General features: G+C 44.1%; 2 protein-coding genes and 1 non-coding gene across 11 annotated transcripts in view; 1 reads left to right on the top strand and 2 right to left on the bottom strand.

Annotated features, from left to right (window-relative positions):
* The window catches only part of LOC101118441 (cytochrome P450 4F2), a 16,200-nt gene extending 9,145 nt beyond the window's left edge, over window positions 1-7,055 (bottom strand). For 2 of the 5 annotated variants that reach the window (XM_027979063.2, XM_060416250.1), the window contains exons 1-5: window positions 7,019-7,055; window positions 6,444-6,672; window positions 4,405-4,549; window positions 1,525-1,578; window positions 1,304-1,431 (exon numbers count right to left, since the gene is read on the bottom strand). In XM_027979063.2, the coding sequence (XP_027834864.2) occupies window positions 1,304-1,431; window positions 1,525-1,578; window positions 4,405-4,549; window positions 6,444-6,641 (525 nt within the window). In that variant the 5' untranslated portion in view covers window positions 6,642-6,672; window positions 7,019-7,055. Of the gene's footprint in view, window positions 1-1,303; window positions 1,432-1,524; window positions 3,658-4,404; window positions 4,550-6,443; window positions 6,673-6,901 lie in introns of those variants that run through there. The other 3 variants (XM_042249744.1, XM_042249745.1, XM_042249746.2) reach the window with 3 other exon arrangements.
* A 15,789-nt stretch (window positions 7,056-22,844) lies between these two features.
* Window positions 22,845-53,589, bottom strand: LOC101118184 (cytochrome P450 4F3-like). 5 transcript variants are annotated; one of them, XM_042249747.2, is made up of 13 exons: window positions 53,414-53,589; window positions 52,933-53,163; window positions 49,268-49,412; window positions 48,197-48,250; window positions 47,976-48,103; window positions 45,479-45,600; window positions 44,785-45,055; window positions 29,338-29,404; window positions 29,025-29,154; window positions 26,334-26,467; window positions 26,174-26,238; window positions 25,904-25,986; window positions 22,845-25,513 (listed from the first exon to the last, which is right to left on the bottom strand). In XM_042249747.2, exons 2-13 carry the CDS (start codon window positions 53,128-53,130, stop codon window positions 25,336-25,338), a joined length of 1,575 nt encoding a protein of 524 aa, XP_042105681.1. In that variant the 5' UTR covers window positions 53,131-53,163; window positions 53,414-53,589; the 3' UTR covers window positions 22,845-25,335. The 5 variants fall into 5 exon arrangements, with proteins under 5 accessions (XP_042105681.1, XP_012033146.2, XP_027834868.1 ...); XM_012177756.5 differs by lacking the exon at window positions 49,268-49,412 and adding an exon at window positions 50,991-51,135 and having other exon boundaries at window positions 53,487-53,589; XM_027979067.3 differs by having other exon boundaries at window positions 53,487-53,589.
* TRNAM-CAU (transfer RNA methionine (anticodon CAU)) lies at window positions 23,501-23,572 on the top strand. Its single transcript has one exon. It is a non-coding gene; the product is annotated as a tRNA-Met (tRNA).
* Window positions 53,590-64,211: the final 10,622 nt, after the last annotated feature.

Below are 64,211 nucleotides of genomic sequence, written 5' to 3'. Positions count from 1 at the left end.
TCTCAAACCCTGCCTCTGCTATTTGAACCAGTCTGAGATGCCCTTTGAAGGGAGAAAATCACAGGAAAGGGAGTCTAGTTACCCCAGCTGAGATCATCCTAGATCAGCTTGTAACCGACCAAGCTTCAAACCTGTGAGAGGACTGACCCAGACCAGCAAGGCTTCCTATCTGTATGGTCAGGCCACCCAAGACAGCTGTCCTCTTGTTCTCTGTATATCCCATGCTTGACCAGTCCCTGCTTCACCTATACCTATTTGCATGACAGACCTTCCTCTTAATCATGGAACCTAATGAGTAAATTCTACATACTTGTCTTCAGCCCCAGATAGTGATTGTTCTCATCTTTATATCAAAGCATCTCCATCACAATAGTTTATTAAAGCGGTAGTGAGGGGGTGGGCTCCTCTGCTAGTTTTCTTGGTAACTTATGAAACAACATGACATCAATTCCCCCACAACTGCTTACATCCCACTCCCCACCCTGGTAGGGAAGACTTCTGCCATGCCCTTCCTGATGTCTGCTGCACATGGTGGGGTATCACTCCAGGACCTTGCTTCAGACATGCAAGACCCCTGTATCCATTAAAACACTGATGTCTCTGTTTCTTACTCCAGCTCCTTCAGTTCTGTGGCTTGCGGGCCTGCAGGGTGCAGTGCAACACTATCAGACCCATAGCTGATCAGATACATGAGTGACCCCATCTCCATCTAGAAGAACCAAACAACTGACTCATAGATTTGCTGTCAGTGTGCCTGTATGCTCATTCGTGTCCAACTCTGTGACCCCAGGCTCCTCCATCTAAGGGATTATCCCCCAAAGAATATGGGAGTGGGTTGCCCTTTCCTCCTCCACGGGATCTTCCTAGGGATCAAACCTGTGTCTCTTGTGGCTACTTCACTGGCAGGAGGATTCTTTACTGCTGAGCCACCCGGGCTGACCTTTGTTGTCAATACTAAAATCCTTCTTGTTTTCAAGTGATTTATTACTTAGAAATAACTAGTCCAATATTCATTATTATTATCAAACATGTCTCAAGATTCCAAGGCTTCTGTCAAGGTAGAATAGAAACTAATGCCTTCTGAGCACCTACTATGTGCCAGGGATCTGGTTCCAATATGTTAGCTCTACTGACTGAGAGCAGGGATCACAATATACCAATTTTATAGCCAAAGCAACTGAGGCTTAGAAAGGAAGAACAATGGACTCAAAGCCACTTAGAACAGCCAGAATTATAAATAAGATGTCTATGAGCCTCCATGTCCCCCAGACTCCAGCTGGAACCCTGGGTTCAAGAGACTCACATGCATGATGTCTGTGCTCTTGGTGAAAATCTTCATATAGGGCTTCAGGATGTTGAAGTGGAAGGCAGGTGTCAGCATGCGACGGTGCCTGCTCCACTTGTCACCAGCACTCAGCAGGAGCCCATCCCCTAGCAGAGACAGCCACAGGGAGTGAGCAAAGGGAAAATATTCCCCTGGGTCCCCAGGGATGTTCCCAACCCCCTTTGTGAACAGTTACTCACCCAGCCAGGGCTTTAGAACTTCATAGAAGATCACGTCCTTTGGTGCGACGGCAGCTGACATGAATGAGGACTGTTAGGGTCCTCTCCCCAGGGACAGGGGGGCAGGAAGGGGCTTTTGGTGGGGAGTGAAGGATCCTAACCAGGAATCTGCATTCCCCCTCCAAGCCAGCCATAGCAGAATGGGGCCAAGAGCACAGGAAATGTGGAAGGGGTGTGAGGGGAGGGGGGAACCAGACCAGGCTACAGCACAGAATAGAGCAAAGGCAGAGCCCACACGACTCTGTGTGCTTAGATGCATCCCAACATGACACAACATGCCCAGCATTCCTTGACATGGCATCTTCTGAACACCCAAGCATAGCCCAGCACTCTACAAAACATCATTATGGGGACCAAGGACACCACACTTGCCTCAGCAGTGACCGCCCCCCCACCCCCAAGACGTCTGACATGGCCCCATGTGTTAACAGGGCCTGACATGGCCCCAACATGTGTGACACAACCTGATAGGACACAAGAGCTCTGCCATGGACCTGAAGACCATCTGACCTGACCTCAGTGTGGCTCAGGCAGGCTCCAGACAGAACCTGACTACACTGATGATACAGACCTGAACCAGGCAAGACCCAGACCCACCCTAAGACCTGCATCAGACAAGACCCACACAAGGTCTCAGGCATTCCTCAGAGTGGCTTTGAGTCTCAGACTTCAGATAAATCTAAAATGTACCCCAGGAGTGACAAGTAGGAGAACCAGAGAGTCTCTAATGGCATCACAGACAAGAACCACAGAGATTCCAAGATGCCTCAAATGTCTTTGGCCACAGCTGAGCCCCAGAGGTGACTGAGACCATCTCTGGGCTCAGTTATAAAATACAGCAGGTGTCACCAGGTATAGCACATGTCAGCTGTAACCAGAATCAAGGTAGAAATAGAAACATGACCAGATGTGGCCATTCAGCAGACATTGCACAGACATGCCTGGAGGTCAGGCAGGTGGGATTCTGCAATGGGAGAGAGTGGCATCTTTGCCATGCCCCCTCGCCTGCATCCTGGTCACTTGCACACCTAGAGGTAACACAGAGACTATGACAGGGGACAAGCTGTGGCCAAGGGCATGTCTACCTGGAGTAAAGAGCACAGGCTTGATGCAGGTGGGGTGGAAGATGCGGATGATTGCATGCCAGGGCCCCACCCACCAGTAGGACACATCCCCATAGGTGCTGGCCAGGCCTTGTGTGTACAGGAGACCGTCCTCTGAACTCTGAATCTGGAGAGGAACAAATAGGACCCAATTCACACTCTTCTAGGCTGCCAGAGGGAAGGACTTGTAGGAAAGTGATCCCAACTTGAACCTATGCACCTCCTTCCACAGCAACTCCTTAGTCCTCAGCCTCCTGCAAGGTTCCTTCCCCTTATCCTCCATATATGACAATTGGGGTCCCTTGGGTGTGGGGAAAGAAATGGCCTTTCCCTGTTTGGATCCCAAACACCATGTACCCCTGATTTCTCTTCCATTCCTTTATTCCAGAGAAGAACTGAGGCTCTGAGTGATGGAGTCACTTACCCACATTCTTACAGATAATACATCTGAGACACTAGTCCAGGACTGTTTAACCCAGGGCCTGCATTCTTAGCTCCAAAACAATAGCTCCTGTGTCCCCAAGACATGGAATTCAGAGTTTCAGGGATGCAGGAATTGGTCCTATGACCCAGGCAAAAGAAATTAAAGGGAACCCTGTATCTTTTCCTGGAAGTGTCATGAATGAGCTCACTGTTCCATGAAGGCTGAGTTTCTGGGTTTCATCTGTACCAGGATGAAAATGATGCTATCACAGATGAGCACGGAACTAAACGATGGAGACAGATTCCTTTGTCTTCAGATTGTCTATCTCTGACAGACTGTTTAAGCCCTGGGTCCACCTGGACTTGAAGACACCCATCTGGGATTTTACAACCAGTTGATTCGCTTTCTCTTGGTAGATCATGTAGCGTTGCATTTCCATCATTAACAACTAAAGGAGACTTCAGCAGGCAGAGAGAGGATGGGCCCTTCCCAGGTTCACCCAGCATTCTGGTGTCTGAATCCAGGTCTCTGTCACATGCTGCTTGTTGCCCTGCTTGCCTGATCTGTCTGTGGATGGGAAGGGCAGAGGGCAAGGGAAGGAAGCAAGGGTTGGGTGAAGTTTCCTCAGGAAGATTCCTGGGGACTGGAGAAGGAGGACACTGAACTAGAAGTGTTCAAGCCCTAGGACAGGCTCAAAGAAACCAACCCACCAGAGAGGTAAATAGCCATGGAAATAGCAACCCAGATCTTCTATCAGCCACAGGCCTTCATTGCTCTCTGTCTGGGGATGGGTGGGACTGAGGACATGCCTGGCAGGGGGCCTGGAATGTTATGGATGCCCACTGCATAATTCTATCCTTTGCTTTAAAATTTTTTGCTCATTGTTCCAGATCCAGTTTCAGCAGCTCCTCCTCCAGGAAGCCTTCCAGCATCCCCCAGCGGAGAACCTTGCTTCTTCTCTGCATTTCCACAGCTCATCTCCCTCTGGCCAATTTCCTTTTTTTTTTTTCTCCCTCTGGCCAATTTCTGACCACACCAGGGTCACAGATCTCTCTGCCCTAATCTGAGGCTTTATGTTTGGGAGTGTCTTTCACCCAGGACACCAGGGTGGGGTGTAAATGGCATTGGGAGAAGGGAGGAGGGAGGAAGCTATGAGATTGGGATGATGAATACATGAAGGAAAGAAGAAGATGGCAGAGAGAGGAGGGGAGGGGTGTTGGGGTCCTGTAGGGGCCACATGGAAGCTTCGCAGGGAGGGGCTGGAAGCCCTGAAATGTATCATGGCACCCACCACCACAAGCTCTGCCTGAGTACCTGAAGCATTGGCGACGATCCGGATCAAATCAGGGTGGCAGAAAACGATGATGGGGGTGATGGGACCCATCCAGACCCTAAATCCTTGGGAGTATTTGGCCACCAGCTCAGTTAATTTGCTCATGCCCTGCTCCGTGGGGGGGATCTGTAAGCAAGGTAAGGGCCATCACTCTGCAGAAGGAGAGTCCACGGCAGTGGACAGAGTGTGGGATCCTGCACAGATGGAGGGAATCTCTGCTTCCTCCTTCCCTCTGGGGGAGGGAGGGACCTGGAGGCTGTCCAAGTCCCAAGGGTCTATCCCAGGGCACAGGGAGAAGACAGGCTCTGTGCCCACAGGGAGGTGGACCTTGGCTTGAGAAGGCACATTTTTCTGGTCCTCCTGGGAGTTGTCCACCAGGGATGGCCACAGGAGGAAATCCTTATGGGGGAGGTTTGTGGATGTCAGAGTGACCTCAGACTTCTCCCTGGGTTTTGGTCCCACATCCTTTTATCTCTGGGCCAGTCCACATGGCCTCTGCTTCCTTGTATAGGAAAGGATCTGCAGACCTGGGACCTTCTAGCCCTGGCTGACCCCAGGGACAGACATGAACTCTGCATATTAATCAGTGAGGAACTGTGACCTAGGAACTCCCTCGCTGGTCAGTCTCTGTGCAGAGTGCATCCTGTCTATTTCTATGGACAACACTTTCAACTGTGCCACTTACGAATGAAGAAACAGATGCCATATCCCCTCAAAGGGGAAGAAGTGTGGATTTTCTCCTGGTGAAGCACCCTTTCCCTCACAATGCTCCTTTCAAACCTGACAAATACCCCAGGTGCTCTAGGCAGGTGACATCATTTTCAATTTTGTGCATTGCTCCTGTCTCCCCAAGCACCTAAGGTGAGGATTCAAAGCACTAGATGAGATTGGTCCAGAGAGGGAGCGTGACTCAGCCGAGGTCACTTATCAAGAGGGGCTGGAGGAAGGAAGTATAAGCAAGGATGGCCCCCATGGCCAAGCTCTTGTGGGGAAGGCAGAACTGTGGTCACCTTGTAACATTCCTGCTGCCTCCAGAACCTGCTGAGACCATTTTAAGACCCAGAATCTCAGCAAATCTTCACAATGAGCCTTGGACATCAATATTGTGAATTTTGCCTTAATGAACAGTAGTTGTTCTAAGTCCTTCCCCAAGTTTAGTTCTTGTCCCAGGCAGGAGAGGGAAGCTGCCTGGCAATTGCAGGGGGGAGCTGGATACCCATCCATTTGACCTTGACTGAGGGAGATGATGGCGCATTCATCACCAGGGTCATCAAATATTTATTTTGAGTGCTTACTTTGTGCCAGCCCTGGACAGGGCACTGTAGTGTCTCCTCCCCAGAATGATAATCAAACTGGGATGTGTTAATAAGTAATTGTTTAATTAACTGTGACTAGGACCAAGTCAAAGGTCCAAGTCTAGTGCACAAGGTAGGTGGGTGTGGAGGAGAGGTAGGTCTAAGAAGGCTCTGAAAGAGGGAGTAGCTAACTTTATCCAGATGGGGGGAGGGGCCTAATGGGACATCTTGGGGAAGGGAGGGGTGTAAGATTAGAGGAAAGGGTCCTGGGAGTGGGAGAGGGTGGGAGCTTTTTTCTTGCAGGTGGGAATAGGGAAGTGATAGCTATTTCCTGTGAGGAAGCTGTGACCCAGAGTGAAAAGACACAGGAAAGGGGCCACATGCAGAGCAGACCCTGGACAGCACCCTTGAGAGGACCTCAAGGCCACCATGGAGACTAGAGAGGCCAGGGAACCAGGTTCTGGACAGCCCGGCCTCAGAGATGCAATAGTATGTGCAAGGCATGCAGCAGGCGGACCCTAAAGCAGGCTAGGGTTGGAAGGACAGGATGCGGGGAAGGTCTTGATGGTAGAGCAGGGGAATGATTGAGTGAGGGAAGAGGGGCTCCCTGGCCTCCCTGGCTTCTCTGCTGTCCTAGACCCCAGTCCAAACTTGAGCCCCATTCCTGGCCTTCAGGAAGTCCATCCACCCTGATCCCCCAGACCCATGCTGCTGCCCACACTCACCATGCCTAGGTGACCCAGGAACCAGTTGTGTTTTGGGGGCTGCGGGAAACACTGGAGGCGACGAGAGTTGTTGTAGAAGGTGTAAGTCCAGGCCAGGATGTGGGCCAGGAGCCAGGAGGCCCCAACCAACAGCAGCAGCAGCCAAGGGGAGGCTGCCACTGGCCCGAGTCCCAGCCAGGACAGGCTCAGCTCCAGCATCCTGTGGGGCCGTCAGAGTGGAGGCTGAGTCCTGAGGATGAAGGAAGAGGCAGTGATGGTGAGTTGTGAGGCAAAGACAAATAGAGGGAGAGGAGCAAGGGAGTGAAGGGCAGGGATGGGGAGTGCTGGGACGGGCGAGAAGGGCTCAGAGACAGGCAGACAGGGACTGGGAGAGGGGAGGGAAAACAGAAATTCAGAGGAAGAGAAATATAGACAGAAAGACACATACAAACACACACAAAGAATGTGTGTTAGGTTACCCACTGGTATTCACTCATCTCCCAGGCCAGTTCTTTGCCTGGAGCCACCCTGCCTTGGGTAGCAGCCTTCCCCACCCTGGGCCAGGACCCTCAGCCTTTTGACCCCCCGCCTGGCACCTTCTGTCAAAAGCAGCTTGTCTCACACAAGTTCCTCTTCTCTCCTCCTGGGATTTGGAGCTTTATTTGGCCCCTGAACCTATGGGAAGCTGCCAGGGGCCAGGCTAAGCCAACCAATCCCTGGAGCCTGCTTACTTCCTCCCTACCTGGCAGCTGCCCACATAGAAGGTGGAGGGAGGGGGAGCACAGTGCTATTGAAAGCAGCTTGTGAACCAGCTCAGAATCACACACTGTTGACACCGAGTCCTCAGGACTCACTATCTCCTATGTGGGCACATAGGGGTATGGGCAAAGGTGACTCTTGGCTTCCCAGTTTACAACCAGCCGTGCCCTTCCAAGGTCAAGGTACAGCAGGTAAAAGAGTGTATATTCAGGTGCCAGGTAAGTAGGACCTTGCCCCAGCCTTATCCCAAATCATGTCTGGGGCTCTGCTCCATGCATGCCAGGAGGGCTTCATGTACCATGTCTCAGCACAGAATCAATAAGCTCAGAGACATGAAGTTTCTACCATCTGGGTCACAGCCTGGAAAGGTATTCAAGCCCTTCCTCCAAACAGCCCGAAGCCTTGTTTGAGAGATGATTTCTGGGAGCCAGAGCAGAGAAACCAGCCTGGATGGGCATTACCTGCCCTGGACTCATGGGATTAAAAAGCCCGCAGCCAGAAGAGGGCACTTGGTGGCTTGAGGGTAAGGCTGCAAGGGGCTCATAGAGAAAAAGATCCACTCAGGGCAGGACAGAGTTGGGAGATTCTGAGTGGGCAGCCTCACTCTGACTGTGGGCTGTGCTGACCTTCCCTGGACTCAATCTTCCCATGTGGCAAGTGGGATGTTGGATGAGAGCCTGAAAGAGGAACCAAGGAGAGCCCCACAATAAGATGGGAAGATCAGGATCCCCCCAAAAAGATGGAATGAAGGAAAAGGCCTGTCACCTAGTACTCACGCTTCTCTGTGCCAATATTCCACACAAATATTCCTCTTCTGTGTAGAGGACTGTATGTAAAAACTGTGTGCCAGTTACCTCAAAGAGCATGCCTGCAGTTTGTCAAGAACTCTCTAGAAAGCACGCCTACTATGTATCAGGTGCTTACATAAAATGCATCTTGCTGTTGTTCAGTGGTCAAGTTGTGTCCGACTCTCTGCAACCCCATCAACTGCAACACATCAGCCTTCCCTGTTCTTCACTATCTCCCTGAGTTTGCTCAACCTAATGTCCACTGAGTCAGTGATGCCATCCAACCATCTTATCCTCTGTTGCCCCCTTCTCCTCTTGCTGTCAATCTTTCCCAGTATCAGGGTCTTTTCCAGTGAATCAGCTTTTCATATCAGGTAGCCACAGTATTGGAGCTTTAGCTTCAGCATCAATCCTCCCACTGACTGATCTTATCTCCTTCCTATCTACTGTATGCCAAGCGCTCTTCACAAATCTGGTTTACTCTGTGCCAGCTGTTGCAAATGGAGCATGCCTACTGTGTATTGGATGCTCTCCAGAAGGCGGCCTACTCAGTGCCAGGTGCTCTATATAAAGCATCCCTGCTATGTGCAAATTACTTTATGTTAAGGGCACCAATTGTGTGCTCAGTGCTTTATGTAAATATGCCTACTGTGTGTCAGGTACTCTACATAAAGCATGTCTACTGTATGCTGGATACTCTAAACAAATCCTTTCTCCTGTATCCCAGGTATTCTACATAAAGCACGCCTACTGAGTTGCCAACATACTGCACAAAGAACATCTACTGTGTCCTGGGTATTCATGAAGCATGCCTACTGTGTGCCAGGTACTGTACATAAAATACAGTACAGTACTTGTAGAGAGTACAGTACTGTACTCTATGTGTGAGAGAGGTGTTCTATATAAAGTATATCTATTGTGTGCAGATGTTCTGCAACAAGATAATACTTCCTCCTTCCCTCAGTGCTCCTGGCCAACACATTGCAATCAGGCAGGAGACCCAAGGGATAGCAGGAGGGACGACACCTATTTAAAGGAAGAGCAAACTGAAGCTCAAAGAAGGCAAGCCTCTAGCCTAAGTTGTTGAGCTGGAAGGAATCTATGTTTGCCCTATCCTCAAGCCTAAGCCTTTCCCCTCTGCCATGCTGCTCTGCTCCCATTTATAAGGGACAGTGCTTGGTTAATCTAGGGACATTTATAGTGGTGGAATCTCAGGCAATATGGTGACCCCTGTGGGGAGATATCTTGAGGTCCTTGTATCACCACATGGATGGATCATACAACCATATTCAGAATGCACCACCCAGTGGATCTACCTGGCCCTCTCTTGATCCTGTCCAGAATTGCTCTGAGGTGTGGTCTCAGGTAGACAGAAAACTTGAAGGATGGGACTTCTAGAGGAGCTGCTGAGCAGGAGAGTATGGGAAAAACAGTCCTTAATTCCTCAATTAATGCCTTAATGCTTGTAGAACCAATGACATGCAATAGTCCTTGTTTGTAGAGCTCATACTTTGTAAATGGCCCCTACTTAAATAAATGCTTATGTAGCTCATTTGAGGTCTCTGCCAGAACCTGACTATTACATTGACCAAAGGGATAGGACACCTCAGCAAACCAGTCATATGAGTGTGCATGTTTGCGTAGACATGGAAAATGTTGAAAAATTATACCTGACACCTGGAATGGGAGGGCGGAACAGGAGGAAGAACGATTCTGTTAAATGTCTACATTTAACCAACTGTTCCCTTTTTTAGATGAAGCCTGCAAACCATTTTTCATTATGATCAGTAATCTATGTAATTACAAATCATATTTTTAAAAGGAAAAATTCATAGCATTGTGCATAATACCATGTTGACTGCTTGCTTAGTGCTATGTCAACCAGGTGGAAGCAACAATACATGGGATCTGTAGAAACCAGAGAGAATTGAGATTGAGAACTAGGACTTCAGGTGCCAAATCAGGCCCCACTAAGTGAATCTGGACAGGTCTCTTTACCTTTCTGTGCCTCAACTTCTAACCCCAAAATTGAAGGTAATGATAAATAAAATCAAATGTGAAACTCAAATAAATTGGAATGAGTTAACTGTTAATAACAACACTTCCAGGCTCACAGTCTTCACTAAGCCTGAATAATTGCCTTTATTTCACTTATTTTATGACAGAAGGAGGACACGGACACCAGCCATGAGCCTTGATCTCCACTGGCACGGACATCAGCTCTCTTAGAGTCTATGAATGTACACTGTTCTTTACTCCCTTGAAAGGTACAAGCACTTGCTTTAGAACAGATGACTCATGGTCAATGCTAGGGTCAATTGTCCCTTTCTAGCTGGATGACCTTGGGGAAGTGACTTGCCTTCTCTGTGCCTCATATTCCTCCTCAGCAAAATGGAAATAATAATAGGCTGTTGTGTTTGGAGGAGTAAGCTTATGTGTGTGTGTTAGTTTGCTTTCTCTGGAAGTAGATCCTGATGAAAGGATTCAAGTGTAAATACTTTATTTTGAGGTAATGCTGAGGCAAGGCTTCTAATGCATGTTGATTCTTTGGGAAGTGATCCCAGGAAATGCCAGTAGGGCACTGTGGAAGAGAGACTGTGAAGGGAAGGCAGCAGGTAAAGGGTGCTTCAGCGAGAAAGCTCACATTGTGGGCACCTGGGTCTCAGTCCATGGGGGACAGAAGAGAACATGCACCCACCAGTCCTTATTCAAGGTTGCTTTTAAGGGCATTATTTCTCCATAATGTCCTTCCAGTACTGTATGGCTGAGATCTGGGGACAGAAGTAGGGGCCTCCCACAGCTGTTGATGTGAGGAACTTAATGTGGTGTGGACTGTTAGAGTGGTTCAGTGACTTCAAGGTACATACACTCGCATCCTTACACACATATACACATGTACACAGTTACATAAACAATCACATATGCATACATACTGTCTGCACATAGATACATACAGAGTGACATGTACCCACATGTGCTTGAATTTACGTACACACTCTTGTACACGTGTGCACACACATGTGCAATATTTGAAACTTATGTACAGATAACTCTTTGAAGGGGTTCGCTCCATGGTGGGGAAAAGAAACTCTGCATTAACTGGTAGGAAAGTGGGATGAAGCAAAGTTTTTGTTTTTTTTTTTTAAAGATTGATGTAATAACAGCTTTATTTGTATTCCACTGGGAATGATGCAATAGACTTCAGGATACATGGTTAATATAAAAAATTAATTTTATTTTTATATTCCTGAGGTTAGCAAACTATGATCTATGGACCACATCTGACCTGTGGCCTGTTTTTGTAAGATACATAAGCAAAAAATCATTTTATATTTTAAAAGAATTGTATACTCTTTTGCTGGATACAATTTTGTACACCCGTGGTGGATTCATGTTGATGTATGGCAAAACCAATACAGTATTGTAAAGTAAAATAAAGTAAAAAAAAAAAAATATATATATATATATATATACAAGAATTGTAAAATAAGAGGAGGAGGGGGAGGAGGAGTAACTGAATATGGCCTGCAAGCACTAAAATATTTACTATATGGGTCCCTACAGAAAAAATATGTCAACTGTGCTGTACACTAGCAAGAAACAATTGGAAAACGTTTTCAAATGCCATTTTTTCAAGTATCATTAACTGGAAAAAGTGGAATACTCAGGTATAAATCTGACAAAATATGTGCATGAATTCCAGGATGAAAACTTTAAGACACTGATAAAAGAAATCCAAGAAGACCCAAATTAGTGAAGAGATATGCAATGTTCATGGACTGGAAGACTCAATCTTGGTAAGATCTTAAGTGTCCTAAAAGTGATCTACAAATTCTGATAAATCACAGTCTCAGGAGGAATTTTTGTAGAAATAAGATGATTATAAAATTCTCATGAAAATGCAAAGGACCTAGAATAGCCAAAATTATTCTGAAAAAGAAAAATAAAGTTGAAGGATTTATGAGACCCTTTTCAAGACATATTATAAAACGGCAGTAATCATGACTGGGTGATGATACTGGCCAAAGACTAGACACATAAATCAATTGAATGGAACAGAGAGTCCATAACCTAAAAAAAAAAAAAAAAGCAAGGCAAATCAAAGCACAAAACACAGTCTTTGCAATAAGTTGTACTGGAGAAACTGAACATTCATATGAAAAAAAGTCAACTTGTGTCATACCTTATGTAAAATTCAATTTAATATGAATCATGGAATTAAATAATGTAAAAATATAAAAATTTTAGAAGAAAAAACTAGAAGAGAATCTTTGTGGCCATAAGTTAAACAAAAAATTCTTATATATGACATCATTGGCATAAATTATAAAAATAAAGAAATGGTAAATTGCACTTTATAAACATTTAAAAATTTTGCTTTGTGAGAGAAATATAAGATAAAGACCAGGCACACACTTGGAAAAAAAGACATGCAAATCATATATCCGATTAAGGACTTATGTAAAATCCAATAATCAGAAGGTAAACAATTCAAGGAAAATTAATGGGCAAAAGATTTGGAAAGATGCTTTACCACAGAAGGTATATGGACGGCAAATAGGCACATGAAAAAATGTTCAACATCATTAGTTATTGTGTGTGTGTGTGTGTGTGTGTGTGTGTGTGTGTGCGCGCGCACGCGCACTCAGTTGTGTCTGACTCTTTGCGACCCCATGGTCTATAGCTCGCCAGGCTCCTCTGTCCATGGAATTTTCCAGGCGAGAATACTGGAGTGAGTTGCCGTTTTCTACTCCAGGGGATCCTCCAGACCCAGGGATGGATCCCATGTGTCTTGCATCTCCTGAATTGGCAGCCAGATTCACTGCGATATATTGCTGCATACCCATAAGAATGGCTGGGGAAAAAACTGACACCTTGAGGTGAAGGTGCATATGGGGAACAACCAGAACTCTCATATATTAATGATAAGAATTTTCAATGACATGGACACCTATGGAAAACAGTATGGAGTTTCCTCAAAAAATTAAAAATAAAGCTACCGTATGGTCCAGCAAAATTGAAATCAGGATTTCCTAGAGATATCTGCATTCCGATCTTCATTACAACATTACTCACAGTATCAGTGGAGGAATGGATAATAAACAATGGAATATAATTCAGCTAGGAGAAAGAAGGAAAATCTGTTTGTGATGACGTGGTTGGAACTTGGCAGCCTTATGCTAAGTGAAATAAGTTACAGAAAGACAAATATAGCTAGGCTTCCATATCTGGGGATTCTGCATCTGCAGATTCAGCCAATCCCAATCCTAAAAGATTCAGGGGGAGGAGGGGAAGTTCAAAAAGTTCTAAAAAGCAGAACTTGAATTTGCTGTGCACCAGTAAATATTTACATATTGTTTACATTGTGTTAGGCATCAAAAGGGCTTCCCTGGTGGCTCAGTGATAAAGAACCAGCTTACTAATGCTGGAGACATGGATTCAATCCCTGGGTTGGGAAGGTCCCCTGGAGTAGGAAATGACAATCCACTCCAGTATTCTCACCTGGAGGATCCCATGGACAGAGGAGGCTGGTGGGCTACAGTCCATGGAGTCACAAAAGAGTTGGACATGGCTCAGCAACTAAACAGCAACAACTAAACAACAACAACAAGGCATTATAAGTAATCTAGAGATAATTTCAAGTATACAGGAGGTTATGTGTAAGTTATACGAAAATACTACACCATTTTACATGAAGGGCTTGAGCATCACCAGATTTGGGTATCCACAAGGAGTCTTGGAACCAATCCCTCCATTCCCCGCCTACACACCCCCCCCCCGCCTTCACAAAGTACTGAGGGATAACTGTAGTATGATAATACCTATATGTATTACAGATCTAAAAAAATCTAAAACAGACAAGCTCAAAGAAACTACGAGTAGAGTAGTGGTTACCGGGAGTTTGAGAACTGAAGAGATACTGATCAAAGGATGCAACCTTTCAGTTATAAGTTAGCTTGTTTGAATATATAATGTATAGTGTGGTGACTGCATGGTACTGTGGCACAAGCTTGATTGTCCCTGAGAGAGGGGATCTTAAATATTCTGGTCAGAAAAAAATAATATAAGTATGTGATGGTGTAAGAGGTGGTAACTAACATCATGTGGTCATCACTTTAAAGTTATATATCTACTAAATCAATGTGTACACCTTAATGTGACAAAACGTTACGTGTCAATTATATCATAATAAGGCTGGGAATGTTAATTAAAATTTTTATTTATTTATTTTAAAATATAAATTTATTTATTTTAATTGGAGGCTAATTACTTTACAATATTGTATTGGTTTTGCCATCCATTGACATGAACCCACCATGGGTGTACATGTGTTCCCCGTCCTGAAACCCCCCTCCCACATCCCTCCCCATCCCATCCCTCTGAGTCATCCCAGTGCACCAGCCCCGAGCACACTGTATCATGCATCACACCTGGACTGGTGATTCATTTCACATATGATAATATACAGGTTTCAATGCCATTCTCCCAAATCATCCTACCCTCTCCCTCTCCCACAGAGTCCAAAAGACTGTTCTATACATCTATGTCTCTTTTGCTGTCTCACATACAGTGTTATCATTACCATCTTTCTAAATTCCATGTATATGTGTTAGTATACTGTATTGGTGTTTTTCTTTCTGGCTTACTTCACTCTGCATAATAGGCTCCAGTTTCATCCACCTCATTAGAATTGATTCAAATGTATTCTTTTTAATGGCCAAGTAATACTCCATTGAGTATATGTACCACAGCTTTCTTATCCGTTCATCTGCTGATGGACATCTAGGTTGCTTCCATGTTCTGGCTATTATAAACAGTGCTGCGATGAACACTGGGGTGCACATGTCTCTTGCAATAGCTTCCTCGATGTGTATGCCCAGCAGTGGGATTGCTGGAGCATATAGCAGTTTTATTTCCAGTTTTTTAGGGAATATCCACACTGTTCTACATAGTGGCTGTACTAGTTTGCATTCCCACCAACAGAGTAAGAGGGTTCCGTTCTTTCCACACACTCTCCAGCATTTATTGCTTGTAGACTTTTGGATAACAGCCATTCTGACTGGTGTGAAATGGTACCTCATTGTGGTTTTGATTTGCGTTTCTCTGATGATGAGTGATGTTGAGCATCTTTTCATGTGTTTGTTAGCCATCTGTATGTCTTCTTTGGAGAAAAGTCTGTTTAGTTCTTTGGCCCATTTTTTGATTGGGTCCTTTATTTGTCTAGAGTTGAGCTGCAGGATTAGAGATACCAAGGGACCATTTCATGCAAAGATGGGCTCGATAAAGGACAGAAATGGTATGGACCTAACAGAAGCAGAAGATATTAAGAAGAGGTGGCAGGAATACACAGAAGAACTGTACAAAAAAGAGCTTCATGACCAAGATAATCACGATGGTGTGATCACTCACCTAGAGCCAGACATCCTGGAATGTGAAGTCAAGTGGGCCTTAGGAAACATCACTACGAACAAAGCTAGTGGAGGTGTGAAATTTCAATTGAGCTATTTCAAATCCTGAAAGATGATGCTGTGAAAGTGCTGTACTCAATATGCCAGCAAATTTGGAAAACTCAGCAGTGGCCACAGGACTGGAAAAGGTCAGTTTTCATTCCAATCCCAAAGAAAGGCAATGCCAAAGAATGCTCAAACTACCACACAATTGCACTCATCTCACATGCTAGTAAAGTAGTGCTCAAAATTCTCCAAGCCAGGCTTCAGCAATATGTGAACCGTGAACTTCCAGATGTTCAAGCAGTTTTAGAAAAGGCAGAGGAACCAAAGATCAAATTGCCAACATCTGCTGGATCATCAAAAAAGCAAGACAGTTCCAGAAAAACATCTATTTCTGCTTTATTGACTATGCCAAAGCCTTTGACTTGGGTGGACCACAATAAACTGTGGAATATTCTGAAAGAGATGGAAATACCAGACCACCTGACCTGCCTCTTGAGAAACCTATATGCAGGTCAGGAAGCAACAATTAGAACTGGACATGGAACAACAGACTGGTTCCAAATAGGAAAAGGAGTACGTCAAGGTTGTATATTATCACCCTACTTATTTAACTTCTAGGCAGAGTACATCATGAGAAACGCTGGGCTGGAAGAAGCACAAGCTGGAATCAAGATTGCCAGGAGAAATATCAATAACCTCAGATATGCAGATGACACCACCCTTATGGCAGAAAGTGAAGAGGAACTAAAAGCCTCTTGATGAAAGTGAAAGAGGAGAGTGAAAGAGTTGGCTTAAAGCTCAACATTCAGAAAACGAAGATCATGGCATCTGGTCCCATCACTTCATGGGAAATAGATGGGGAAACAGTGGAAACAGTGTCAGACTTTATTTTTGGGGGCTCCCAAATCACTGCAGATGGTGACTGCAGCTATGAAATTAAAAGATGCTTACTCCTTGGAAGGAAAGTTATGACCAAGCTAGATAGCATATTGAAAAGCAGAGACATTACTTTGCGAACAAAGGTCCGTCTAGTCAAGGCTATGGTTTTTCCTGTGGTCATGTACAGATATGAGAGTTGGACAGTGAAGAAAGCTGAGCGCCGAAGAATTGATGCTTTTGAACTTGTGGTGTTGGAGAAGACTCTTGAGAGTCCCTTGGACCGCAAGGAGATCCAACCAGTCCATTCTAAAGGAGATCAGTCCTGGGTGTTCTTTGGAAGGAATGATGCTAAAGCTGAAACTCCAGTACTTTGGCCACCTCATGCGAAGAGCTAACTCATTGGAAATGACTCTGATGCTGGGAGGGATTGGGGGCAGGAGGAGAAGGGGACGACTGAGGATGAGATGCCTGGATGGCATCACTGACTTGGATGTGAGTCTGAGTGAACTCTGGGAGATGGTGATGGACAGGGAGGCCTGGCGTGCTGCAGTTCATGGGGTCGCAAAGAGTTGGACACGACCGAGTGACTGAACTGAACTGAGCTGCAGGAGTTGCTTGTATATTTTTAAGATTAGTTGTTTGTCAGTTGTTTCGTTTGCTATTATTTTCTCCCATTCTGAAGGCTGTCTTTTCAGCTTACTTATAGTTTTCTTCGTTGTGCAGACGCTTTTAATTTTAATGAGGTCCCATTTGTTTATTTTTGCTTTTATTTCCAATATTCTGGGAGGTGGGTCATAGAGGATCCTGCTGTGATTTATGTCAGAGAGTGTTTTGCCTATGTTCTCCTCTAGAAGTTTTATAGTTTCTGGTCTTATGTTTAGATCTTTAATCCATTTTGAGTTTATTTTTGTGTATGGTGTTAGAAAGTGTTCTGGTTTCATTCTTTTACAACTGGTTGATCAGTTTTTCCAGCTCCACTTGTTAAAGAGATTGTCTTTTCTCCATTGTATATTCTTGCCTACTTTGTCAAAGATAACGTCTCCATAGGTGCATGGATTTATCTCTGGGCTTTCTATTTTGTTCCATTGATCTATATTTCTGTCTTTGTGCCAGCACCATACTTGATGACTGTGGCTTTGTAATAGATCCTGAAGTCAGGCAGGTTGATTTCTCCAGTTCCATTCTTCTTTCTCAAGATTGCTTTGGCTACTCGAGGTTTTTTGTATTTCCATACAAATGGTGAAAGTTTTGTTCTAGTTCTGTGAAAAATACCGTTGGTAGCTTGATAGGGATTGCATTGAATCTATAGATTGCTTTGGGTAGTATACTCATTTTCACTATATTGGTTCTTCCGATCCATGGACACAGTATATTTCTCCATCTATTTGTGTCCTCTTTGATTTCTTTCATCAGTGTTTTATAGTTTTCTATATATAGGTTTTTTGTTTCTTTAGGTAGATATATTCCTAAGTATGTTATTCTTTTCATTGCAATGGTGAATGAAATTGTTTCTTTAATTTCTTTTTCTGTTTTCTCATTGTTAGTGTATAGGAATGCAAGAGATTTTTCTGTGTTAATTTTATATCCTGCAACTTTACTATATTCATTGATTAGCTCTAGTAATTTTCTGGTGGAGTCTTTCGGGTTTTCTATGTAGAGGATCATGTCATCTGCAAACAGTGAGAATTTTACTTCTTCTTTTCCTTGGATTACTTTCATTTCTTTTTCTGCTCTGATTGCTGTGGCCAAAACTTCCAAAACTATGTTGAATAGTAGTGGTGAGAGTGGGCACCCCTGTCTTGTTCTTGACTTTAAGGGAAATGCTTTCAATTTTTCACCAATGAGGATAATGTTTGCTCAGTGTCCCTGGTGGCTCAGAGGTTTAAGCATCTGCCCGCAATGCAGGAGACCTGGGTTCTATCCCCGGGTCGGGAAGATCCCCTGGAGAAGGAAATGGCAACCCACTCCAGTATTCTTGCCTGGAGAATCCCATGGACGGAGGAGCCTGGAGGGCTACAGTCCACGGGGTAGCAAAGAGTCGGACACGACTGAGCGACTTCACTTTGTCATGTATAGCTTTTATTATGTTGAGGTATGTTCCTTCTATTCCTGCTTTCTGGAGGGTTTTTTTTTTTTTTTAATCATAAGCGGATGTTGAATTTTGTCAAAGGCTTTCTCTGCATCTATTGAGATAATCATATGGTTTTCATCTTTCAATTTGTTAATGTGGTGTTTTACATTGATTGATTTGCAGATATTAAAGAGTCCTTGCATCCCTGGGATAAAGCTCACTTGGTCATGATGTATGATCTTTTAAATATGTTGTTGGATTCTGTCTGCTAGGATTTTGTTAAGGAGTTTTGCATCTATGTTCATCAGTGATATTGGTCTGTAGTGTTCTTTTTTGTGGCACCTTTGTTTGATTTTGGTATTAGGGTGATGGTGGCCTCATAGAATGAGTTTGGAAGTTTACCTTCCTCTACAATTTTCTGGAAGAGTTTGAGGAGGATAGGTGTTAGCTCTTCTCTAAATTTTTTGGTAGAATTCAGCTCTGAAGCCGTCTGGTCCTGGGCTTTTGTTTGCTGAAAGATTTTTGATTACAGTTTTGATTTCTGTGCTTGTGATGTGTCTGTTAAGATTTTCTATTTCTTCCTGGTTCACTTTTGGAAAATTATTTTAAAAGGTGCACTTTGAAATATTGTTTGGCTGTTTCCTCTAATGTTAAACATACACTTATAATATGACCCAGCCATCCCACTCCAAGACCAATGAACAATTATACACAAATATCCACAGTAGCTTTAATTATAATAGGACAAAATTGAAAACCATCCACATGTTTTCCAACTGTGGAAGAAAGTGTGGCTCATCATAGTATGCAATATTACTTAGCAATAAAATGCCAAAGTACTGAATAATGCAACATAAATGAATCATACATGCATTGTTAGGTGAAAGATACTAGATGATAAGGATGGAGAATAGGTCACTGTTTGGCAGGAGATGGGATGAAAATGTTTTGATTATCAAGGGTGACTGTGGTAGTGGTGGTTACACCACTCTAGACACTTCAAAACTTAGAACTGTACACCAAATAGAGCAATTTTTACTTTTTATAAATTTGATAAACTTACATACTTGTTTAAGATGAGGCTGAGGGTATTAAGCACATATATTATCAGCATAAATATACTATGAAATGATATGCAAAAAGTAAGAGAGTGAAAGTTGCTCAGATGTGTCCAACTATTTGTGACACCATGGACTATGCAATCCATGGAATTCTCCAGGCCACAATACTGGAGTGGGTAGCCTTTCCCTTCTCCATCAGATCTTCCCAATCCAGGGATTGAACTCAGGTCTCCTACATTGCAGGCAGAGTCTTTACCAGCTGAGCCACAAGGGAAGCCTTGTACAAAAAGTAAAGCATTTACCTAAAGATGAAAGCTGAGCACTGAAGAATTGATGCTTTTGAACTGTGGTGTTGGAGAAGACTCTTGAGAGTCCCTTGGACTGCAAGGAGATCAGTCCTGGGTGTTCTTTGGAAGGAATGATGCTAAAGCTGAAACTCCAGTACTTTGGCCACCTCATGCAAAGAGGTGACTCATTGGAAAAGACTCTGATGCTGGGAGGGATTGGGGGCAGGAGGAGAAGGGGACGACCGAGGATGAGATGGCTGGATGGCATCACTGACTCGATGGACGTGAGTTTGAGTGAACTCTGGGAGTTGGTGATGGACAGGGACGCCTGGTATGCTGCAATTCATGGGGTGGCAAAGAGTTGGACACGACTGAGAGACTGAACTGAACTGAACTGAACTGAAAGATGGAAAAAAAATGAAAAAAGGGAAAATATGGAGAAGCAATGCTTTTCACTGAGCATCTTATTTTCTACATGAGTGAATGTATTCTCTGTAAAGAATATTACATTTAAAAAGTTAAGCATCAGTCTTCAAAGAGTCTCATCTACTAAAGCTTCAGGGGTTCTCCACTGATCTAATGCACTTGGGGATGAGCTACATCTTGAAAATTATTTCCCTGGGAGATGAGGCATGACCTTTGAAGCCAAGCTAACCAAACTTACTTCCACTCCACCACTCATCAACTCATCACTCCAATATGAAAGACTGAGGTGAGGATGAAATCAGGGTTTATCTGGAGGATCTGAAGTGTTCTCACCTTCTTCCTTCCAGTGATCTACTTCTGTTAATAGGACCAAAAGCATCAAGGTCTGTGGAGTCATCAAGTCTTATGTGTTGTATGAAAAGTGTTTAATACACCCACTTCTTATATGAATGCATGTAAGATGCTACTGCTATAGAAATAAAATTTCTACACCAAAGTTTATGTGATTAAGAGTAACTCAATAAGTAATTGATAATGATATCTCCAGTTGTCAAGGTACATAAAGAGATTATTTTTGTAAAGTGAAGACAAACTAAATTGTTTTCTATCATAATATCATTTATGAAAACAAAGAGTGCATTGAATACTTAACACTTAAAGATTTTAAAGATCTTCAAGATGATGATTGCACATTGTGGAGGGATGTCACAAGTTTTCATTTAATGCAAAAATCTAGATATATTTATTATTTAATGAAAAATACAGATTAACAAGAAAAATATAAAATATCATTTTTTTGTTGAGGTTAAAACCCCCATAAAATAACATTTATTCAATTATAAGGCTTCCCTGATAGCTCAGTTGGCAAAGAATCTGCCTGCAATGCAGGAGATGCTGGTTCAATTCCTGGGTTGGGAAGATCCACGGGAGAAACAATAGGCTACCCACTCCAGTATTATTGGGCTTCCTGTTGATAGTGCAGTTGGTAAAGAATCTGCCTTTACCAACTGAGAATTCCATGGACTGTACAGTCCATGGAATTGTATATTGAGGAGGGATGTTCATGATATATTGTTTAATGAAAAATCCAGATTAACAAGAAAAATGTAAGATAAAATAGCATTTTTTTTGTTGAGGTAGAAGTCACATAAAATAAATTTATTCAATTATGGAATTTATAACATTAAAAAGTGTTCAATTTCATGCATCTAGTACATTCACAGTGTTGTGAAACCACCGCCTCTCCTTTATTGGCGCCAAGATATTTCCATCACCTGAAAAGGAGATCTGTACCCATTAGCAGTCACCCTCTGTTTTGTCCCCCAGCTCTTAGATCTATCTATATGGATTTGCCTATTCTGCACATTTCATGTCTATTGAATCACACAATATGTGACCTTTTGTGTCCAGTTCCTTTCTTTTATCATAATGCTTTCAAAGTTCATTCATACTGAAGCATGTGTCCGTGCTTCATTCCTTCAAGAAAAATTTGGCCATGCGACATAGTATGTGGGATCTTAGTTCCCTAACCAGAGATTGAACCTGCACCTCTTGTATTGGAAGTGCAGAGTCTTAACCCCTGGCCTGCAGAGAACTCCCTATTTATTTTCTTTTCATGACCCAATAAGACGCTTTGTTCTGCGTCATTGACTATGCTAAAACCTTTGACTGTGTGGATCACAACAAACTGTGGAAACTTCTTAAAGAGGTGGGAGTATCAGGTCACCTCACCTGACTCCTGAGAATTCTGTATGTGGGCTAAGAAGCAACAATTAGAACCAGACATGGAATAACGGACTGGTTCAAAATTGGGAAAGGATGTCACCCTGCTTATTTAACTCATATGCAAAGTACATCATGTGACATGCAAGGCTGAATGAATCACAAGCTGAAATCAAGATTGTCAGGAGAAATGTCAACAACCTGAGATATGTAGATGATATCACTCAAATAGCAGAAAGCAAAAAGCTTCTTGATGAGAGTGAAAGAGCAGAGTGAAAAAGCTGGCTTAAAACTCACCATTAGAAAACTTAAGATCATGACATCTGGTTCCATCACTTCATGGCAAATAGAAGGGGGAAAAGTGGAAGCAGTGGCAGATTTTATTTTCTTGGGCTTAAAAATCACTGCGGATGGTAACTACAGCCATGAAATTAAAAGACACTTGCTCCTTGGGAAGAAAAGCTATGACAAACCTAGACAGCACGTTAAAAAGCAGGGACATTGCTTTGCTGACAAGGGTCTGTACTGTCAAAGCTATGGTCTATTCAGTAGTCATGTGTGGCTGTGAGAGTTGGACTATAAAGAAGGCTGACTGCTGAAGAATTGATGCTTTGTAATTGTGGTGCTGGAGGAGACCCTTGAGAATCTCCTGGACAGTAAGGAGATCAAACCAGTCAATCCTAAAGGAAATCAACCCTTAACATTCATTGAAAGGACTGATGCTGAAACTGAATTTCAAATACTCTGTCCATCCCATGAGAAGAGCTGGCTTATTGAAAAAGACCCTAATGCTGGGAAAGACTGAGGGCAGGAGGAGAAGGGGGCAGCAGAGGATGAGATGTTTGGACGGCATCATTGATACAATGGACATGAATTTGAGCTAACTCCAAGAGACAGTGGAAGACAGAGGAGTCTGGTGTGCTGCAGTCCATGGGGTTGCAGAGTCGGGTATGAATTAATAATTCAACAACAACATTTCTTGTTATGGATATAACTTACTTTCTTTATTCACTTATCTGTTAATGAATATTTGAATTGTTTCCCAAATATTCAACTTTAGGCAACTGTGGGTGTGCCAATACTGAAGGGATGTATACAACTCTTTTTAAAAATTTAAATTTATTTATTTTAATTGGAGGCTAATTACTTTACAATATTGTATTGGTTTTGCCATATATCAACATGAATCCGCCACAGGTGTACACATGTTCCCCATCCTGAACCCCCCTCAAATTTCTGTTTTCAATTCTTTTGGATACATGCCCAGTCATAGGATGGTATGGTCACAAAGCAATTTTAGGCTTAATTTATTGAGAAAACACCAAGCTGTTTCCATAGTGGCTGCACTCTTATATTCACAACAGCAATATATTAGGGTTCCAATTACCCCTGCATCCTTACCTACACTTGTGATCTTCCATTTTGTCATCCTAGTGGGTGTGAAGTGATATCACCTTGTGGCACTGACTTGCATTTCCCTAATGACTCATGATGTTCAGATATTTCCATGTGCTTTTAGCCAGTAAAATCAAAATTTTAAAGGGAGATTATATGTAAATGTAATATATTCAGAAGTAAAGTCAAATTTTTACTGTTAAGGATTATGTAGAAATTTGAAGTTAAGAAGGCAGAGCAGAGTGGCGCAGCGGAAGCGTGCTGGGCCCATAACCCAGAGGTCGATGGATCGAAACCATCCTCTGCTAAAGATTTTGTAGACTCTTGAGTACATGTGGCCTCTGAGAAAGTGTATTTCATAGGCTTCTCTGGTGGCTCAGCCAGTAAAGAATCTGCCTGCAATGTGTGAGAGTTAGGTTCGATCCTTGGGTCAAGAAGATCCCCTGGAGAAGGGAATAGCTACCCACTCCAGTACTCTTGCTAGGAAAATTTCATGGGCAGAGGAGCCTGGCAGGCTGCAGTTCATGGAGTCGCAAAGAGCTGGGTGTGACTGATATTTTCACTTTAAAATTTGGCAGTATAATTGAGAGACTATGAAGTGATTACTTTGGCGTGTTTTGATTATAGATATGATTTTTATTTCTTACTTTTTCTTTGCTGTGTTTTTTTCTATGACAAGGTATAATTTGGGGGAAAGGAAAAACATTAATAAGTATTTACTTATTTATCTGCCTGTTCTGGGTCTCCGTCGCAGCATGCAGAATCTTTATTTACATAATGCAAACTCTTAGTTGCGGCATGCGGAATATCATTCGTGGACCAGATATTGAACCTGGGCTACCTGCATTGCGAACTCTGAGTCTAAGCTACTGGACCACCAGGGCAGTTCCTCCCACTTTTCTGTTTTGTTTTTAAAGAAAACCATTTTAATAAGAACTCTGAAGGCAAACAGAAACATATGCAATTTTCAGCTTAGAATACATGAAATATTTACTAATTTCGTGTTATAGGATTTATTTCTTATTATTCAATCATTAAGTCTTCTGACCCCAGCTTGTAGAACCCCAAAAGGGTCTGATACTAAGACTATCCCAGGACCCCCTGCCACCTCAGTGGGGCTAGTCCTGGAGCAGCCGCTATCCCAGGTGCTGAAGGAAGTGGCCCCACTCCTGCCCCCTCCACCTTCTCTCACTATTGGGAACTCTCTTCACCTCCACTTTCTAGAACATCCTGATGAAAATGAAGTCCTGGGTCATGCCTCTCTGAGGGAAAAAATTTCTTTTTGGTCCTTAGCTTCAGGTCTGTTTCACAGCAGAGCAGCTTGTAACTGTGTAACAGATCTAACTATGTAGATTTTGAATTTGCTCAATCTTCTAATGGCAATTTTCTTCAACAGCAGGTTTCTGCATGTCCCCAAACTTCAGTATAACTTTTATGACTTTAAAGCATTTTAAATGTGAGAAAGTGATGCAAAAACATCACAAAGTGTGGAAATGAATGCACATTCTGTAGGACTGCTTACCAGATACTGAGTCAGTCATTTTGCACAAGCTTTTTATAAATCTCCACAACAGCGCAGTAAGGTGGCTACTATTATGTAATAAAGGCACTGAGGCTTAGAGAGAGATTTCCCCCAACCCAGCCAAATAGGTAAAAATGGCAAACCTTTGGAAGGAGGGAGTGGTGGATCCAGGGTCATTTGACCCTGACTGCATCTAGCTCTCTGCTTCACCTTCCTTAAAAAGTCATCTTGTCCTAATGATCCAAGATGGAGCTCCAGCTATCATAAAAAAAATCGCCTCCATTCCCCCACCCTCTTCCTCCCCCACTTCCCCCACCAGGTTCACAGACACACCCATCTGCCTGGATCCGTCCAGGCCCCAGGGGCCCTCTGCTGGCTCTCAGTGAGGCTTGGGACAGACGTGAGCTCCCGAATCAGGATCCCGTCCCCTTGCAGTGGAAGCACAAAGTCTTAACCACTGCACCGCCAGCGAAGTCCCAGATTTATTCCTTGGAATCTGCAGTGAGGTGTCTATGGTCATGGCGGATCTCAGGCCAGAAGGTGGGTGTGTCATTGCTGCCCTGTGCTCAGCAGCTCCATCCGCAGCCAAAGTCCGCCCTCCGCGCGCAGGATCAGCTCTGGCTTCCGGCGAGGCTCCTCCTCATCCGGCAGGACGCGGAACCGCAGTAGTGTGAGCGCCAGGACCACCTTCATCTCTGTCATGGCGAATGTCTGCCCGATGCAGTTCCTGTGGGCAAGATCAGGGGCTCTGACTGCACCCGAATCCCTCATCTGGGCCCCATAGCACCTGGCCCACAACTTACATGCACAGTGGTAGAGAGGGAAGCTAACCGTGCCAGGAACCCCCACGTGGGCTTGCATATTCCCAGACCCTTGCCCACACTCCAGTCCTGAACTCAGACCAGAACACAGGGAAACCGGCCCCTCAGCACACTGTGGACCCCTTCTTGTGCCTCCCACCATTCCCTAGGCCCTTGCCATTATGTCTGGGGGAGGGGAGGGAAGCACAGTCTTAAATGTTCCCCCTTCCTGGCCCCTACAGTTAAGCCTGGAATCTTAGTCCCAGATCCCTGCCTCCCACTACTCAATCGTCACTTCAAATGCCCAATGCCCTCACCTGGGACCCGCTGAGAAGGGGATAAAAGCCAGAGGTGACCTCCCCTTGATGTTTTCTGGCTCGAAGCGCAAGGGGTCATAGACCTGGGGGCAAGACAAGACAGGGTTTCTGGGTGGTATCTCCCAGAACGTCGATCCTTAGAGAGGCAGATGTGTGTATAATGGGATGGAGGTGATGTCTGATTGGCCAATCAGAATTCTGTAGTTGCCCTTGGGTCCCCCAAAGGGAATGGACAGGGATGATAGAGGTATGGCGTGGCGGAGGCATCACCTCAGGGTCTGGCCACACAGATGGGTTGTGGTGGGTCCCGAAAATGCTGATGAGGCAGATAACACCTGTGGAAGAGGAGGGACCAGTCAGAATTAGGCTCAACCTGCCTGATGGGCCCCCTTTCTAACCAGGAGCCTCATTCCATAGTCATTGTGAGCACCTTTGGGGATGACCCGGCCATCTGGAAGCGTGATGTCCTGGGTACAGCGGCGGGAGATGGCCGTGACTGGGGGGTGCAACCGCAGACTCTCCTTGATGCACATGGTCAGGAAGGGCAACTGAGCCAGATCGTCCCTAAGGAAACCCCATGACAATCATCCAGGGAGCAAAAATAGACATGCCACCCTCCAGCACTCCTACTGCCCTATAAGATCCCTCTGTTTATTACATAATCACAGATGGATCAGATAGTGCCAAACCCATTATGCTTTATAAGATGGTTCCTAAAAAGAAAGAAAAATCACAGAAGTAGCCACATATTTTTAGAAGCTTTTCTAAGCAAAACATCAAAGAACCAACCAAAAAGAAACTATACTAATTTGTTTAAAAGTGAAATATTCTTTATGGTAAGAGAAAAATCAAAAGGCAAATGAGAAGGAAATAAAAAGTCAGATTCAATGTTTACTCTTATTTATAACAGCACTAGGGATACTAGCCAATGAGCTTAGAAGGGGGAAAAAGAGAGAAATGCCATTTGAAACATGGGGGTAAATGTGTTATTTTTGGCAGATAGTGGTTTTATACTTAGAAAACAAGAGAGTTCACTGGAAAAAGTGAAAGTGAGAGTCGCATCCGACTCTTTGTGATACAGTCCGTGGATTTCTCCAGGCCAGAATACTGGAGTGGGTAGCCTTTCCCTTCTCCAGCGGATCTTCCCAACCTAGGGATCGAACCCAGGTCTTCTGCATTGTAGGGAGATTCTTTACCAGCTGAACCACAAGGGAAGCCCAAGAATACTGGAGTGGGTAGACTTTCCCTTCTCCAGCGAATCTTCCCAACACAGGAATCAAACTGGGGTCACCTGCATTGCAGGCAGATTCTTTACCAACTGAGCCATCAGGGAAGCAACTCACTGGAAATCTTGTACAAATAATGAAGATAAGACCCAGTAAGGGGACTGAATTCTTCTTCCTTATCCCCTTAATTTTGTGTGGTGATTTAAATTCTCAATAGCTGACATAGTTAGCTAGTTCCAAATCGGAAAACCACAAAACACCACCCCATGCCTCAATATCACTCATTTTCCTTCCTCACAGTTTGACTAGTGGTTATTTTTTATGTATCCTTCCAGGAGTACTTTTTTTGCATTAATAATTGTGCAGTATCATGCTGTATACCATACACATTGCTCTGTATCTTTTTCATGTAACAGTGTGTCAAACTTTTCTTGTACATCTCTTGGGACTTGTGTCCAAAATAAGACTTTTCCTACTCTAGAGCTATAAAATAATTTCCCCTGGTTTCTTCTAGAGCCTTTAAGAATCCTTTATTTTATTATTTTCTGAAAAAAATATTTATTTGTTTGGTTTCAGCAGATCTTAGTCGCATCAGATCTTTGTTGTGTCAGGTGGGATCTTTCACTGGGCCCATGGACTCTGTTCAGCTGCTTGTGGGCTTAGTTGCTACTGTGCACATGGGATCTTAGTTCCCTGACCAGCGATCAAACCTAAGTCTCCTGCATTTCAAGGTGAATTCTTAACCACTGGACCACTAGGGATGTCCCAAGGCTCTTTTATTTTTTGTTTTGACTCTTTGATTAGTGTATATGTTATTTTCTGATAAGACATAAGATCATGCTGAATTAACCTTTTTCCATGTAGCTCTCCAGTTGTTACAAGAGTTTTTATTATAAACGATCTTTCATTGTCCTGTTGGTATAAGACCATATCTAGCACTTACTATGTTCACTGGGCAAGAAATTTATACCCATAAATTATTAGTTTTTCTTTAGAAATAATATAATAGATGAGAGAAAAATGGTGATGATATAAAATATCTGAAAGACATGTGAATGTCTATATTCCAAATGAACTTATAAATGTTTCTCAATCCAGATAGACTATGATTCACCATAGGCACAAGAGGTTCCTAAGGGTTTGTTTAGCAAAAGCTGCCTAAGATCTCTATGCTAAAATTTTAGACTCTATTAAAAGCCTAAAGATTATATGGATATCTAAAAATGGATATCCATTCCACACTCTGGAATAGTATGTTAATATTATTAAGTAATCTGTTTTCCACAAGCCTATCATATCAAACTCCAGCCTGGTCCATGCACACTGGGAGTGTCCTGACCTGGGACTATCTCCCATCAAGCTGGAAGATCCTGGAAGGCAAAAACTGGGACTGGTCCTTCCTGAATTTCCAGGACACACAATGAGGTGGGGAGAATTGGAGATGGCATAGAACTGGAGAGAGGGAGGCAGTTTTGCAGTGTTTCCTAAATGGGGAATGGATGGAAGAAGATGCAGATATTCCTGGAAAGGAGTTGAATGACTTTAGTCCTCAGGTGTTCCTTTTAAATCCTGGACTAAATAATATGAGGAATTAAGATATGAGGAAATAGAATGAAGAGATTTGAAAACATGTGACTTCAGAGAGAAAAGTAAAGAAGTGGAGGGAAAGTTCATTTACTGAATAGGTGCTCACTGGTATCATCTGCCCTCACACATTGTTGCTAGTTAGTGCAGGACTTTCTGTCCTCCAAACCTGCAAACTTTTCCCAGACCCTGTTTCTGGAATCTTCTCACATTCCCACTAAGAAATAAAGACAAAATCCACAAGAATATTTTCACTCTTCCAAAGCCAGGAAGCAGGGGATCAGAAAAAGGCCACAAAGACTTGCACTCACCATTCAATCTCTTTAGACTCACGGTCCTTCAGGAGCTCTTGCACCTCCTGCCGGCAGCGTTCCTGGTATTCTGGGTGTTTTGCAAGGTTGTACAGGACCCAGGAGAGGCCACTGGCTGTGGTGTCATGGCCTGAGGAGCATGCAGAGAGACTTGGATCTCTGGCCTACTTCAGCACTAGAGTGTGGACAAAACCCTCACCTTAAGGCCCATGGGAGGCTGGGGAGGGGTGGCGTGATCCAGTGTCCACTTGCCAAGTTCCTGGGCTGGGGGAGAGACCTATCCCTCTGTGTAGTTACACACTGGGACCCTCACCTTCAAACATGAAGGTGTCAGCTTCAGCTCGGATGTCTTCATCTGATAATCCCTTCCCATCTTCATCCTGGAGAGAAAGCAAGATTCCCAGATTCACACAAGTTCTGAGGGTCCCTGAGCCTAAACTGAGACAATCTCTGAAGCTCCATTATCCATCCAGAAACCCAAGCTCAACCCGAAGTCCTAGACCTCCTTTGCTCAGTACCACCAGATGCCCCACCCACAGACCTCCTCCTTGAATTCTTTGCCTCCTGTGGCATCCATGGTAAAGGGAATCAATGATCCATAAATATTTTCATGTTTCTACATGATGTAACCTGGGTTACAGGATGACTGATGACAAGTTTACCTTAGAAGTAGAGATTAAAACCCATTCCTAATGCCTCCTGGAGATAAGAAATGGGTTGTACACCTGTAGAACATGCAATCTTTGCCTTCTCAGTGAAGAGGTTCTTATTAAGCTCCGAAACAACTTCTTCTCATTTCTGCTCTGCTCTTGTCTATTCTTCTCTCCTCTCCACTATTTTCCCTTCCCCTCTACTCCCCTCCCTTCCCTTCCTTCCTCTCTCTTTTTCCTCCTCCCTTCCCTCCTCGAACACAGGAAAGAAGGAGAAGTCCTGTGTATGTTCCAAATTTCAAAAACTGGAAATAAAACTGCTACAATATTGTAAAGTAATTAGCCTCCAATTAAAATAAATAAGTTAGGGGGGGCAGAACTAAGATGGTGGATGAATAGGACAGGGAGACCACTTTCTCCTCCACAAATTCATCAAAAGATCATTTGAATGCTGAGAAAATTCTAAAAAACAACTTCTGAATGCTGGTGGAGGACACCAGGCACCCAGAAAAGCAGCCCATTCTCTTTGAAAGGAGGTAGGACACACACACACAAAGACAAAAAGAGAGACAAAAGAGTTAGGGATGGAGACCCATCCTGGGGTGGGAGTCATGAAGGAGAAGTTTCCAAACACCAGGAAACCCTCTCACTGGCAGGTCTGCGGGGAGTTTTGGAATCTCAGAGGCAACATAACCAGGAGGAAAAAAGAAAAAACAACCCACAGAATACACACCTAACCACAACTCCCAGTGGAGAAGTAGCCCAGATGCTTGTGCCTGCCAGCAGCAAGGGGGGCTGAACAGGGAGGTGCGGGTTGCATGCTTAGGGTAAGGACTGGGCCTGAATGCCCTGGGGATAATCTGAGGGACCTAACTTGAGATAGCAAACCAAACTGTGGGTTAACCAGAGAGAGAGAGGGAAAAAACAAACAAAAAAAAAAACCAGAGAGAGAGAGAGAGAAATTTCTCCTGAAAAGCTCTAACCTAAGGCACAGCCTGGTCCACTCACAGAACAAAGGATTGAGCGAATAACAGAGGAGAGCTAGCTGGTTGCAGAGCAGCCCCTCCCCCGGTTGCTAACAAAGTCTTCCTGGGATCCTGGACAGTTGACGTCTGCCAGGAGGGTCACAGCCTGAGATCAGCTCTGCAGAGGAGACACATGGCACACCTGAGATGGTGCTCTCACTGTGCACCCAGGAAACTGAGCGGCTGAGACTGGGGAGGTGATGAGACGCACCACACACCTGAGACAGTGCACTCGCCAAGCATCTGGTCACCTGAGCTGCTCGGACCTGGGAAGGACACAAAATGCAGGCCCAACCAAGTCTGTGCCTTGAGTACCTGAGAACCTGAACATGAGCAGCTTAGACCTGGGAAGTGGACGCAGCCCAGGGCCTTCTTTGGACAGTTCTGCTGCAGAACAACCTGGAGCCTGAGCAGTGTAGACCAAGAAAGCACACGTGCCATGAGTGGGGGCAAACCCAGTGTGGCTCAGACACTGCGAGCACTCCCCACACATGCCAGTGATATTTGCTTGCAGTGTTCCTCTCTTCCCACAGCACAACTGAACAAGTGAGCCTACATAAATGAACACCTTAGCCCCCTTTTATTAGGGTGGAAATTAGACACTGAAGAGACTTGCAAACAGAGGAGGCCAAAAGAAATGAAGAGGGAATCGCTTTGGAAGTGACAGGTGCAACAGATTAAAACCCTGTATTTAGCACTGACTACATTGGAAGGGGCCTATGGACCTTGAGAAGAAGTATAAGCTGGAACAAGGAACTGTCTGAAACTGAACTGACCCCATACTGCCCTCAACAGCTCCAGAGAAATTCCTAGATATTTTTTATTATTATCATTTAAAAGTGTTTTTATTTTTAAGTTCTTTATTAGTCCTTTAATTTTAATTTTTATAACCTACTATTACCTTGCAAAAAAGACCCTATTTTTAAAGCAAATTTCATATATATATATATTTTATAAATTTTGTGATTTTTTTAATATTATATTTTTGAGAGTCTAACTTCTACTCTAGGGTTTTTAATCTTTGCTTTTTGGTATTTGTTATCAATTTTGTACCTTTAAGAATCTAATCTTCAGTACCCATTTTTACTTAGAAGTGTGATTACTGGCTTGATTGCTCTCTCCCCTTTTGACTCTCCTTTCTCTCCCCCAGGTCACCTCTATCTCCTCCCTCCCCCTTCTCTTCTCTACCTGAATCTGTGAATCTCTTTGGGTGTTCTGGGCTGTGGAAAACACTTAGGGTACGATTACTGGCTACATTTGTCTCTCTCCTTTTGACTCCCTCTCTTCTTTTGGTCACCTCCATCTCCTTCTTCCCTCTTCCCTTCGATATGTAACTGCGAACCTCTCTGAGTGTTCTAGACTGTGGAGAATACATAGGGAATTGATTACTGGCTATATTGCTCTCGCCCCTTTTGATTCCCCCTCATCTCCTCCTGGTCACCTCTATCTTCCTTCTCCCCCTTCTATTCTCCATGTAACTCTGTGAACCATGTAACTCTGGGTGTCCCTCACTGTGGAGAATCTTTTACCATTAACCTAGATGTTTCATCATTGGTGCTGTATGGATGGAGAAGTCTTGAGGCCACTGTAAGAATAAGACTGAAAGCCAGAGGCAGGCGGCTTAAGTCCAAAACTTGAGAACACCAGAAAACTCCTGATTCCAGGGAACATTAACCAACAAGAGCTCATCCAAAGCCTCTATACCTACACTGAAACCAAACTCCACCCAAGAGCCAACAAGTTTCAGAGCAAGACATACCAAGCTAATTCTACAACAATGCAGGAACATAACTCTGAGCATTAAAATACAGGTGGCCAAAAGTCACACCAAACTCATATACATCTCAAAACTCACTATTGAACACTTCATTGCACTCCAGAGAGAAGAGATCCAGCTCCACCTACCAGAACCCGATGCAAGCTCCCCTAACCAGGAAACCTTGACAAGCCACTCGTTCAACCCCATCCACAGGGAGGAACCTCTACAATAAGGAGGAACCACAAACTTCCAGCATACAGAAAGGTCACCCCAAACACAGCAATCTAAACAAGATGAAAAGGCAGAGAAATATTCAGCAGGTTAAGGAACAGGATAAAAGCCCACCAAACCAAACAAAAGAGGAGGAGATAGGGAGTCTACCTGATAAAGAATTCAGAATAATGATAGTGAAAATGATCCAAAATCTTGAAAACAAAATGGAGTTACAGATAAGTAGACTAGAGACAAGGACTGAGAAGATGCAAGAAAGGTTTAACAAGGACCAAGAAGAAACAAAGAAGAGTCAATCAATAATTAATAAGGCAATAAGTGAGATCAAAAGCACTCTGGAGGGAATCAACAGTAGAGCAACTGAGGCAGAAGATAGGATAAGTGAGGTGGAAGATAGAATGGTGGAAATAAATGAAGCAGAGAGAAAAAAAAAAGAATTTAAAGAATGAGGACAATCTCAGAGACCTCTGGGACAATGTTAAATGTCCCAACATTCGAATCATAGGAGCCCCAGGAGAAGAGGACAAAAAGAAAGACCATGAGAAAATACTTGTGGAGATAATAGTTGGAAACTTCCCTAAAATGGGGAAGGAAATAGCCACCTAAATCCAAGAAACCCAGAGGGTCCCAAACAGGATAAACCCAAGGCAATACACCCAAGACACATATTAATCAAATTAACAAAGAACAGCAAGGGAAAAGCAACACATAACACACAAGGGAATTTCCATAAGGATAACAGCTGATCTTTCAATAGAAACTCTTCAGGACAGAAGGGAATGGCAGGGCATACTTAAAGTGATGAAAGAAAAACCTACAGCCTAGATTACTGTACCCAGCAAGGATCTCATTCAAATATGAAGGAGAAATCAAAAGCTTTACAGACAAGCAAAAGCTGAGAGAATTCAGCACCACCAAACCAGCTCTCCAACAAATGCTAAAGGATCTTCTCTAGACAGGAAACACAGAAAGGGTGTATAAACTCTAATCCAAAATAATAAAGTATATGGCAGTGGAATGATACTTATCAATAATTACCTTAAATGTAAATGGGTTGAATGCCCCAACCAAAAGACAAAGACTGGCTGAATGGATACAAAAACAAGACCCCATATATGCTGTCTGTAAGAGACCCACCTCAAAACAAGGGACACATACAGACTGAAAGTGAAAGGCTGGAAAAAGGTATTTCATGCAAATGGAGACCAAAAGAAAGTAGGAGTAGCAATATGCATATCAAATAAAATAGACTTTCAAATCAAGGCTGTGAAAAGAGACAAAGAAGGCCACTACATAGTGATCAAAGAATCAATCCAAGAAGAAGATATAACAATTATAAATATATAAGCATCCAACATAGGAGTACCACAATATGTAAGGCAAATGCTAACAAGTATGAAAGGGGAAATTAACAGTAACACAATAATAGTGGGAGACTTTAATACCCCACTCACACCTATGGATAGATCAACTACACAGAAAATGATACAATGGACCAGTTAGACCTAAATGATATCTATAAGACATTTCACCCCCAAACAATGAGTTTCATCTTTTTCTCAAGTTCACATGGAACCTTCTCCAGGATAGATCACATCCTGGGCCATAAATGTAGCCTTGGTAAATTCAAAAAAATTGAAATCATTTCAAGCATCTTTTCTGATCACAATGTGGTAAGATTAGATGTCAACTATAGGGGAAAAAACTATTAACATACAAACATATGGAGGCTAAACAACGCACTTCTGAATAACCAACAAATCACAGAAGAAATAAAAAAGAAATAAAAATATGCATAGAAACGAATGAAAATGAAAACACAACAACCTCAAACCTATGGGATTCAGTAAAAGCAGTGCTAGGGGAAGGTTCATAGCAATACAAGCTTACCTCAAGAAACAACAGAAAAATCAAATAAATAACCTAACTACACCTAATGCAACTAGAAAAAGAAGAAATGAAGAACCCCAAGGTTAGTAGAAGGAAAGAAATAAAAATTAGGGCAGAAATAAATGAAAAAGAAACAAAGGAGACTATAGCAAAAATCAACAAAACAAAAAGCTGGTTCTTTGAGAAGATAAATAAAATAAACAAACCATTAGCTGGACTCATCAAGTAAAAAAGCGAGAAGAATAAAATAAAAAAAAAAATAGAAATGAAAACGGAGAAATCACAACAGATGACAGAAATACAAAGGATCATAACAGACTACTATCAGCAACTATATGCCAGTAATATGGACATTTTGGAAGAAATGGACAAATTCTTAGAAGAGTATAACTTTCCAAACCTGAACCAGGAAGAATAGAAAATCTTAACAGACCTATCTGGGGAAGGAAATGGCAACCCACTTCAGTATTTTGCCTAGAGAATCCTGTGGACAGAGGAGCCTGGTGGTCTGCTGTCCATAGGGTCGCATAGAGTCGGACATGACTGAAGTGACGTAGCATGCATGCATGTATTGGAGAAGGAAATGGCAACCCACTCCAGTATTCTTGCCTGGAGAATCCCATGGATAGAGGAGCCTGGTGGGCTGTCGTCTATGGGGTCGCACAGAGTCAGACACAACTGAAGTGACTTAGCAGCAGCAGAAGAAACAGACCTATCACAAGCACAGAAATCAAAACTGTAATCAGAAACCTTCCAACAAACAAAAGCCCAGGATGAGATGGCTTTACAGGTGAATTCTACCAAAAAATTTAGAGAAAAGCTAACACCTATCCTACTCAAACTCTTCCAGAAAATTGCAGAGGAAGGTAAGCTGCCAAACTCATTCTATGAGGCCACCATCACCCTAATACCAAAATCAGAGAAAGATGCCACAAAAAAAGAAAACTACAGGCCAGGATCACTGATGAACATAGATGCAAAAATCCTCAACAAAATTCTAGCAAACAGAATCCAACAACATATTAAAAAGATCATACACTTGGGTCCTAAGAAGGTGGAGGAATAGGACGGGGAGACCACTTTCTCCCCGACAAATTCACGAAAAGAACATTTGAAAGCTGAGCAGATTCCACAAAACAACTTCTGAATGCTGGCAGAGGACATCAGGCACCCAGAAAAGCAGCTCATTGTCTTCAAAAGATTATGTGTCCAACAGTAACTCTAAGAGGAGAAGCAGTGCAGATGCCCGCATCCACCACTAGCAAGAGGGGGCTGGGCAGGGAGGCATGGGCTGCATTGCTTAGAGTAAGGACCGGGCCTTAATGCCCTGAGGGCAATCTGAGGGAACTAACTTGAAATAGCAAACCAGACTGTGGGATAGCTATCCTGTGAAAAGCCCTAACCTAAGACACCACCCGGAGAAGGCAATGGCACCCCACTCCAGTACTCTTGCCTGGAAAATCCCATGGACAGAGGAGCCTGGTGGGCTGTAGTCCATGGGGTCACTAAGAGTCAGACATGACTGAGTGACTTCACTTTCACTCTTCACTTTCATGCATTGGAGAAGGAAATGGCAACCCACTCCAGTGTTCTTGCCTGGAGAATCCCAGGAATGGGGGAGCCTGATGGGCTGCCGTCTATGGGGTCGCACAGAATCGGACACGACTTAAGTGACTTAGCAGCAGCAGCAGCAAGACACCACCAGGCCCGCTCACAGAACAAAGGACTGAGCAGAGCTAGCCGACAGTGGACTGGCCCATCCCCCACTGGAGACAGGCAGGTGAGGGCAGCCAGAGCCAGAAGGGGGCAATCGTGGCCCCAGAGAGGGATCATCTACCAAACTGCAAGCAGGCTTTGCTGCTAACCAAGACTTCTTGGTATTCTGGACGGTCGACATCCGCTGGGAGGGTCACAGCCAGAAATCAGCTTCCCAGAAGAGACACATGGCACACCTGAAAAGGTGCGCCAGTTGTACACCCAGAAAACCGAGCGGCAGGGATGGGGGAGCGATAAGTTGCAGCAACCGTGCTTGCCAAGCACCTGGTCACCTGAGCTGCTCGGACCTGGGAAGGGCACAAAACTCAGGCCCAAACGAGCCTGCACCTTTCTGGAGTACCTGAGTACCTGAACCTGAGAGGCTTAGACCTGGGAAGTGCATACAACCCAGGCCCAGCCTCAGACAGTTTCCAGCAGAGCAACCCAGAGCCTAAGCAGTGTAGACAGGGAAAGCACACACGCCGTGAGTGGGAGCAAACCCAGTGTGGCTGAGACATTGTGAGCACACGACACTGTTATTTGTTTGCAGTGTTCCTCCTTCCCCACAGCATGACTGAACAACTGAGCCTAAAAAAGTGTCCACCACCGCCCCCTTGTGTCAGGGTGGAAATTAGACACTGAAGAGACCAGCAAACAGAAGCAGCTAAATCAAACAGAGGGAACTGCCTTGGAAGTGACAGGTGCAATAGATTAAAACCCTGTAGTTAGCACCAACCACATAGGAAAGGGCCTATAGATCTTGAGAAGTATAAGCCAGATCAAGGAATTATCTGAAAATGAGTCAACCCCACACTGTCCACAACACCAGAGAAAGTCCTAGATATATTTTTACTATTATCATTCTTTAAATTAAAAAATGTTAAGTCCTCTATTACTCCTTTAATTTTTATTTTTATAACCTACTACTACTTTTCAAAAAAAGAGACCCTATCTTTTAAAGCAAACTTCATATATAAATATTGTATATTTTTTGACTTTTTTTCTTTAATATTGTATTTTTGAGAATCTAACCTCTACTCTAGATTTTTAGTCTTTGCTTATTGATATTTGTTATCAATTGTGTACCTTTAAGAACCCAATCTTCAGTACCCATTTTTCCTTGGGAGTGAGATTACTGGTTTGATTGTTCACTCCCACTCTGGACTCTCCTTTTCTCCACCAGGTCTCCTCTATCTCCTCCCTCCCCCTTCTCTTCTGTACTCAACTTTGAATCTCTTTGTGTGTTCTGGGCTGTGGAGAACACTTAGGGAACTGATTACTGGCTGGATCTCTCTCTACTTTGATTCCAGCCTTTATCCTGCTGGCCACCTCTGTCTCCTTCCTCCCTCTTCTCATCTCTGTGTACCTCCGTGAACATCTCTGAGCGGTCCAGACTGTGGAGAGCACATAGGGAATTGATTACTGGCTAGCTTGCTCTCGCCCTATTTGATTTCCCCTCTTCTCCTCCTGGTCACCGCTATCTCCCTTCTCCCTCTACTCTTATCCATGTAACTCTGTAAACCTCTCTGGGTGTCCCTCACTGTGGAGAAACTTTTCATCTTTAACTTAGATGTTTTATCATTGGTGCTGTGCAGATGGAGACGTCTTGAGGCTACTGTAAGAATAAGACTGAAAACAAGAGGTAGGAGGATTATGTCCAAATCCTGAGAACACCAGAGAACTCCTGACTCCAGGGAACATTAATTGGTAGGAGCTCATGCAAGGCCTTTATACCTACACTGAAACCAAGCACCACCCAAGGGCCAACAAGTTCCAGAGAAAGACATACCACGCAAATTCTCCAGCAACACAGGAACATAGCCCTGAGCTTCAATATACAGGCTGCCCAAAGTCATACCAAACCCACTGACATCTCATAAGTCGTTACTGGACACTTCATTGCACTCCAGAGAGAAGAAATCCAGCTCTACCCACCAGAACACCAACACAAGCTTCCCTAACCAGGAAACCATGACAAGCCACCTGTCCAACCCTACCCACAGCAAGGAAACGCCACAATAAAGAGGAACCAACAACTGCCAGAATACAGAAAGGCCACCCCAAACACAGCAATATAAACAAGATGAAGAGACAGAGGGAATACCCAGCAGGTAAAGGAACAGAATAAATGCCCACCAAACCAAACAAAAGAGGAAGAGATAGGGAATATACCTGATAAAGAATTCCAAATAATGATAGTGAAAATGATCCAATATCTTGAAAACAAAATGGAGTTACACATAAATATCCTGGAGAAAAGGATTGAGAAGATGCAAGAAAGGTTTAACAAGGACCTAGAAGAAATAAAAAAGAGTCGCTATATGATGAAAAGTGCAATAAACGAGATAAAAAACACTTTGGAGGGAGCCAAAGTTGAATAATGGAGGCAGAAGATAGGATAAGTGAGGTAGAAGATAGAATGGTAGAAATCAATGAAACAGAGGAAAAAATAAAAACGAATTTAAAGAAATGAGGACAACCCCAGAGACCTCTGGGACAATGTTAAATGCCCAAACATTCAAATCATAGGAGTCCTAGAAGAAGAAGACAAAAAGAAAGACCATGAGAAAATACTTGAGGAAATAATAGTTGAAAACTTCCTTAAAATGGGGAAGGAAATCACCCAAGTTCAAGAAACCCAGACAGTCCCAAACAGGATAAACCCAAGGCAAAACACCCCAAGACACATATTAATCAAATTAACAAAGATCAAACAAAAAGAACAATTATTAAAAGCAGCAAGGGAAAAGCAACAAATAACACACAAGGGGATTCCCATAAGGATAATAGCTGACCTTTCAATAGAAACTCTTCAGGCCAGGAGTGAATGGTAGCAAATACTTAAAGTGATGAAAGAAAATAACCTACAGCCCAGACTACTGTACCCAGGAAGGATCTCATTCAAGTATGAAGGAGAAATCAAAAGCTTTACAGACAAGCAAAAGCTGAGAGAATTCAGCACCACCAAACCAGCTCTCCAACAAATGCTAAAGGATCTTCTCTAGACAGGAAACACAGAAAGGGTATGTAGACTAGAACCCAAACAATAAAGTAAATGGCAACAGGATCATACTTATCAATAATTACCTTAAATGTAAATGGGTTGAATGCCCCAACCAAGAGACAAAGACTGGCTGAATGGATACAAAAACAAGACCCTTATATATGTTGTCTACAAGAGACCCACCTCAAAACAAGGGACACATACAGACTGAAAGGGAAGGGCTGGAAAAAGATATTCCATGCAAACAGAGACCAAAAGAAAGCAGGAGTGGCAATACTCATATCCGATAAAATAGACTTTAAAACAAAGGCTGTGAAAAGACAAAGAAGTACACTACCTAATGATCAAAGGATCAATTCAAGAAGATATAACAATTATAAATGTATATGCACCCAACATAGGAGCACCGCAATATGTAAGACAAATGCTCACAAGTATGAGAGGGGAAATTAACAATAACACAATAATAGTGGGAGACTTTAATACCCCACCCACACCCATGGATAGATCAACTAAACAGAAAATTAACAAGGAAACACAAACTTTAAATGATACAACAGACCAATTAGACCTAATTGATCTCTATAGGACATTTCACCCCCAAACAATGAATTTCACCTTTTTCTCAAGTTCACACGGAACCTTCTCCAGGATAGGTCACATCCTGGGCCATAAATCTAGCCTTGGTGAATTCCAAAAAACTGAAATCATTTCAAGCATCTTTTCTGACCACAATGCATTAAGATTAGATGTCAATTACAGGAGAAAAACTGTTAAAAATCCCAACATATGGAGGCTGAACAACACGCTGGTGAATAACCAACAAATCCAGAACAAATCAAAAAGGAAATCAGAATATGTATAGAAACGAATGAAAATGAAAACACCACAACCCCAAACCTGTGAGACACTGTAAAAACAGTGCTAAGGGGAAGGTTCATAGCAATACAGGCATACCTCAAGAAACAAGAAAAAAGTCAAATAAAAACCTAACTCTACACCTGAAGCAACTAGAAAAGGAAACAATGAAGAACCCTAGGGTTAATAGAAGGAAAGAAATCTTAACAACCAGGGCAGAAATAAATGCAAAAGAAACCATAGCAAAAATCAACAAAGCAAAAGCTGGTTCTTTGAGATGATAAATAAAATTGACAAACCATTAGCCAGACTCATCAAGACACAAAGGGAGAAAAATCAAATCAATAAATTAGAAATGAAAATGGAGAGATCACAACAGACAACACAGAAATACAAAGGATCATAAGAGACCACTATCAGCAACTATATGCCAATAAAACGGACAACTTGGAAGAAATGGACAAATTGTTAGAAAAGTACAACTTTCCAAAACTAAACCAGGGAGGAATAGAAACTCTTAACAGACCCATCATAAGGATGGAAATTGAAACTGTAATCAGAAATCTTCCAACAAACAAAAGCTCAGGACCAGATGGCTTCAAAGCTGAATTCTACCAAAAATTTAGAGGAGAGCTAACACCTATCCTACTCAAACTCTTCCAGAAAATTGCAGAGGAAGGTAAACTTCCAAACTCATTCTATGAGGCCACCATCACCCTAATACCAAAACCTGAAAAAGATGCCAAAAAAAAAAAAAAAAAAAAAGAAACCTGCAGGCCAATATCACTGATGAACATAGATGCAAAAATCTTTAACCAAAGTCTAACAAACAAAATCCAACAACACATTAAAAAGATCATACATCATGACCAAGTGGGATTTATCCCAGGTGTGCAAGGATTCTTCAATATCCGCAAATCAATCAATGTAATACACCACATTAACAAATTGAAAAATAAAAGCCATATGATTATCTCAATAGATGCAGAGAAAGCCTTTGACAAAATTCAACATCCATTTATGCTAAAAACTCTCCAGAAAGCAGGAATAGAAGGAACATACCTCAACATAATAAAAGCTATAATGACAAACCCACAGCAAACATTATCCTCAGTGGTGAATAATTGAAAGCATTTCCCCTAAAGTCAGGAACAAGACAAGGGTGCCCACTCTCACCACTGCTATTCAACATAGTTTTGGAAGTTTTGGCCACAGCAATCAGGGCAGAAAAAGAAATGAAACAAATCCAAATTGGAAAAGAAGAAGTAAAACTCTCACTGTTTGCAGATGACATGATCTTCTAATAGAAAACTCTAAAGACCCTAAAGACTCCACCAGAAAATTACTAGAGCTAATCAATGAATATAGTAAAGTTGCAGGATATAAAATTAACACAGAAATCCCTTGCATTCCTATACACTAACAATGAGAAAACAGAAAGAGAAATTAAGGAAACAATTCCATTCACCATTGCAAAGAAAAGAATAACATACTTAGGAATAAATCTACCTAAAGAAACAAAAAACCTATATATAGAAAACTATAAAACACTGGTGAAAGAAATCAAAGAGAACACTAATAGATGGAGAAATATACTGTGTTCATGGATTGGAAGAATCAATATAGTGAAAATGAGTATACTACCCAAAGCAATCTATAGATTAAATGCAATCCCTATCAAGCTACCAACGGTATTTTTCACAGAGCTAGAATAAATACTTTCAGCATTTGTATGGAAATACAAAAAACCTCGAGTAGCCACAGCAATCTTGAGAAAGAAGAATGGAACTGGAGGAATCAACCTGCCTGACTTCAGGCTCTACTACAAAGCCACAGTCATCAAGACAGTATGGTGCTGGCACAAAGACAGAAATACAGATCAATGGAACAAAATAGAAAGCCCAGAGATAAATCTACACACCTATGTACACCTTATCTTTAACAAAGTAGGCAAGAATATACAATGGAGAAAAGACAATCTCTTTAGCAAGTGGTGCTGGGAAAACTGATCAACCACTTGTAAAAGAATGAAACTAGAACACTTTCTAACACCATACACAAAAATAAATTCAAAATGGATTAAAGATCTAAACGTAGACCAGAAACTATAAAACTCCTAGAGGAGAATGTAGGCAAAACACTCTCTGACATAAATCACAGCAGGATCCTCTATGACCCACCTCCCAGAATATTGGAAATAAAAGCAAAAATAAACAAACAGGACCTCATTAAAATTAAAAGTTTCTGCACAAAGAAGGAAACTATAAGCAAGGTGAAAGAACAGCTTTCAGAATGGGAGAAAATAATAGCAAATGAAGCAACTGACAAAGAATTAATCTCAAAAATATACAAGCAACTCCTATAGCTCAATTCCAGAAAAATAAAAGAACCAATCAGAAAATGGACCAAATATCTAAACAGACATTTCTCCAAAGGAGACATATAGATGGCTAACAAACACATGAAAAGATGTTCAACATCACTCATTAACAGAGAAATGCAAATCAAAACCACAATGAGGTACCATTTCACACCGGTCAGAATGGTTGCTATCCAAAAGTCTACAAACAGTAAATCCTGGAGAGGGTGCAGAGAAAAGGGGACCCTCTTACTCTGTTGGTGGGAATGCAAACTAATATAGCATCTATAGAGAACAGTGAAGAGATTCCTTAAAAACCTGGAAACAGAACTGCCATTCAGTTCAGTTCAGTTCAGTTCAGTCACTCAGTCGTGTCCGACTCTTTGTGACCCCATGAATCGCAGCACGCCAGGCCTCCCTGTCCATCACCAACTCCTGGAGTTTACTCATGTCCATCGAGTCGGTGATGCCATCTAGCCATCTCATCCTCTGTCGTCCCCTTCTCCTCCTGCCCCCAATATCTCCCAGCATCAGGGTCTTTTCCAATGAGTCAACTCTTCACATGAGGTGGCCAAAGTATTGGAGTTTCTTTAGCATCAGTCCTTCTGATGAACACCTAGGACTGATCTCATTTAGAATGGACTGGTTGGATCTCCTTGCAATCCAAGGGACTCTCAAGAGTCTTCTCCAACACCACAGTTCAAAAGCATCAATTCTTCAGTGCTCAGCTTTCTTCACAGTCCAACTCTAACATCCATACATGCCCACTGGAAATACCATAGCCTTGACTAGACGGACCTTTGTTGGCAAAGTAATGTCTCTGCTTGTTGATATGCTATCTAGGTTGGTCATAATTTTCCTTCCAAGGAGTAAGCATCTTTTAATTGCCATATGACCCAGCAATCCCACTGCTGGGCATACACGCTGAGGAATCCAGAAGTGAAAGTGACATGTGTACCCCATGTTCATCGCAGCACTGTTTACAATAGCTAGGAAATGGAAACAACCTAGATGTCCACCGGCAGACGAATGGATAAGAAAGCTGTGGTACATATACACAATGGAATATTATTCAGCTATTAAAAAGAATACATTTGAATCAGTTCTAATGAGGTGGATGAACCTGGAGCCTGTTATACAGAGTAAAGTAAGTCAGAAAGAAAAACACCAATACAGTATATTAATGCATATTTATGGAATTTAGAAAGATGGTAATGATGACCTTATATACGAGACAGCAAAAGAGATACAGATGTGAAGAACAGACTTTTGGACTCTATGGGAGAAGGTGAGGGTGGGATGATTTGAGAGAATAGCATTGAAACATACATTACCATATGTGAAATAGATTGCCAGTCCAGGTTCGATGCATGAGACAGGGTGCTCAAGGCTGATGCACTGGGATGACCCAGAGGGATGGGATGGGGTGGGAGGTGGGAAGGGGATTCAGGATGGGGAACACATTTACACCCATGGCTGATTCATGTGAATGTATGGCAAAAACCACTACAATATTGTAAAGTAATTAGCCTCCAATTAAAATAAATAAATTAAAAAAAAACTGAAGGTATTTGTTCTGCAATGTCAAGCATGGCTACATGGGCAGATAAAGGAATCATGGAGATCTCAGAGGAATTTGGGAATGGGGAGCAGAGATACCATTCTACTCTGGTTACTGTTACTGCTATAAGTAATAAATGGATTCTTATGATCCAGTATTCTGTATGTAACATGGATATATACAGCTTATTTCTGTAGTAGACTAACTTACTAATTGGGAAGGAGAGTAAAATCTCAAGCCTTCACAATTTCAGACTTAGCAGTCCCCTGCAGGCTGCACCCCATATGTGCGTGTGTGTTAGTTGCTCAGTCCTGTCTGACTCTTTGCAACCCCATGGACTGAAGTCCACCAGGCTCTTCTGTCCGTGGAATTCTCAAGGCAAAAATCTTGGAGTGGGTTGCCATTTCCTACTCCAGGGGATCTTCCTGACCTAGGGATCAAACTTGGGCCTCCTGCACTGGAGGTGGATTCTTGACTGTGTGAGTCACCAGGGAAGCCCTGTGTATTCCACATGGTCATCTCTAAAACGTACCCCTAACCCAGCCCTTCCTTCAACAAGAATCTCACATGGCTCCCCAGCACCCTCTGCATCCAGTTCAAGTGCTTTGATCAAATCAAGTTCCTAAGGCCTATACTGCTTCTTGAATTCAGATCCCAGAGGAGCCCACCTTGGTCAGCAGGAGTACATCAATAAAGTCCAAAGTCTTGGTCTTCTCCTTGGCCTTGAGGAAGTCACCGATATCTTCCTTGGGGAGGGTGCAGCGCCGCTCCTGGATGACAGCACTTGTGAAGTCGTGCACCAGGCGGCAGGCCCTGCGGAAGCGCCGCCCATCAGGGGTGAGGTAGTACAGGAAGTCCATGTGCAGGAAGATCTGCTGATATCGTTTTGCCACAAGGGCACTGAGCTCCAAGATGGCAGCGATATAGTCACTGGGCTTCCTACAGGATGAGAGCATGAAAATGCAACAATTTAAAATATCTGATGTCTGAAATAAACTTTGAACAGAACCCTCTTCTCAAACACCTTCCATGGCTCTCTGGAAAGCCCAGGAGAAAGTTCTTATCCTCTTTAGTTTCAAAATGTTCTTAAGATATAAAGACACCCATGCCTCCATCCTTATCTTCAAGATGTCTCCTTACTATTGCACATACCATGCTCCTCCTAGCCTCCTGGCCTTTATCAAACAGTTCTACTCACCTAAAAGGATGGCTTCTTCTCTTTCCCCTTCTTGTTCTTTGATGTCCAGATCTGACCCACCTCCTCCAAGAAGACCTTTCTGATTGTCCTGGTCAACCCTCCCTCACCCATCTACTCCTGTGGATCTGTGGCTCATGTTCCCCAGGCCCTTGGGTGAGACTCACTCCTGGCAATTGCTGTCGTAGCTGAAGACGCATTTCTGCAGACTGTCCAGGGTCATGAGGCTGATATGTTCAAACATGTCCAGATGGGTGTGGCCCTCTGTGATCAGACGCTGCCACTTAGCCTGGACAGAGAAGGGGACACAGCTGAGGCTGAGAACTGCCTCCCTGGTGCCCCTTCCTAACCCCAGATACCAAGATGCACTCCCTGGAGTCTGTCTCCCGATCCGAGGCACCCACCCCCAGGGAGGACCAGGCTCATGTAGGAGTGAAAACTGTTGCTATTAGGACATGAAGTCTCCATTACTGGGAGTCAGAAGATGGGGTTTTGTAATCCTGATTCTACCCACTCTACTTTATGTGCATGAGAGTGTGCTCAGTTACTCAGTCGTGTCCGATGCTGTGTCTGATACTTTGGATACTTTTGATACTCTGGCCTCCCCAGTCTCCTCTGTCCTTGGGATTTTTCAGGCAGGAATAGTATAGTGGGTTGCCATTTTCCCCTCTGGGGGATGTTCCCAACCCAGGGATCAAACCCACATCTCCTGAGTCTCCAGCATTGCAGGCGGATTCCTTACCTGTTGAGCTCATACTTTGTCCACCATTGGTCAACTTTTCATAAAGTTAAGTGCTAACAAATGTTAGTTTTCATCATTTTCATTGTTATAAGTTGATTAGGAAAATGATCCCTATGTTAATAGAGATAGTCCTCCATGGGCCCTGAGTACTTCTGCACTTTTTTTTTTTTTTTTCTTTTTGGTTTTGCCAAAAAATTCTAAGACTCCAAGTTCTTTACCTGGGCCATTTCTCAGAGTTGTGTTTGTAGCAAACAACCTGCTTCTAACTGCTATAAATGCCACAGAGTTCCTAAAACTAATATTTCCTCCCCTGTGATATAACTTACTATATGAGTAGACATCCATAGAAGCCCACCTGTGTTATTTACATGAGATTTGGTGACTTGGAAGAAGAATGCAAACCAACAAGAAGCACATGCTGTTTGCTGCACCAAGAGTAATAAACTGTCCTTTGTCTGTGACTTAGGAGTCTCATGTATTCTGGCAGAATCCAAGAAACAGTGACAAGCTTATCGGCTTGCAAGTATGAAAAAAATCACAGGCACTTCACAAAAGCCTGTGCTCCAGTTCTTTACTTTCCCATGTATATATCAAAACCCTTTGCAATGTAATTTTTCAGTAACTCTACTTGGAGGTGGAGCCTCTTTCACCATCCTTTGATTCTGAGCTGGCCTTGGACTTTCTTTGGTCAACAGACTGCGGTGAAAATGATGAGGTGATCATTCCAAACCTAGACCCCAAGGGGCACTGCAGCTTCCTCTCAGTCTTTTCATACCCTGCCTCTACCATGTGGACCAGCCTGAGATGCCTTTTGAAGGGAGAGAATCACATGAAAGCAAGTCTATTTACCCTACCTGAGGTCATGCTAGATCAGCTTACAGCCAACTGAGCTTCAAACCTATGAGAGGACTAACCCCAGACCAGCAATACTTCCTATCTGTATGGTCAGGCTGCCCAAGACAGCTATCCTCTTGTCCTCTGTACATCCCATGCTTGACCAGTCCCTGCTTCACCTACACCTTATTCACATTTCCTCTTACTCATGGAGCCTAATCAGTAAATGCTGACATACTTGCTCTCAGCCACAGATACACAAGATGGGATATCACTCCTGGACTTTGCTTCAGACACATAAGATCCCTTTATCCATTAAACCACTGATGTATGTCTGTGTTATTGACTCCAGCTCTTTCTTCAGTCTTGAGTCTTGCAGTGCTGCAGGGTACAGTCCAACACGACCAGACCCTCAGCTGATTACTGGTACATGAGTGGCCCCATCCACATCCAGAGGAACCACCCAACTGATTCACAGTCTTGCTGTAAGTACTAAACCCTTATTGTTTTCAAGTGATTCATTACTCAGAAATAACTACTCCCTGATACTCATATTCATTATTATCATCAAATATGTCTCAAGATTCTAAGGCCTTCTGTGAAGGTAAAACAGAAGCTAACACCTTCTGAGCATCTACTATGTGCCAGGGACGTGGCTCCATTATGATATCTTGAAAGTGAAAGTCATTCAGTTATGTACGACTCTTTGTGACCCTATGGACTGTAGCCTGCCAGGCTCCCCTGTCCATGGAATTCTCCAGGCAAGAACATTGGAGAATGGCGACACTTGGTTGCCATTTCTTTCTCCAAGGGATCTTCCTGAGCCAGGGGTTGAACCCAGGTCTCCTGCATTGCAGGCAGATTCTTTACCATCTGAGCCACCAGGGAAGCTCAGCTTGCAAGAAATCTTGACCACCCTGCAAAGCAGGGATCATATTACACTCTTTACATAGCCAAGGACACTGAGGCTGAGAAAGGAAAAACAATGGACTCGAGGCAATCAGAAGAAGGAGAAATCCAGACAAGATGTCTCTGAGTCCCCATTGTCCCCAAGACTCCAGCTGGGACCCTGGGTTCAAGAGACTCACATGCATGATGTCTGCACTCTTGGTGAAAATCTTCATATAGGGCTTCAGGATGTTGAAGTGGAAGGCAGGTGTCAGCAGGCGACGGTGGCTGCTCCACTTGTCACCAGCACTCAGCAGGAGCCCATCCCCTAGAAGAGATAATCACAGGGAATGAGCAAAGAAAGAACCTTCCCTTGGGTCTCCAAGGTCATCCTCAACCCCCTTCACTCACAGTTACTCACCTAGCCAAGGCTTCAGAAAGTTGTAGAAGATCACATTCTTGGGTGTGATGGCAGCTGATATGAATGAGGACCATCAGGGACCAAGGAGAGGGGGAGAGGAGGGTCTTTTGGTGGGGAGTGGAGGCTCCCAGCCAGGAATCTGCATTCCCCCTCCAAGCCCAACATAGCAGAACAGGACCGAGAGCACAGGAAGCTGGAAGGGGAGAGGAGACCAGACCAGGCCACAGTACAGAACAGAGCAAAGGCAGAGCCCATAGACACAATGTGCTTAGACACACCCCAACCTGACACATGACTGGACATTGCATCTTCTACCTCCCAAGCATAGTCCATCACTTTACAAAACACCTTTATGGGGACCTAGGACACCACATCTGCCCTAGCACTGACCCCTTCTGAGACATCGGACATGGTCCCATGTCTTAACAAGTCCTAACAAGGCCACACCATGAATGACACAACATGACATGAGAGAACGCTTTGCCATGGGCCTGAAGACAATCTAACGTGACCTCAGTGTGCCCCAGGTGGACTCCAGACAGGACTTGAATACACTGATGACACAGACCTGAGCCAGGCAAAACTCAAACATATACTAAACATCAGACAAGATTCACATAAAGTCTCAGGCATTTCTCAGAGTGATCCTAGAGTTCCAGACCTCAGACAAACATCCAGAAGTGATCAACAGGAGAACCAGGCAATCTCTAACAGCATCTCAGACAAGAACCAGAGAGGCTCCAAGATGCCTCAAATGTCCTTGGCCACAGATGAGCTCTAGACATGACTGAGAACATCTCTGAACTCAGATTTAAACATATTCCAGGTATCACTAGGTATAACATACACTAACTGTAACCAGAATCCATGTAGAAACATACATCTGATCAGACATTGCCATTCAGCAGACATTGCACAGACATGACTGGAGAGCATGCAGCTGGGATTCTGCAGTGGGAGACAGTGGCATCTTTGCCATGCCCCCCTCTGCCTGCATCCTGGTCACTTGTACAACTAGAGGCAACACAGAGACCATGGCGATAGGCAAGCTATGGCCAGGGGGGCATCTACCTGGAGCAAAGAGCACAGGCTTGATGCAGGTGGGGTGGAAGATGCGGATGATCGCGTGCCAGGGCCCCATCCACCAGCAGCACGCATCTCCATAGGTGCTAGCCAGGCCCTGTGTGTACAGGAGACCTTCTTCTGAGCTCTGAATCTGGAGAGGAACAAATAGGACCTAATTCACACTCTTCTAGGCTGCCAGAGGGAAGGATCTGCAGGGCAGTGATCCAGAGCTGGGACGATGAATCACCTCCAGCAGCTGCTCCTCTGTCCTCAGCCTCCTGCCACCCTCTGTCCCCTTATCCTCCACATATGATAATTGGGGTCCCTTGGGTTTAGGGATAGGCAGGGTCTTTCCCTGTTTGGATCCCAAACACCGTGTTCCCCTGACTTCTCTTCCATCATGATATTCCTGATAAGGACACTGAGGCTCTGAACGATGGAGTCTGTTGCCTACATTCTCTCAGACAATAAACCTGAGACATGTGCCAACAATGTCTGAACCCAGGGTCTGTGTTCTTAACCATCAAATCACTCTGAGCCTCAAAACAACAGCTTAGAGGACCCTTAAACCACCTCCAAAACTGGGTGCTCAGTTTCAGGGACACAGGAATGGGTCCTATGACACAGGCTAGGGAAATGAAAGGAAATCCTGTGTCTTTTCCTGAAAATGTTGTCAGTGAGCTCACTTTTCCATGGGGGTTGAGCTTGTTGGATTCAGTTTTACCAAGATGATAGGAAAGCCACCACAAAGGAACAGAGAACTAAACAATGAAAACAGATTTCTTACATTATATAGACATGGATAGATCTGGGTCTGAAGATACCCCTCCTTGGATTTCATATAGTCACTTGATTCCTTTTCTTTCCATCCATCATACAGCATGGCATTTCTGCCACTAACAGCTGGAGGAGATTTCAGCAGCCAGAGAGAGCCAGGGCCCTTCTCGTGTTCACTCTGCATTCTTGGGTCTGAACCCAGGTTTCTGTTGCATGCTGCCTGTTCCCCTGCTTGCCTGGTCATCTGTCTGTGGATGGGAAGGGCAGGGGACAAGGGAAGAGAGCCAGGTTGGGGTGGAGTCTCCTCAGGGAGATTACTGGCAACTGGAGAAGGAGGGCACTGATCTAGAAGTGGACCAGCTCCAAGATAGGGTAAAAGAAAGTGACCCATCCACCAGAGAGGTGGATGTCATGGGAATAGCAACTTATACGTACACCAGCCATAAGCTGTCATTGCTCAGCACCTGGGGATAGGTGAGGACTGAGAGCAGGTCTGGCAGGGGACCTGGGATGTTATGGATGTCCATACATCACTCCATACTCTGTTTTAAAAACTTTCTGCTCATTGTTCCAGACCGAGTTCTAACTCCTCCTCCAGGAAGCCTTCCAGCATCCCCCAGAAGAGAACCTTGCTTCTTCTCTGGGTTTGCAGAGCTCATTTCCCTCTGGCAAATTCCTGACCACACCAGGTCACAGATCTCTCTGCCTGAATCTGAATCTTCATGTCCTGTCTTTTACCCAGGACACCAGGGTGGGGTGTAAATGGCAGTGAGAGGAAGGAGGAGGCTATGAGATGGTGGTGATCAATACATGAAGGAAAGAGGAAGATGGCAGAGAGAGGAGGGGAAGGGGGTTGCGGTCCTGTAGGGGCCACAGGGAAGCTTGGCAGGGGCGGGGCTGGAAGCCCTGAGGTGTGTCATGGCACCCACCACCACCAGCTCTGCCTGGGTACCTGAGGCACTGGCAAAAGTCCGGATCAAGTCAGGGTGGCAGAAAATGACCAGGGGGATGATGGGGCCCATCCACATCAAGTAACCCTGAGGGTAGTTGGTCACCAGCTGAGTTACTTTGCTCAAGCCCTGCTCCGTGGGGGGGACCTGTAAGCAAGGTAAGGGCCATCACTTCACAGAAGGAGAGTCCACTGAGGTGGACAGTGTGTGGGATCCTATACAGATGGAGGGACTCTCTGCTTCCTCCTTCCCTCTGGGAGAAGGAGGGACCTGGAGGCTGTCCAAGTCCCAAAGGTCTATCCCAGGGCACAGGGAGAAGACAGGCTCTCTGCCCACAGGGAGGCAGACCTTGGCTTGAGAAGAAACATTTTTCTTGTCCTGGGAGACAAAAAACGAGATCCTCAGTGGGCAGCTTTGTGGGTAGCAGGGTGACTGAGCTTTGGTCCAACACTCTCCCATGTTTTTCCTGCTCCACTCGGTTTCTGATTTCTTACATGGCAAGGGCTCTGCAGACCTCTGACCTTATAGCCCTGGCCATCCCCCAGGGACAACATGAACTCTGCCTATTAACCAAAGGAGGAACATGGTCTTCACTGCTCAGGCTCAGTGCAGAGTGCATCCTGTCTGTTTCTCTGTGAGCTATGGGCATGCCTTTCAATTGTGCCATCTTCAAAAGAAGAAACTGATGCCATATCCCCTCAAAGGGGAAGAAGTGCACGTTGCCTCCTAGTGAAGCACCCTCTCCCTCTCCATGCTCCATTCAAACCTGACAAATACCCTCAGGTACTCTAGGCAGGTGACATAAAACTCTTTCACCTTTGTGACTTTCTCCCCTCTCCCAAGGCCCTAAGGTGAGGATTCAAAGCACTAGATGAGACTGGCCCAGAGAGGCAGCGGGGCTCAGCTGAAGTCACACAGAAGAGTGACTGAACCAGTCCCCATGGCCAAGTCCTTGGAGGCAGAGAAGGCAGAACTGGAGAAGTTTGTAACATTCCTGCTGCTTCCAGGGCTTGCTGAGACCCTTTGAAGATCTGGAACCTCAGCAAATCTTCGCAGTGAGCTTTGGACACCCTCCGCTGTGAACTTTGCATTAATGAATAGCAATTGCAATAAGTCCTCCCCCAAGTTGTAGTTCTCATCCCAGGCATGAAAGGAAAAGTTGTCTGGGAGATTGGGGGAGCTGAATATAATCCCTCTGACCTTGACTGAGGGAGATGATGGCAAGTTGATCACCTCAGTCATCAAGCATTTATTTTGAGCGCTTACATTGCTCCAGTCCTGGACTGGGCACTGTAGTGTCTGCTCCCCCAAACTATCATCAAATTGGGAAGTGGTTACTAAGTAATTGGACGATTACCCATTTCATTAATCATGAGTGGGGTCAAGTCATAAGTATCAGTCTGGGGTACAAGCTAGGAAGGTGTGGAGGTGGGATAGGTCTAAGAAGGCTTCTGAAAGAGGAAGTGAGTAGCTGGCTTTATCTAGATTGGGCAACAGGCCCACTGGGACATCTTCGGGGGAGGGATGAGAGTTAAATTAGAGGAAGGGGTCCTGGAAAGGGGAGGAGGTGGGCAGCTGTGCTCCTGTAGGTGGGAATGGGAAGGTGGTAGATATTTCCCTTAGGAAAGCTGTGGCTGAGAACAAGACACAAGGATATGGGCCCTGTGCAGAGCAGACGCTGGATGGTGAATCTTATCAGGTGCATAATGTGTGGAAGTCAGGCAGGGAATGGACCCCAAAGCAGGCTAGGACTGGAAGGACAGGATGTGGAGAACGTCTAGATGGCAGAGTAGAGGAATGAATGAGTGAGGGAAGAGGGGGTTCCTTGGCTTCCCTGTCTTCTCTGCTGTCCTAGACCCCAGCCCAAACCTGAGCCCCATTCCTGACCTCCCAGGAAGTCCATCTACCTTGACTTCCCAGACTCAATCTGCTGCCCACACTCACCAGGCCCAGGTGACCCAAGAACCAGTTACGTTTTGGGGGCTGCGAGAAACATTGGAGGCGCCGAGAGTTGTTGTAGGAGGTGTAGGTCCAGGCCAGGACATGGGCCAGGAGCCAGGAGGCCCCTACCACCAGCAGCAGCAGCCACGGGGAGGTTGCCACTGGCCCGAATCCCAGCCAGGACAGGCTCAGCTCCAGCATCCTGTGGTCAGATGGGGTGCAGGGTGGCGAGTCCTGAGGATGAAGGAAGAGACAGTGATGGTGAGCTGTGAGGCAGAGACGGAAAGAGGGAAACGAGCAAGGGAGTGAGGGGCAGGGATAGGGAGGGCTGGGGATGGGCAAGAAGGACTCAGAGACAGACAGACGGACTGGGAGAGGGGAGGGAGAAACAGAAATTTAGAGGAAGAGGGAGAGACAGAGACAGAGACAGACAGACAGACAGACAGACACACACACACACACACACACACACACACACACACACACTGGTATCCACTCATCTCCCAGGTCATCTCATTCCCTGGAGCCACCCTGCCTCGGGCATCTGCCTTCCCCACCTTGGGCCAGAACCCTCAGCTTCTGACCTTCTGTGTGGGCTGGCTTGTGGCACACAACTTCTTCTACCCTCCTCCTGGGATGGCTGGGTCTGACCCCAGATCTAGAGGAAGCTGCCAGGGGCTGGGCTAAATCAGCCAATCCCCACAGCTTCCTTACTTCCTCCCCACCTGGCAGCTGTCTGGATACAGGGTTGGGGGAGGGGGAGCTGCCTTTGAATCAGCTCAGGATCTGCCCTCCTGTGTGGACACTGGCTCCTCTGGACTCAGTACCTCCCACGTGAGCAAGTTGTGGTGCAGACAAACGTGACTCTGGGCCTCCAGGTTCACAGCCACCCCTGCACTTCCAAGGCCAGTGTGTGGCAGGCAAAAGCATGCACAGGAGGGCTGGGCAAAGCTCTCTGCAGCTCCTCTCCACACATGGGCCAGGAAGCCTCACACACCATTTCCAGGCCTGGAATCAGGAAGCTCAGAACTGTTAAAATTCTGGCTTTTGGGGTCACACACAGCCTGGCAGGAGTTCAGGTTGTGTCTCCAAGCAGCCCAGGGTCTGGGGTGAGACGTGACTCCTGCAGAACAGGAATAGAGAAACCTACTTGACTGGGGATTACCTGCATCAGACTCAGAAGATAAAGGGCCCATTTGGAAGAGGGCTCCTGGAGGCTGTGAGGAGCTTAGAGAGAGCAGGGTCCACACGGGGGAGGGCAGAGCTGGGAGTGTTCTGCCCTGCCCTTGCTCTGATTGTGGGCTCTGTGTACCCTCTGTGGGCTCAGTCTTCCCATCTGGGAAATGGGAAGTTGGATAAGACCCTGAGAGGAGGCCTGAGAAGGGTTCTACAGGAAGATGGTAAGGATCAAGACCGCCCAAAAAGATGGAATGAAGGAAAAGGGCTAGCTACTACTACTTGTGCTAGTGTATGTTGTGGAGCCCTATGCCAAGGCCACAGGACAAAAAGCTCTGCAAATGACCAAGTCCCATAGCAACTGCTGCCATGAACCTCTGGACATAAACTGGCCTGTTTCCTGACACCATGTTAGGTAAAATACCCACCCTATAACAACCCACTCCAGCATTCTTGCCTGAGAAATCCATGGACAAGAGAAACCTGGCGGGCTACATTCCATGGGGTTACAAAGAGTCAGATGCAACTGAATATACACATAGCATCCTAACCGATCACCTAATACCACCATTGCAGTAGGAATTTTCTCTGTCTTCAGTTCAGTTCAGTTCAGTTCAGTTCAGTCGCTCAATCGTGTCCGACTCTTTGCGACCCCATGAATCGCAGCATGCCAGGCCTCCCTGTTCATCACCATCTCCCGGAGTTCACTCAGACTCACGTCCATCGAGTCCATGATGCCATCAGCCATCTCATCCTCGGTCATCCCCTTCTCCTCCTGCCCCCAATCCCTCCCAGCATCAGAGTTTTTGCCAATGAGTCAACTCTTCGCACGAGGTGGCCAAAGTACTGGAGTTTCAGCTTTAGGATCATTCCTTCCAAAGAAATCCCAGGGTTGATCTTCAGAGTGGACTGGTTGGATCTCCTTGCAGTCCAAGGGACTCTCAAGAGTCTTCTCCAACACTACAGTTCAAAAGCATCAATTCTTCGGTGCTCAGCCTTCTTCACAGTCCAACTCTCACATCCATACATGACCACAGGAAAAACCATAGCCTTGACTGGACGGACCTTAGTCAGCAAAGTAATGTCTCTGCTTTTGAATATGCTATCTAGGTTGGTCATAACTTTTCTTCCAAGGAGTAAGCGTCTTTTAATTTCATGGCTGCAGTCACCATCTACAGTCTTGAGGCTATAAAAATTTGGCTACTAGCCTGTGAAAGGGTTCCGCTCTCCCCTGAGCCTGCCCGCTGTTCTAAAAACATCTCCTACTCTAATAAAATATTCTCCTCTCATTCTGCCTCATGTCTGGAAATTCTTTTCCAACCCATACACAGACCACGACATGTGCCAGTAGCCCACATATAGTAAGCCTACTCTGTGCAGACAACTGTATGTAAAGATTGCCTACTCTGTGCTGGGTACCTCAAAAAGCATGCCTACTGTGTGTCAGATGCTCTACGTAAAGCGCATCTACTGTGCCATGTACTCTGTATAAATCTTGTCTAGTGTATGCCAGGTGTTGTACACAAAGCATGCCCGCTGTGAGTTTGGTCATCTTTGTAAAGCACATCCACTGTGTACAGGTTGCTCTACGTAAATATGCCTACTGTGCGCCACATGCCTGACATAAAGCATACCTGCTCTAAATAAAATAAACCTATTCTGTGCAAAGTACTTACATAAAGCATATTGACTATATGGCCTTCCCAGGTGGGCCTAGTGGTAAAGAACTCACCTGCTAATGCAGGAGACTTATGATACATGAGTTCAGTCCCTGGATCAGGAAGATTCCCTGGAGGAGGGCATGGCAACCCACTCCAGTATTCTTGCCTGGAGAATCCTAAGGACCCGGGAGCCTGGCGGGCTATGATCCAAAGGGTCGCAAAGAGTCCAACACGACTGAAGAGACTTAGCACAGACACATGCATATTGACTATATGCTAGATAATCTACAAAAAGTGTACTTACTATATGCTGGGTTAGTGTTTAGTTGCTAAGTCATGTTCGACTCTTTTGCAACCCCATGGACTGTAGCCCACCAGGGATTTCAGTCTGTGGGATTTCTCAGGCAAGAATACTGGAATGGGTTACCATTTCCTTCTCCAGGGAATCTTCCTGACTCAAGGATCAAACCAGCATCTCCTGCATTGGTAGGTAGATTCTTTACCACTGAGTCACCTGGGAAGCTCACTACACACTGGGTACTCTAAACAAATCCTATCTATCATATCCAATGTATTCTACATAAAGTATGCCTGTTGAATGCCTGACATAATACACAAAGAATATCTACTGTGTGCTGGGTCCTCTAAAAGAATCATACCTACTATGTGCCAGGTACTGTATATAAAATATTTGTGCTATGAGTCAGGTGCTCTACACAAAGTACACCCGCTATGTGCCAGAAGTTCTGTCAGCAAGATAATACATCATCCTTCCCTCAGTGCTCTGGGCCAGCACCCTGGGATCAGGCAGAGACCCAAGTGATGACAAGTGGGGAGATACTTATGAACAGAAGAGCAAACTGAGGCTCAAAGAGGGCAAGCCTCTAGCCTAAGTTGCAGAACTGGAAGGAACCCATGTCTGTCATATCACCAGGCCTGTCTTTCCCCTCTGCCATGCTGCTCCACCCTCATTCACAAGGGACAGTACCCCTGTTAATCCAGGGATACTTATAAAGAAGTACTCTCAGGCAAAGTGGTGACCCCAAGGGGGAGATACCTTGAGGTCTTTGTATCATCACATGGATCACACAGCCATATTCAGGGTGCACCACCCAAAGGATCTTCAGTGAATGCACCATCTCTTCCTGGCCCTGTAGGGTGGGCTCTGGTGAGAGAAAACTTGAAGGATGGGGCTCCTGGCAGAGCTACTGATCAGGAAAGTAGTGTGGGGAGGAAGGAGTCCTGACATTGGTAGGATGCTGGGGAGACCCTAAACCTCCTCCCCCAACACTGGCCAGGGGAATTAAGTGGAAGATCCTAAAACTGTCAGTGGGGTGGGGTGCATCCTGCCCCCAGAATTTCCTTCCTCTCTGTAGATTTCACCTCCTGACAGTTCCATTTACATCAGGGTTAGGCAGGCAAAGCCAGAATATGATAAACCAAGCAGTGTCCTGGGACATGCAGGAGAAAGAGTCCCCAGTGCTCAGAGGAGTCAGCTCACTGTGGACCTACTGTGTGCTGGGAATAGGCAGGCAGCCTAGAGTAGTAACTGTAACCACCACACCAACATTTACCAACATAAGCCACTGAAGCTGTTTTAAGCCCCTTCCCTGGGTAGGGAAGACCCCTGGAGAAGGGACTGGCTGCCCACTCCAGTATTTTTGCCTTGAGACTTCCATGGACAGAGGATCCTGGTGGCTTACAGTCCATAGTGTTGTAAAGAGTTGGACACAACTGAGAGACTAACACACACACAAGTATATTAACTTTTTTCATTTTATACAGTTGAGGAAACTGAGAGTTGAAAATCATGTGAGTGGCTCACACAAAACCATACAGCTGGGGGAACCACGCTCTGCCCCAGGCTTCACAGTGGGTACTCTGAACCACTAAGCTCTGCCTCTTCCATATCTGTAAACGGGCATTTCATTAGCACCACTTTCCAAGACGGTGGAAATCACTGAAAGAGATAACACATGTAAAACACAGAGGATGGAGGAAGGGCTCAATAAAGGAAGTCATTATTGCTGTTGTCATTGTTTTTGTTGTAATCATCCAACAGCTGTGCAAGACCAAATTCACTACCTGTTTTTACAGAAGAGGAGCTGGAGATTTCAGAGAGGTGAAGCAACTGGCTCCACCTCACCAGCAATTTAGGTAAATGTGACAGGACGGGTGACAGCAAAGCCTGGCACATAGTACCTACTCACTGAATATCTGGGAAAGAAATATTTTTGAACTATGGTTGGTTGACTCAGTGAATGCACAATCCACAGATACAGAAGGCTTCCTGTATTTGTCTTTCTCTAACATTTAATTTAGCAAATGCCCTCACGTTGTTCCATCCACGTTGTCACAAAGGAGCAAGCTTTCATCTTTCTCACGACCGAATAGTATTCTAATGTATACCATATTTTCTTCATCCATTGATGGAGAGTTGGGCTGTTTCCATATCTTGTCTGTTGTGAATAATGCTGCAGTGAGGATGGGAGTGCAGATATATCTAATAGATACTAATTTCAATTTTACTGTCTCCTATGGTAATTTTATTTTTAAGTCTTTAAAGAATCTCCATACTGTTTTTCATAGGTGTACATGTAACTTACAATATCTGCCATTTAAGTATAAGATTTCTAGTTTCTCCCCACATTCATTGGCACCTGGTACTGTCACTCAGTTCTTCCCCCAGCCATTATTACAAGTACGCATTGCTACATTCCTGTGATCTTTGCATTTCCTAATGACTAATGATGTTGAACAGCTTTTCATGTGCCTATTGGTCATCCATATATCTTCTGTGGTAAAGTGCCTATTCAAATCTTTTGCCCATTTTTAGTTTTAAAAATTCTTAATTAAATTTTTTATTGGAGTATAATTGATTTACAATGTTGTATTTAGTTACAAATGCACACCAAAATGAATCAGTTGTACATATATCCACTCTTTTGTAGATTCTTTGCCCAGATAAGCCATTACAGGGTATTGAGTAGAATTCCCTAGGCTTGCTCATTAATATTGGGTCTTCTGATTATTGTATTTTGCATAAAGATCCTTCATGAGATATGTAGTTTGTAGATGTTTTTTCCTAGTGTATGGCTTTTCTTGACATTATCTTAAGTTTCTTTCACAGAGAAACATTCAGAAATTTTATAATGTCCATTTTTTTCTTTGTATGATTATACTTGTGTTGTGCTGTGCTCAGTCACTCAGTCATGTCCAACTCTTTGCAACCCAATGGACTGCAGCCTGCCATCCATGGGATTGTCCAGGCAAGAATACTGGAGTGGGTTATATGCCCTCCTCCAGATATGATTATTCTTATGGTACTAAATATAAGAACTCTTTGTCTAACCTGAGGCCACGAAGATACTCTTACATATTTTCTTCTAAAAGTTAGTTATACAATTTTATGTTCTTACGTTTTTAGTTCTGTTACATTTTATATAAGGTGTGAGGTATGTGTTGATGTTTCTATTTTACATGTGGATGTCCAATTTTTCTAGCGTTATTTATTGAAAAGACTATCATTTGCACATTGACTTGCCCTGCATGTTTTTTTTAAAATTTCTAGACTCTATATTCAGTTGCATTGATTTATGTATCTAGTCTTTGATCAATGTTACACTGTTATGATTGCTGTTGTTTTATTGTACGTCTTGAAAGGGGTCTTATAAATCCTTCAACTATTATACATTGCTCTTTTCCAGAAATGTATTGGCTATTCTAAGTCCCTTGCATTTTATGTAGATTTTGTGATCAGTTTATCTATTTCTACAAAAAGTCCTTCTAGGATTGGGATTACTTAGAATTTGTAGATCAACTTGAGGAGACTTCACATCTTAATGGGGCTTCCTTGTTGGTTCAGTAGGTAAAGAATCTGCCTGCAGGAGATGTGGGTTCCATCCCGGGGTCGGGAAGATCCCCTGGAGAAGGAAATGGCAACCCACAACCAGTATTCTTGCCTGGAGAATCCCATGGACAGAGGAGCCCGGTGGGCTACAGTCCATGGGGTCACAAAGAGTCAGATACCGCTTAGCCACTGAGAGGGTAACAGGGAGGAAGGCCAGGGGTCTCCAAACGGACGGAGGAAATAGGCTGCAAGTGTCAGACATTTTTATCTCTCTTAAGCGGCAGGAGGAAACAAACTAGCAATATTTTTTTTCCTTCTCTATACAAATTTAAAAGGAGGTTTCTCTTAAAATACTGTGTTGCCATAATGACACCTGATTTTACCTGAAAGTAACTATTCTCAAACCTTAAGTTAACCAATGCATTTTTCTTATGGAAATGTTTGTCTTAAGCTATGTTAATGTACTATGCATTTACCCCAAACTCTGTCTTCAAGTCAGTTCCGCCTAATGGCTCAGAACTGACTTGACAAACCAGTATGTTATATGCAGATATTGTTCCCCTAATCTATGTAAATGAAACTATTTGTATGGCAATCTGCCCTTCTACAAGATTCAAGTCAATTGTGTTATGGCCCATCTGGTGCCAAGATTATCCCAAAATAAATCTTACGGGTGAGGGGCCTGGTGCCATTCTGAGTTTTAAGGTATTCCTTTCTTTCATTAACAGACTGCTAGTAACTACATAACATCCAGCTGAAGACTAGCAGGGGGATACTCTTTCTGCCCCCTTCTGATGCCTATGTCAGAAGCTTTCCCTATCCCCTTTATACTTTAATAAAACTTTATTACACAAAAGCTCTGAGTGATCAAGCCTCGTCTCTGGCCCCGGATTTAATTCTTCTCCTCTGGAGGCCAAGAATCCTGGCGTCTTTTCATTCAGCAACAACCTTTCACCACTAAACCACCACCACTCAACATCTTAATGATATTGAGTCTTCTGCTCTATGAAGGTTTTTAATCTTTTTTACACACTTGGGTATTTATGGATTTCTTTCATCTGTGGCTTTAAGTTTTCATCCTGAAATTCATGAACACATTTTGTTAGATTTATACCTGAATATCTCACTTCTTCCGGTGAATGATTCTTGAAAAATGGTGTGTGAAAACATTTCCCAATTGTTTGCTGCTAGTGCATAGAAAGTGAAAGTGAACATGGAAGTGAAGTCGCTCAGTCGTGTCTGACTCTTTGCGACCCCCGTGGACTGTAGTCCACCAGGCTCCTCCACCCATGGAATTCCCCAGGCAAGGATACTGGAGTGGGTTGCCATTTCCTTCTCCAAGGATCTTCCCGAACCAGGGATTGAACCCGCTTTGCAGGCAGATGTTTTACCTTCTGAGCCACCAGGGAAGCCCCTAGTGTATAGAAGGATGATTCTTTTATATTTTTCAAGGATTATAAAAGAGGGGGAAGAAGAGAAGGAGGCGTTCCTGAACATGACTCGAGTCATGTTCCGGAACGCCTCCTTCTCAGTGGGTTGGCTAATCTTTTTTATAAACATCCATATAGTAAATATTTTAGTGCTTGCAAGTCATGTTCAGGTACTCCTCCTTCTCTTCCTCCCCCTCTTTTATAATCCTTGAAAAATATAGAAGAATTACTTTCTTGCATATCTTTCTAAGATAGGCCATAAGCCAGGATTAGTCCATAGACCACAGTTTGATAACTCCTGGAATACAGAAATTTAATTAATTTTTGTATATTGAACATGTATCCTGAAGTCTATTGGATCGTTCCTAATGGAATACAAATGATGTTTTTACCTCAGTCTTAAAAAAAAAAAAAAAAGCAAAACACTTTCAATTGACCCTGTAAGAAATAAAAAGTTTTAAGCGGTCCATTTTTAAGAATAGCTAGCTTTGAGTGACAGCTTGCTGATGTAACAGCTGATAGCCACAAGGCTTACAAAACTGGAAAGTCCGGGCAAACAAAGGGAAGGCGGGATGCCTAGAATTTTCAAAGGGTTCGTTCTGTTGGAGAATTCAAAACACAAGAACGGGAATAGTGGGCAGGAAAGGAGGAAACAAGATGTTAGGGAGGGGCCAGCCCATAAAGAGGAAGGGAACAAACCTAGGAGACATCTGGGAAGATTGTTCACCCCATAATACTCAGCCAGTGAGGCACTGGGGGAGGGATTTGCGTGCTAGGATTACTTGCTCTGTGCAATGACTCTGGGTGTACCTGCCCACCAGACACCCGATCTTGCAAGACTATCATCCAAGCCTTGCTTCCCGCTGCATCTCATGTCTCCAAGTCCATTCTTTTGAGTTTGGGCTGGTGAGCGTCTTCCTCACAACCCCATTTTCCCATTGGTAATACACTATGTTTTCCCCCACTGTGGAGCTAACCCCTTCAAAGAGTTATGTATACTTGGGTGTCAGATGTCTCCCCTTTCGCTAGACAAAGGCTTTGACTTGCCACTAAAGACTGTGATGGTGAATGAATGAGACAGAGGGAGGAGGAGAGGAGTGGTGCCTGTGGGGCCCCAGAGGGTGCTGCACCTGTGGGTTTAATTCTCAGTACACACCCAGCCCTGGTCCTGTCACTGGCTGCTATGAGGGTGTCCATTCCTCTCCTGAGTGTTATGGAGGCTCCTTCTGCTGGAAGATTTGGAAACAACAAGCTCTAAGACATTTGGTCTCCAAGTCACATTTTCTTAAAATTAAACCTTTAAAATTTTGTATTAACAATGTTGTGATAGTTTCAGGTGAACAGCAAAGGGACTCAGCCATACGTATTTGCTGTGTTCAGTTGTCAAGTCATGTCCTACTCTTTGTGATCCCATGGGCTGCACCACCCCAGGCTCCTCTGTCCTCCACTGCATGTATCCACTCTCCCCCAAACCTCCCTCCCATCCAGGTTGCCACATAATATTGAGCAGGGTTCCTTGCTGGTTATCTATTTAAAATATAGCAATGTGTTCATGTCCATTCCCAAATTCCCTAACTATCCCTTCCCCCAATCCTTCCCCATGCAACCGTAAGTTCTATTATTTTGTTCTCTAAATCTGTGAGTCTATTTCTGCTTTGTAAGTAAGTTGATTTGTATCATTTCTTTTTAGATTCCACTTATAAGGGATGTCATATGCTATTTCTCCTTCTCTGTCTAAAGTCACGTTTTCTGGTCCTAACAATTCTTCTCTTAATTATCGGCCTGCTGTATAGCGAGGAGTATGAGCTTGGAATCAGTAACATTGTTGTAGCCCATTTTATCATCCTGAGTCAGTGTCAGGTCCACATGCCCTTGCAGACAGGAGTTTACTCACCTGTTGTATACCTGGTCAGTGCCTTTGCCCATTAACTAAGCAGACACCTGAATTAGGATAAAAATTCTGTCTCTCCCCTTGCAGGCTCCCTCCTCTCCTTTTGAGTGATGGAGAAGGGGATGGCAACCCACTCCAGTATTCTTGCCTGGAGAATTCCATGGACAAAAGAGCTTCATGGGCTACAGTCCATGGGGTTACAAAGAGTTGGATATGACTGAGCAAATAACACTACTCTTGCAGCTTACCCACATTCATCTTTTTGGGTGGGGGGTGAGAAACCCCCTTCCTCCTCCACAGGGATATACTCTATTAATCCTCTCTCTTATCCTCCTACTTTTGGGTGGCGGGAGTGGTCAGGGTACTTTTCAGAACTGGTATCAGCAAGAAATCCCATCCATGGCAAATTGACGCTAACTCTCATGTCTTCAGGACTTTCCTGAAATGTTCCTTGTGTCTTTTTTTTTTTTTTTTTTTTTTAAACCAGCTTATTTGTTCTCCTGGTACCTCTGCCAAGAATTTGGCAATATCAGCTAACAGATCTGCCCTGACTCAGTGTGCCTTCAGAGTCTGGTTAAATTTCCTAATCTTTATTACGGTAAGTGAAATGCTGCTTCCTGCTTGAGTGTCTGGCCAGACTTCACCATCAGTGTGAGTCTCCAGTATGATTAGTTCTTAGTTCCCCCTTGGTTAGACATGGAGGGAAATTGCCTCACTCTCTCCATTTTTCTCAGCACATCTGAGGAAGGAAGCAAGAATGACACTTTTAAAGTCCATCTGAATGCTCCATCTTGTGCTGGGTCCTTTCAGGGCTGGCCAGACTTGGGGGAATGTGTGTGGGGTTGATCTTTATTCACTACCCACTTCTCCATGTCATTCAAGTTTTGCTCAAAGGTCCTAACAGAAAAGAACAAACCCGATTCTATTTTGTATCTATTCCTCTACCTTTAATCTCTGTGCTCCGTTGTCTGCGCTTAGTCTGAAATACACGGTGGTAGCCCATTCTCAAGGCTCTGTCTTCCAGGCTTGACATTTAAAGGTATAAAACTTTTTATTCATATAGAGATAAAAAGTTGTGGCATAAAGAATAACATTTGTGTTACTGGAGGTTTACAGGAACATTGTAACCGGACCTTTGTGGATAACTGCAGGAACACAGTGTTCTAGCATCAAGAAGCTTGCAACAACCAGTTACACCCCCAACCCTCCTTTGAGAATAAAAGAAGCTTGAATTCTAACTTCAGTAAGATGGTTCTCAGCTTAATTAATGACTC

This window comes from Ovis aries, chromosome 5 (genome assembly GCF_016772045.2).
Source record: "Ovis aries strain OAR_USU_Benz2616 breed Rambouillet chromosome 5, ARS-UI_Ramb_v3.0, whole genome shotgun sequence".
Taxonomy (NCBI): domain Eukaryota; kingdom Metazoa; phylum Chordata; class Mammalia; order Artiodactyla; family Bovidae; genus Ovis; species Ovis aries.
Note: the sequence above shows the minus strand (reverse complement) of the source record. Positions and strands in the feature narration are given on the sequence as shown.

Bases quoted from the DNA above. Each gene is read 5' to 3' on its own strand.
- LOC101118184 (XM_042249747.2), bottom strand. From the start codon at position 53,130: ATGCTGGAGCTGAGCCTGTCCTGGCTGGGATTCGGGCCAGTGGCAACC. The intron at 45,601-47,975 runs GTGAGTCTCTTG...TTCTCTGTCCAG, and splicing joins AGAGTGCAGACATCATGCAT to GCTAAGTGGCAGCGTCTGAT. The intron at 29,155-29,337 runs GTGAGGGTCCCA...CATGCTCCTCAG, and splicing joins TGACACCTTCATGTTTGAAG to GCCATGACACCACAGCCAGT.